The sequence below is a fragment of the Euwallacea similis genome, unplaced genomic scaffold, assembly GCF_039881205.1.
Source record: "Euwallacea similis isolate ESF13 unplaced genomic scaffold, ESF131.1 scaffold_53, whole genome shotgun sequence".
NCBI classification, from domain to species: domain Eukaryota; kingdom Metazoa; phylum Arthropoda; class Insecta; order Coleoptera; family Curculionidae; genus Euwallacea; species Euwallacea similis.
This window is the reverse complement of record NW_027098678.1, coordinates 229,801-301,889: the sequence shown is the minus strand read 5'-3', so window position 1 is coordinate 301,889 and position 72,089 is coordinate 229,801. Positions and strand designations below refer to the sequence as shown.

Sequence of the window (72,089 nt, the reverse complement as noted above, 5' to 3'; positions counted from 1 at the left end):
GCTGATGAAAAATTTAATGAACCAAAACAAATTGATGGTTTATTAGGGGTAGACATATTTTATAATCTGTTAGGTTCGGGTAAACTTAAATTAGGAAAGGGATTGCCAATGTTACAAGAAACCTCTTTAGGCTGGGTAATATCGGGCAATTTAATATGCAGAGAATCTCAAAGTCGGAAAGTAGTATGTAACCTTGCGACTAGTATTTCAAATAAAACATTAAATGACTCGTTGACGAAATTCTGGCAGATTGAAGAGTTTGAAAATGTTAAATTCCTATCTAAAGAAGAAAATTATTGTGAGGAATATTTTAGTCAAACTACAACCCGCGACATGGACAATAGTTTTGTCGTAAGGTATCCGTTCAATAATCAAACAGATTTTAGTCTCGGTAACTCCAAATCGAATGCCCTAAAGCGGTTAAAAAATGTAGAGAAAAGGTTAGAAAAGGACAAAGACCTCAAGAAGCAGTACGTAGAATTTATGACGGAATATGAGAACTTAGGCCACATGACGCTTCAAGGGCCCATTGAAAAGGACATCTCTATTCCAAACAATTCTTATTTTTTACCCCACAGTGCGGTACTAAAGAATTCTATTACCACGAAGTGTCGCGTCGTTTTTGATGCAAGCTGCAAGACAAGTTCAGGAATTTCCCTGAATGACACGCTTTTGGTAGGACCAGTAGTACAAGATGACTTGTACTCAATTTTGATACGTCTAAGACTTCGCAAAATTGTTTTGAGCGCGGACATCAAAATGATGTACCGATGTATAAAAATTCATGAGGAAGAACGGAACTTCCAAAAGATTCTATGGCGACCAAATCTTAATGATCCGATTAATGTGTATAAACTCAACACGGTAACGTATGGCACATCGAGTGCACCCTTTCAAGCCACACGTTGCTTGATAGAATTGGCCGAGCGCAACAAAGACAGGTATCCACGAACAGCAGAAATAATTAAACGCTCGTTCTACATGGATGATCTGCTGGTTAGCATTGATTCGGAAATAGAAGCATTCCAAATTTATAGGGAACTCGACGATATTTTAAGTCAAGCTAATTTTAAATTGAGAAAATGGTCGTCCAACAGTAGCATAGTTTTAAATAGTATCCTACAAGCAAACAGTAACGAAAATCACGACAATTTAATTCTACCTCATGAAGATAAGCATCTAAAAACTCTTGGAATCAGCTGGGATCCTAAACAAGATACTCTGAAATACTCAGTAAATATTAAGTACGAGCCATCCCATGTTACCAAAAGGACTATTCTTTCGAAAATTTCGCAGATCTTTGACCCGCTTGGGTTGATCGGTCCCGCATTAACTAGGGCCAAGTTAATCATTCAAGCTCTATGGAAATTACATATCGGTTGGGATCAAGTAGCCCCGAATGACGTAAGACAGATTTGGGAGGAATTCTCGAATGAACTGGAGTGTCTCAATGAATACAAGATCGATAGGCTTGTAATTCCAACAAAGACGAATCATATAAGATTGTACGGATTTTCTGATAGCTCCGAAAAGGCTTACGGAGCCTGTATTTATGTGGCCTCGGAGGATGAGTCAGGTAGTCGCGAATTACGACTGTTGACAGGAAAATCAAGGGTAGCTCCAGCTAAAAAATTGACCTTGCCTCGACTTGAGCTTCTAGCGGCCCACCTTTTAGCCAAACTAATGAATACGGTAAGACAAATTTTAGACATACAAATATCAGACGTACGATACTTCACGGATTCTAGTATTGTTTTGGCATGGTTGAAAATTGATCCTGCTCACCTTAAGACCTTTGTTGCCAATCGAGTGGCAAAAATTAATGAATTGACCAAGATAACGGAGTGGGCTCACGTGCCAAGCAAGGCCAACCCTGCAGATGTAATATCGAGAGGATTGAGCCCAAGGGAATTGCTGGGATGTGATCTTTGGTTTCACGGTCCCGAATTTTTAAAGAAAAACACATCAAGGACGGAAGCGAACTTAGATAGCCATGAGGTTCCCGTCGATGTCTTGCCCGAATTAAAAAATAATCATACCACAGTATATAAAACAACGAGTGTAAATAGCAACAACTACGGACTTAACATTTTTGATAGATTTTCTACCTTCTTCAAACTGCACAGAGTAGTAGGTTACATATGCAGACTTAAAAATCGATGCCGCAAAGTGATGAATAAGTCAACAGCCTTGACAGTTGAAGAATTAAACGAGTCACTGCTTTTATTAGTAAAATTGGTTCAACGGGATAGCTTCGAAAAGGAAATTTCCGACTTATCCAAAAGTAAAAAACTCCCAAGCGAAAGTAAAATTTTGAATCTAAACCCATTTCTCGATTCAGAAGGAATACTTCGAGTCGGGGGACGTTTAATAAATTCACAATTTAATTTTGAACAACAACACCCTATTATATTACCGTATAAACATAAATTCACTGACTTGATAATACAGAATGAGCATATGAAACATCTCCACGCGGGAGTTCAAAACTTGCTTTCGATAATTCGCCTCAGATTTTGGATAATAAACGGAAAAAATGCAGTTAAACGTAACCTTAGTAGATGTATAAGATGTTTTAGAGTAAAACCGAAACCTTCGAAATTTTTAATGGGTTCCCTTCCGACCGCAAGGGTAACGCCTTCACGACCTTTTTCAAATTGCGGAATCGATTATGCAGGGCCTATACTCATAAAGGAGGGTACGCTGCGTAGAGCCAAATCCGTAAAAACTTACATATGCATTTTTGTTTGTTTTGCCACGCGTGCAGTACATATCGAACTGGTTAAAGATCTTTCGACCGATAGCTTTTTGAATGCTTTGGAAAGGTTCTGTTCCAGACGAGGAAAACCAACAAACATACATTCAGACAATGGTTCTAACTTTGTAGGGGCCAATAATTATTTTATCGAACTCTATAACTTAATAAATAATGAATCACACATTAACGCCACAACTACATTTTTAGCCAATCATTTGATAAAGTGGCATTTCATACCCGCGCGTAGTGCCCATATGGGAGGATTGTGGGAGGCGGCGGTGAAATCGACTAAGTTTCATCTTCGCCGCGTCTTAGGTGAATCATCTCTAACATACGAAGAGATGTACACCCTATTAGTAAAAATCGAAGCTTGTCTCAACTCGCGACCACTAATGCCAATCTCAAACGACATAAACGACTATGCACCCTTAACTCCCGCGCATTTCCTTATTGGTGACTCGTTGGCAAGTTTACCACAACCCGACTACCAGAACGCCGTTATCTCTCGCTTATCTCATTACGAACGACTTCAACAACTCCAGCAGCATTTTTGGAATAGTTGGTCCAGAGACTATTTGACAAATTTGCAAACTCGATGTAAATGGAAGAACACTGTAGATAAAACCATAGATATTGGAGCATTAGTTTTACTGGTGGAACACAATACTGCCCCACTGCGCTGGATTTTAGCTCGAGTTGTCGAACTCCACGAAGGAAAGGATCATGTGATACGTGTAGTGTCAGTGCGCTTACCCAGTGGAACTATATCGCGAAGATCATTGTCGAAAATATGCCCATTGCCCATGAATAACAAATAACTCTTTGTAAATAATTTAAAAGGTAACGACCTTTTAACGGGGCCGGCATGTTAGGGCTTGTGTAGGGGACAGAATTCCCGTTAATTAATTTAATGTATTAGTTCGATAAGTTGTATTCTTCATAAGCCTAGTATTAAATGTGTGACTAGTATGTAAGAAATCCGTGTGCTACGCCTATGGACATTACTCGTTTCTCTTGCCACTTTGTCCGTATGACCAGATGTTGATTCGCATTTTGTTTGATCTTAGACTAACTGTGTAATAAAACTCCTCGCCGACCTTTTGTGCGTACTAGAATTTAGACACGTTCTCGATGCTGGTCATAAACGCCCTCCAATAAAACCCAATTATATTGTTAAAGTTAGGCAAGTCACAAGGACAAATCTAGAAGAAGCGCCGATGATGACCTCTTAGTTTCTGGTACGCCTATGTACGCTTACCATTAACTTTAGTACTTAAGATTTTGCAAGGAGAAAATTCGCTCTCTTCTTGTGCGTCTCCGTCGACCCTTAACTCCGTACTTTGCACGTTACTCGTACGCGATTACTTTACACACGGTTCCTATACACGGTTAATTACTACACTAATTAACTTGTCACGAAAAGTTGTTATTTCTTTGCTACATTACTCGAAGTTGTTAGTGAATAATAAACCTTTGTTACCGTTAGAAAAGGGTTTTGTTTTCATTTGCACGAACACGGTGTCTCTGAGACCGCGAACTCAGGGTGGTCCTTCGCAAGCATCCAGTCCATTGCTTACTAGACGTATCAAGAATTAGGCCATGTCTAATCAACATCTTGGTACCACGATCCACGAATAAACAGTTTGGTCCTTCGAGCCGGATCAACATTTTTGGTCCTACGAGCCGGATCAACATTTTTGGTCCTTCGAGCCGGATCAACAATAACTTCCCTTATTCTATCCCTCCAAACATGTTTCTCACAAGTTACCTAATACCCTTATAAATATCACTAATTTTAATATACATATTACTTATTCATTTGTTCCTTCTAAAAGCTCTAATTACTTCCCTCTGAAATACATGTACTTTCTTACTCTTATCCTTGAAACTCAGAAGAAATAATCTTTACTTTCTTATTAACTATAAATACTTAAATGACCTACTGGCAAATTCTACTTTTGTAATATACATTCCTTCCTATTTTCTTACATATGCCCAAGTTATCTTTCCATATGATAAATAATGTCCTATTCTTATGTTTAAATCCCTCCTCTTCTTTCGCACCCACCATTTACTTCTAATTCCTATCTTTTCCAATTTCTCTCAAGTTTTGCATTCTATATGCATGTTTCTGTTACATTTTTCCACCTACATCCCCTCCCTCAAAAGAAAAATTGCCTAAAAAGTCCTTTCCTATGTTCCTACCTACTTAAACTTACTATGAATACCCCTAATGTCTTAACCGAATTACTTTACCTAATATATGCATCGACAATTTCAAATACATAATTCCTGTACCTTCACACTATGCTTTCCTATCTTATATAAATATTCAAATCATCTAAAAAATACAATTTACTTTCTATCCTAAATTACTACATCTTTATCCCTAACACTTAAATAATAATCATAATGTAATTCACAATTCCTACAATATCTACTAATTTAAAAATAATATACTTTCCCTATGTTTATAATCTTCAATTTATAATACCCCCTGTTATCTTATCTTTTAAAACAATTATTTCAAATAAGCCAAATAATTTTTATAATGGTGAACATTTCACCATACATTTCCAAATATCAATCAAACACTCTATCTACTGTGCTGTTACAAATTCAAAATAAATTTACCCTTTATAATAATACCATCCTCTAATTAAATACTCTACTTGCGGGAGTCCTTGTTCGGGGGAAAAAGGAAAGGATAGAGTGTTGTCAATTCGTACTTCCAATTGTCTGTTTTCCAGTAGGTTCTTAATTGTGTATAGTAAGTATTTTGGTGTTTTAAGTTGGTGCAGTTTGTATAGGAGTCCTTTGTGCCAGACACTGTCAAATGCTTTGTTTATGTCCATAATCAAACAGGCTGATTTGTTGTTGGAGAGGTGTGTTGTTTGTATATTGTTAATTAGTACAAAGAGTGGGTGTATTGTCGAATGCTTCCGTTTAAAGCCAAATTGATAAGTCGGTATGTGTTGTCCGATCAGTTTTTGAAGTCTGTTCTTCATAATATGTTCGAATACTTTACTCAACACTGGTAGTCATGTAATTGGTCTGTAGTTTTTTGTTCGCGTATTGTCCAATTCGCTTTTTGGAATTGGAATAATAATTCCCCTTTTCCATGTCTCTGGAATTGTGTTTGTCGCAATGCAGTTGTTGAGCAAATCCAGTATGGTTTCGTGGGTCTGTGGAGTCGGGATCTTTAATACTTTAATTTTAATATTGTCTTTGCCTGGTGCTGTATTTTTCATATGTGTAAGTGCTTCGTCATATTCTACATTCGTAATTGGTTGATATGTGCATTTTGCCTCGTCAATGAAGTAACTGTCGTACCAGTCATTTACTCTCATCCAGTTGTGTATATCAAAGTTAGGGTTGTTTGAGGTTGAAAAGGCTTTCTGAAAATGTCTAGCAAATGCGTCGGTTTTATTCTGATCCGTGTGCTGTTCTGTTCCGTTTTCCTCTATTGTACCACTGTTATTAGTTTTTTTGTAATGTGATAGTTTTTTTTTGCCAGTATGTTTTCCCTTTGACCCGTTCAATTTCCTGGCAGGTCTCTAACCATTTCTCCTGTCTAAATTAATATATCAGATATTTAATATTTCGGTTAAGACTGTTGAGTTCCTTTTTTAGTTCATGGTTTTGAGTTGTTGTGTAAAGTCTATATAGTTCTCTTTTGTTTGTTGATCAGTCTTAAGATAAATTTGGGTAGGGAGTGTTGGTAGAAGGAATTTTTTGTCGTGGGGTAAATTTTTCTATTGCTAGTGAGATTTGATTTTGTACATTTCCTATTGAGGTGAGTTCTGTTTGTGATTGTATGTGTTCGTGTACGAGTTTCCGTACTTTATCTGTGTCTGTTTTGTTGAGGTCTAGTTTATGTGCTTTGTTCTTCTGGGGAATTGTTTGAGTCTGCCTAAGCTCGATGTTAAATGTTATTGCTAAGTGATCCGAACCAAGTTCGTTTGTTAATTGTACGTTGTTTATATTATTTGTAAGGTTACTTGTATGAAGAAGTACGTCTGGTGTTAAGTCTGGATTCCTCGGCATAAGGAATGTGGGGGATGTATGTTGTTTTACAAAATCCGAATTTGTTACGAATTTGTTCAAATAAGACGTTTTGTTTTAGTTGAGGTTGAAGTCTCCTATAATTATCGAATATTTGTATAGGCATGTCTTCGTTAGTATATTTTGTTCTATATGAGAGTGGAGGTGTATGTATACTAGAAAAATATGGATGAAGTTATTCAGGTAGGGAACGGTGAAGTGTAGGCAGTCATTCAGGGGATTATTAGGGGCTGGGGGGTTTGCTTTACCCAGTTTTATTTTCGGATGCATCAGGGTCAAGGCACCACCTCTGGCGTTGTTAATGGTATTGCCATGCTTACATATAGTATATTACCAGTCTCTATATGTCGGTGTCAGTCTCAGTTTGGTTTTTGTTTCTACAAACATACCGCAGTCAGTGTCATTGCGTTCTATATAATTATAAATGAGATGTTTCTTATGGTTTATTCCGTTGATGTTGGCATAGAGTATTTTCAAGTTGAATGTTCTAGATTTGTAATTGTTTGTTTGAGCTGTTCTATAGGTTCAGTTAGGGAATTTGTTTTGGGTGACTGCAAGTCAAACATTAATATATATGTCGGAGATTTATTAGTCCTTAAGTTAGAATTGTACCATTAGAACCGATAATGGATGAGGGGCAGGCTGACAAAGCCATCTTGAAGATAAAGCATTGTCAAACGAGGTCACTACTACCGACATAATTAAGTGCCCACGTATGGGATTTGTCCATGGAAAACAGGGATTAGCAGGTACTCCCCTTGGGTCTTAAGGACCACCCGATCGGGGAAAGTTAAGAAAGGAATCAAGAACAAGTAGTTAAGAGATATAAGGGCGGAAGAGCGGTCGAGTAGTAGTGAATTCGTTCGTTTGCTTTTCTACTTTTGCTTTTTCCAAAAAATAATACAACGCTAAATATGGAAAACGTTCCTAATGTTACCCCGACATACACATACATGAGCCAAAGAAAACAACCGAGGAGTCTATTTCGAAATCGTCTATGAATTTTTTATGAAGTTTTTTAAGCAATTCTTCCCTATTTGTATTGGTGGTTTTGTTGATTCGACTTTATTATTTATTTATTATGAAGTCATGAGTTGTTATAGGTGAGTGAATTCGACTTTGTGTCGTCGTTTCTTTTGACATCTCGGCTGTTTTCCTGTTGAGGCACTTAATTTTGACATTTAGAATACCCTCGATTAGAGTCATGGGTCTTTTTGGGCACTTCATGCTCCAAGCTGCATGGTCGTTGGATTTGCAGGTGGCGCATCGGATTGGGAGTGACGATGTACAGGCTGCCGTGATGTGTGATCTCTGTGACACTTGTTGCATCTCAAGGGCTGTTTGCAGTCCTCAGTCTTATGGCTGAATGTGTTGCATTTGCTACATGGAGCGGGGAGAGGAGCTGGTGGTTTGCTTTCTACAATCCTGAAGATGCGTCCCAGAAATTGTATGGCTCTGTCGTTCATCAATTGTTCGAAGGTTTTAAGGTCACCCGTTATCAACCTCATCATTGATGTTGGTGTGCCTCTTTCCCTTGACATGATTCGCTTGCAGAATCTGATCTGTAGGTTACGTTTCTTCAATTGGTTTAGGAACATCTCGTCGGATATGTCGAGGTTTACCCCTGTGGCCACCACTGAGTAAGAGAGTGTGAATTGTCTGTTGGAGTTTTTGTTCCATTGGCGTTGTGATGTGTTGGAAGTTCGATTGATTTTGAATTCCGTTATTTTGTTGTGCTGTTTTAGGACTGTCAATGTTTTTGTTGCTTTTTCTACACAGTTTGTCTTTATTAGAAAGCAAGTATCCTTTTTTATAATGATGTCTGTATTGTCTGCGTTTGTTTCCTCCCACTTGAGTGCCAGTTGGATCCTGGTAGTAGTTGGCGGTACATAAACTGTGAAAGAGTGAGTAAAAGTTGGAAACCTTTGCTGTTGTTTCATGCTTGTTGTTGATGTTGTTCTGGAATGTGTTGCTGTGGAAGTGGAAACTTGTGCTGATGCCTCAAATGCTGGCCTTTTGGTCTGTTGTGCGGGGGATGTAGGGTTAGAATTGGTAGGGTGGCATTGGGTTTCCTGCCCCTTTTCCTTGTTCTTGCTTTTTTAAACTCCTCATCCTGTAATCTGTCTGATTCGGACTCCTGGGAGCTCTCAGGGTCCATTATGTGGGTGGGATTGAACTATTCCTGTGTTAGCTCTGCTTGTTGCTTGTTAATTAGGCTGTATAGAGATAGTTTATATTCTTTATCGCGAAACTAATAAAAAATTGTTTTGTACTGATCGCACTAGCACGACTCCGCACGGTATTGGACTCACTTTTCGTCTCTTCAATTAATATTTGGGCAGGAATTTTGGGACAATTTCTAATTGGTCCATTCGTATTGCCAATGTGGTTGGATGAACTACATTATTTGGGTTTCCTTCAAAATTCACTACCCGCTTTATTAGAAGAAGTTCCTCTTGAAACCCGTGGTAATAAGTGGTTCATGCATGATGGTGCTCCTTCACATTTCAGTGTTGAAGTACGAAGATATTTAGATAATGTTTTTGCAAATCGGTGGATAGGTCGTGAAGGTCCTGTTACTTGGCCGCCTCGATCTCCAGATCTAAATCCTTTGGACTTTTACTTGTGGGGACATTTAAAAATTTTAGTATATGCCACTCCAGTAGAGAACAGAGAAGAATTATTAGAAAAAATACGTTTTTATTGTCACCAAATTAGAAATAATGTCCAGGTATAATATTATGGGGAGTGCAACAGTCTTCCACACGTGGAGCTCAAAAATGTGTGAGAGTTAATGGCAGTCATGTTGAATTATTATGAATATTCAAATTTGTTTTCCATTTTTTTATAATTTTGTTTGTAAAATTTGACTTTTGTAAAATATATCCTTTTACAAAATGCTGTCTTTCAGGAAAATAGTTCAGTTTTCGTGCATGAACCAAAAGTACCTTTTTTTTCTTCGATACGCTAGAAATCTAATAAACCACGTTACGGTTAAAAAAACCCAAGATCTTAAAAGTTTAGGGGTAAAGAAGTTGAGGGTAGCTTCCCTTCCACCCCCCTGAATATGTAGAAAGAAATGTTAGATCCTATCTTATTATCCTTGGTATGATACACATGTGACCCGAAGTTCATTAAATTTCATCAACTGGAAGAAAAGTTATTTAGAAAATACCGTTTTCGCCATAAAATTTTGAAGGGTTGTTTTTCCATAGGGATAAGTTTTTGGAAATAAACTTATAAGCGTAAGTACAATCTTTTCACGAATACTTTTCATGTCCGAGATATTGCCCACATTTTGGAAACACCTTGTATAGTGACAGCAGTTAGTTCAATATGTTGGATTAAAGCTATTTTTGTAGCTTGTGATAAATCTGATTCGAAATTAATTTTTAGAGTAATTCTAGAAATTAGTTCTCTTAGCCTATCTATAAAATCTAAAGGATTCTCATTCCTATTTCTAGTCATGAAAGCTAATTGTTGTGAGAGAACGTTTCTTGAAATTCTATCTCCGAATTTTTGACTTAAAGCGGGTTTAATTAATTCCCAAGTAGTTAAATCAGATTTACATATAAGAAAATTTCCAGCTTCTCTAATAATTTTTGCTTGTATTAAAGCAAAAATGAATTCCTTTAAACACATCAATTCAATTTACATAATACCTATGATAATATATATCAACGGATCAAATAAAATATTCAAGGTGTTCCGGAGTTCCCACAAATGGTCTTAAAGTTAAAGCAATTTCTTTAGTTTGCGGCTATTGTCGCCATATTGTATGTTTGATTACTTTTTTCGTTAAAACATTCATATAATGATAAATTTGATAAGCTATTACTTAAAAAATCTGCAACATTAGACATTAAAAGTGAATAACATCGAGGACAAAATACATATTTCAATATTACAAAAAAATGGGAAAGGAAATATCACTTACTGAATTTCCTCCAAATTGGTAGGCCGATCGCCAGTTATTGGTTGAAACCAATGGCCAGCCCCTCCTTTTTTTTTGTTTCTTCAGAAGTGCTGAAGTGGAACTTCCAAAATTGAAGATTTTCTGGTTTTTGAGGTTCCTACCGACTGTGCCAGTGATGTAATTTGACTTACGAACTTTCTTTTAGAAATGTCTTTATTCAAAATTACTTTACACGAAGGTAACTACTGAGAACTTAACTAGCGAGAAGAAGAATATTAAGTGTGTCTGATTAAAAGGCTTAAAACCATTTATACTGAAGGGAAATCATATGACTGATAACGTACCAACGTGCCAAAAGCAAAAGTCAAATAGAACTTAGAACTTTGGTCAAACCTAATTGTGATTAAATAGGTCTTGTTGCAAAGATGATGATCATATCAGGACTAATTTCTATTATATCACTTGGGTAACAGAGAAAGACGAACCAAAAGAGTTGTTAGCCTTTAAAAAGGGAAAACAACCCCGAAATAGCTCTCTTTCAACTTGATTCTTCTGCCCTGAACTCTCTCGGGGTAAAGTATCACAACATCACCCTTAGTATTAGTGATACCAAGCTGTGAGAATTAGTGCAAACCTTAACTCTGTGCAAAATAAAGTGGTTTAGTAGGAAAAGCGTTTATTTAATCTACTGGATTAGTTTCTCTGTCGGATTGAATACTGATCCTTTCTGCGTGTCCACCGGAAACTATAACGCAGTACGAACCCGTTCGTTCCAGGTGCATGCTACTCTATTGCCGACATCTCAATCAGTAAATGCACGCATACATAATCCTGACAAGTATGTCCAGCGTAAGAATGGTTGCACGTCATTGCGGTGAAAATCCGCTGCATTGCCAACTTGTAAATAATATACCTGAATATATATACAGGGTGTTAGTGAAATAACTTTCGTAAATTTAACCAGTGATTAAGAACATAATTTTGAACAAAAAAGTTCCTTACAACAGGGGTCGTAAATACAACCATTTCCCTGGAAAATCAAAAAAACATTTTCTGAAAATTGGCAACGTCGCCTAGTATTTATTTCATTTTCACACCTACCTAAGTAGCCGCATGAAGTGGGTTTGCTTTTTACACGTTTTTTTTGGGTCTGATAGATTTTACAGTACATAATTAATAAAATGTCCTAAATTCATGGAATTTAAAAATTGTATGATTCTTATTTTATTATTTTGAAAAGCCATTTACCTTGAAATTATTGTTATCATCTTTAATTAACTTAACATGACACATTACACATTTTACACCACTCACATCACATTCAAAAACACAAATTTATTATTGTTTTTGGTACATTACATGTTCTAAATGTTCACCATCTGAGTCCATGCATGCTCGCTCTACTCCGGGTCTCCTTGTTGAACTCTTGAACAAGATTTAAAATTTGTTTTTCGGCTTCAGAACCAACTTTTCTCTGTCGACCTCGTGTTCTTGATATAAAGAAACAATACTCCCTGTATCCAGAAGATTTTGGGAAACTCGCATAATGTTTGTCGAGCTGGAAGTTTTCTTTCTGGATAACGATTACCGTAGTAAATGCGCCGAACTTTTTCAGAATTTTGTAATTCCTCTACATAGATCAAAAGCATGTCATGATACTCGCGTACAGAATACATTGTCACGTAGGTACTATTAATAAGTAGGGATAAAATCACTTAAAGCTCGCCCAAATTAACTTTGCGGATAATTTGTTGCGTGTACCGACAGAAGATGCATTTAGCGAGACCGAAATCACACTAAAATATTAAAAGTATGGAAGGACATACAGTCCATGACAAATTTGAAAAATAAGGGAGGTTTTTGTCTTTTGTCTCTTCTTGATGGTCACTAATGGGTTCCACATGTCCATGGCGCCAGGCATGTTTGCCCAGGATCATATGTCACATAAAATGGGATAAAGTGCAGATGGTTACATAACTCATGTACTATTGAGGTACTAAGTCAATCTGTTTACTGCGCATTCCAATGCCTTATCACTTCACCCGCAACGTGGGTGAGCGACCCTCATAAGGGCCATAAAAAACAACCCTGACGAAAATAAACTTCTCTTCCTCGGTAACGTTCAGTGCGGCGTTGCCACTTACGTTTTTTTTTACCGCTTAAGTTATTAATTAAGTTTTCAATTGCTTTTAGCAATGTTATTGTTGAATTATTTTAAGTTTTTTTGTTACGCGTCAAACAACCAAAATGTGTCAAGTACATTTTTCCACATTTTATTCAAATTTTAAACCTTATTATAGCTTTTCGGTTACCAACTTTGACATTTTTTTTTGAAAAAACTATTAGGTTTTCGACCCCTGTTGTAAGGAACTTTTTTGTTCAAAATGATGTTCTTAATCACTGGTTAAATTTACGAAAGTTATTTCACTAACACCCTGTATATCTTACGGCATTATCAACTTTAAACTTTTAACTAGTCGAAAATATTTTGCTTAAAAGTGTTTTCAGCATATTCAGTGTATTCAGTGTAGTACTAGTAGCTTACTAGATAAAAATGTAAATTAATCATTTTTACAATATAATCATACCCAGCATTACAGGAAAGTCTTGCTAAGACTAAACATTAAAGTGTAAAAAATAATCATTCATTCTGCATCAAAAAGGTCACTTTCTTCTTCACTATCCTCTTTAACGTTGATTATTAACTAACCTGAACTAACCTCATTCAAGACATGTTCCTTTTCGTACCATTCTTGAATTACATGTTCCGTGTGTTTGATGGTATTTTGCCATATTTCAGGAGTAATTTTATTTAAAGCTTCCTTCGACATCTATAGGTTGCACAACGTTTTTGTTCTTAAAACAGTTTTGAAAATTGGTAAAAACCCAGAAATTTTTTAAAAATTCAAGAAATTTGAAATGTAAACACAGCGATAAAACTTCAAACAAACAAATCGCAAAATGATGTTTGAGTAACAGCAACGTCGGAATATTTTGCCAACATAATTTATGGTGCGAAATTTAAATTTTCATAACGACGCATGGTGTTGTTCTATATGGTCCATTAACAATGAAATTACGTCACTTGTGACGTGCAACCATTCTTAAGCTGGATACACTATATGCTATATGTCGCTTTTCTACAGATATTGAATTTCCCCGTCAATTTTAACCAAAGAAGCAAACAATTACTAATTGTAAGTATTTCAGTCTAGAACATTTTATAAAGGGCGTTTCAGGAGGAGATGTACAAACTTCGACATGTTATTTTACTTTTAATTCTAAGCAAAAAAGTTCCTATGAACATAATATTGTGGAACCTGAGTTCACATGACCATCGCGGGCGGGGCACCGGTGTCGTCCAGACCATTCCTGCCTCTGCCTACCGGCCACACTTACCTTTTCTTCAGTGATACTCGGAGGAATCATCCCCTTCGCCTCTTAACGAATCGAAGAAAGTCTTCTTGTTGCGTCTTGAATTATCGTTGGCCATTCTTTTACTGTATAACAAATTTATTTACGAAAGAAAAAATTTATTGTGTATAATCTTTGTTTGCCAAGGAGTACCACCTAAGTTTTTTCTAAAAAATCCCCTAACAGTACTTTTACAGATTCATCTAGGAAACTTTGGACTCTAACCAGATTACAAGAAAGAAAGTTCTCTCTAGGACATTCTACAACTTAAGATCAATTGTATAATGGGGGCCGTTCTTATGTTAGGTCAACTACAACTAACCTGTGTGTTTCTTTTCTGTTGCCGGATGTTGCACGAACACTTCCCGAACTTACTGTTTAAGGCGTGTCGACTACGAACTTCCGAAGAATCAATTATAAGACCAACCAGTCGGGATCAGTACTTCCTCTGGGATTTCTGTTCGACCCTCCGAGAACCACTTCACAGATTAATTTACGAGAGGCACTTTTTAACGAGTAAGAGGACACATGAATTGGTGGTTAAGAATTAAAAGCAAGGTCTTAAGACACGGGGTGCAAGATTGCAAGAGAGCGTCTATCCTATGTTGCGAGTTCTTAAATACTTAATCTACTTGAGAACGACCATAAGTGTACTTAGACTATAGGGTAGTTATTGGATAAATAACTATTGGCCGCGTTAAATCATAACGTTTGAGAGGCACGATTTGACCTTTTTGTGTTTTTTGGTAATCGTGATTGCATCTTAGTACTAATCCCGTCAGAAAAGCCACTGGGAATTCCACCACTTAGCTCATCTCTTATCCAAGGATAATGGATGGAAAAATCCTGTGTTTGGCGGAAGTGAATCTTAGACTAGTGACGCTCATAGGCGTATCACGAAGATGCTGTACCCGACAATTGCACGTTTTAATTCTAAATTATCCTATATATAACTACATTAAATTAACAGGAATTTACACTATAATCGAATTTCCCGGTTCTAACAGTCTAACTATACTGTTATTTGATAAGGAAATTCGTTATTGTTGAGGTATTTTGAGTCTCCGTAGAGAACGAGAAACATACACTTCTAGAGAGTAGTGAGAATTTTATTGAGTAGATCCTTATGGTACGAGTGAGAAGAATGAACTAACTTACAAAAACTAAAAAACCAGGCCAATGCAATTGACCTGCTAATTAAGGTTCTTAAAAATTAGACAAAACACATGTGCAAGCAACAAGAAAGAACTTTCACCAAGGACTACCCCAGTCTGACATCATAAATTACGGATCCATACCAGATGAGTTCGCATATGGCCCTTCTTAGAAAGACCCCAGAAAATCGCTAAATTCTTGCAACATGAACAAAAGGCAAGCAGAAACAAAACATTCAAAGTACAAGCAGTGTCGCATTATAATTTCAACAACTATATTATGGGAAACCCTAGGCGGTACACTGTAGCGAGTATTTTTCCTTCAACTTCTGGTAAAAGTAAAGGATTAGTTAAGACTTGTAGATTTTGTGGCAGACGTATCCACAACAATAAGTCCGGAAAGACTTCGTTTAGAAGTTAATTTTGAAAATGATTTTTTTTAAGAATGCATTTCCACAAATGGTTTTTGATATTCTTAAGAAATTTGGCCGAGGAGGACGCGTCATTAAAAGACATGTTTTGCAATGAAAGTAAATAAAATTTGTAACCAATGGCGCACGTACTACCAATTGCCAGAATCAGGCATAAAAAATGGGACGCCATTTTTTTTTTAAACACGATTTCCTTATTTTTTAAATCCTCTAAGATTTTTCAAAAATGTAGGTCTCTTAAGGATTTATAGTAAAGTGTGTCGTTTTCCAGAAATAAAGCTTTAGATATCACGTAGATAATAAATTATTATTGATTAATTGATATAAATTATATCTCGAAAACGATACACTTTACGATAAATCCTTAAGAGACCTTTGTTCCAGCAAAATGGTTGGAGATTTAAAAAATAAAGAAATTTTATTTAAAAAATAGTAGCGCCCCATCTTTTTTTTTGTCTGTTTGATTGTAGCAATTGCACACCGCTCTTTACAGATTTTATTTACTTTCATTGCGAAAAATGTCTTTTAATGTCAAGTTTTCCTCAACCAATTTTCTTTAAAATACCAACAACCGTTTTTGAAATATGTACTTAAAAAAATAATGTTCAAAATGAACTTTTATCGCCCTATATATCCTAAACAATGCCTTTTCGAACTTATGTTTATAGGAAGTTTTTTTCTTACAATTAAATGAAGAATAACATGTTGAAGTTTGTACATTTCCTCCTAAAACACCCTGTATTTAACTTTTTTGCATCTCTTTTACATTCCGAGATAACAAAAATGGTCGAACTTCTACAGGGTGTCTGTCTTATTTGTGATGATTTTGCTCGCTTTGAAAATAAATTTTTCAGATTGATTTTTATCCTTATATTTTTTATAATTTTTTATAATTTGACATATTTTCAAGCGACTGACCAGTTTTTTTCGTAATATTAAAGGGACATTTTAAAATTATAGTAATTGATACCTGCGCCGCTTAAACTAGTTTCATTTCTAACTGTTTAGTTGCAAAGTGAGGGTAACTACCTTCATCAGTTAATAAATGGAACCAAAAATATAATATTTGCTTCAGTTCTACACATACAGGGCGCAATTTTCATGCAATCAAACATCTATTTTTTACGATTTTGTGCGCAAATGTTCCTTTATCTTAATTTTTTTATTCTTGAAAGATTTTAACTTACCGTTTACTTTAGAAGATATTCCAGCATATTACTTTTGAATACATGGTACCCATTTTTCGTTTATATCTGAAACGTATCTATCATTTATTTCTGTACAAAATGTATGTTGCATTATATTGGAAAATCTAGTAGACATATGTGATGCAAAAATTTGAAGATACGTTTTCGATGTAAGAGAAAAATGGGTGTCATGTATTGAGAGGCAATAAGTTGGAATATCTTCTAAAATAAGCGGTAAATTCAAATTTTACTAGGGTATAGATAATTAAGATAGAAGAACATTTAGTTTAAAAAATTAAACACGTTCACCATTGGCGTGCTCAAAAAAGTTGGAAGGAGGGGGGGGGCGGTAATGTATCCATGACCCCCCATTTTTCCCACTCTGGTTTCAAATTTGTTTACCCAAATTATAGGAAAAGTGCGCCTTATCGAACTGTGTATCACTCCAACATTTCATTAGAATATGTCAAGAAACACTGATGTTATTACCAAAATAATTTTTTTAACAAATTCAACTATCTGTATAGTGAGAATGAAACGCCAAAGGAAAAAATCGTATACGAAAAGATTAATTATTTTCGCTCAAGGAATCTGTGGTTAGCGGATTGTCCTAAGCTGCAACATACTGTATGCCACATGTAACATGACATTTTAAGCGTTACCCAGCCCCTTTGAGTTTTCCACCCCTGGAAAAATGTGGCAATATATTTATAGACACATATTAGGAAAGAGCACGCAAAAAATTATAAGGAAGCGCAAAGTTTCATTAATATATCTCCAAACGTTTCGAAAATATGAATAAAAAAACCATCCTCCGGAACTAACTTTTCACGCACATCCTGCATATTGAAAATAACATGCCTTTCGATATATTTTTGTTAACATAAAGTAGGTAGAACATGTGGTTGAATTATGTCACTGTTCAGGGACACCTTGTATAGGATGTCCCATTAAAAAAATCGTAATTATAATTTATTGTGACAAAAACTAGAATTAAAATTCATATTTACTTTATCAATATTTTGCTCGATAAAGGAAATACAAGGAGGGGTTTACAATTGCAGAGTTTTAAAAAACACATCTTGTATCAAATTAAACCAGGATGGCGACAACTTTTTTACCACTGTCTGAGCTTGGTTTCATAAAAATCGAGTACAGGATTGTAAAAATCACATATCCTTTACAACTACAATGGCAACTGACATAAGAGGCATCCTGTACAATGTGGTAGGAATTAATCTGTTTTAACAGAGAAAATCGATTTTCCAATTATATAGAGAAAATCGGCTTAGATGTCATGGGCTCGATTTCTGAGAAATGTTTAATGGTAAAAACCGGCTGATGATATTTTCTACGTTATTGCTAACAAAGATTTAGGGCATTTTTCAATTTTCGGTCATTTCGAAAATTGCCTATAATATTTTTATTTCAAAGAATATCTCAATTCTATAAATATATTCTTAAAGCACTTTTTTAAATGCAACACAGTAGCTCACTCAGATTTTTATATAGTTTTCCATTTTATCAGAAATACAATTTTTTTTAAATAGAAATCATATTCAAGGGAAGAACCATTGTGATAAAAGAGGAATTGCAGTAGGCTACTACCCAAGCTTTTGCAATTATTAGACCAGTTGAATTAATATTTTAAATAGCTGTAACTCTGTGCGTAAAAGATGTTTACTATATATTCACCTGGGAGGTGTTCAATTTGAACATCTTCGCCAATTATTTTTTTAATTAGATTTAAAATTATTGAAAAAAAATGTTTAATGCAAAATTATTTAAAATTATCTAAAATTATTAATCTTTAACCCAGATACGCCCAGCATTTTTAAAAAATTTTTAAATGAACTGTTTGATATTATAAAGCCTATTGACATAAAATTAAGTAGAAAAAAAATGTTATTGTAGCTAATAAATAAACAATAGACATCCTTTTAAAAGGACAGTGGGCATACACACAGCAAATTAATATCAAACTAAATCACTATCTTGTTTTTAGTATTTTATTACACGAAACACTGTAAAATAGCACATATTATATTTAAAACAGTAAAACATTTACGATAGTGTGTGGTATGTTACAAAACAGCGCACATGAAGAGCTACTTTACATTTGCGGCACTTTGAAGAAACCTTCTTATGACATATTCTACATCGCGTTTGTCTGTCTTGTTCTTCAATTAGATGATCTAATCTGTCATATCTTGACTCCACATTTTCCAAGGCTGAAGGTCTATGAAACCTTTTGCACAGATTGATATCTTTTTTGTTACTTTGAATCAGAATTGTTGCAACATTTCTGCGAAAAGCCAAATGGCCTAGCTTGCCTCCTTCTTTGCGATGAAGTTGCCATGTATTTTATTCTGCAGCATCAAGAAAATAAGTTATGAGAGGAAAGTACCATTTTTACCCCTAATGTTTATTCGGTATAAACTAATATTTTGGTCACTTCGATCTACACCTCCCATATTAGTGTTATAGTTTTTTATGCTGTGTGGCTGCTTCACTGGTAATATCTTTCTTTCTTTCTGTGAATAGCGTGAAACTTGATGTAAAGGGAATACACCATAAAAGTTTGAAGCCGTGTGGACCATATTGTTATCAGACCATTTAACAACTACTATAGAGTTGTAACTAGTTGCTCTCAAATCGTAGTTTCCACAATATTTTTTTAGTTCAGCATCAGAAGCCAACTGACAATTTCCCAGTCGATTTTTCCTTATCATACCCGTGAATTTTACGCCTTTTTCTGTAAGTACACTAATTAAAGGTAATGTAGTAAAAAATTATCAAAATAAATACTGTCTGAAAGTTCACATTTCGAAAGATTAATATCAGTGTACTCTAAAACAACAGAGAGTCTCAAACCTAAGTTCTTGTAGCAATTCTTTATCTCAGATATTGCACCTTGATATAGTTCATACTACAGGATATAACCACTAGCAGAAACTCCTATCCATAGTTTATACCCGTATCTCAGTGGCTTGCCTCGTATGAATTGTTTACAACTGTGTTTACCGAAATAAGGCATAACTTCATCGACACAGTGAAACTGGTCAACAGGAGCGAAATCTAGAAACCGAATGTTCATTTTATCAAAGAAGGGCCGAACCTTGGCAAATTTGTCGTTTTTGTCTAGATTATTATCGTAACAATGTATGTTGGACAAAATATGGTATTATGACAATCTGGAGAAATTTTCTAAAACATTCTTCTTGAAATTGAAATATAGCCGCTCAACAGCAAAATTCCAATAAAAACTTTAATTTCTTCTGTGGTAACATAGGAGTGCTTGTTTTTACTAACTGCATATTTATTTGTGCAAGTAATAAACATATCGATTATTTTCTTATCCAAAAAATTTTCAAATAGCTGTATTGGAGATAAATTATTAGAAGGCAATGAGAAGTTAGGTCACTCAACATCAAGATCCACATTTTCTATATCACGTTTCTCTCACTTATATTGCCTTTTCTTTATTTCATCATAATGATTTTTTGATAAAAGTGTATAGCGGAGTTCAGATAGTGGGATTTTATCTTCATCTTCCCATTCGTCGTCTTCGTCCAAGTTCTGATATTCAAATAGTTCAGCTAGAGCTCGAAATTGCAAATCCGGTAAATTATTGACATCAACGATATATTCATCGCCTGAATCTTCATCAGTTATCACATCGCCCGAATTAGTAGGCACCATAATTGAAACATCAATTAGAGTTTCATAATTTTCTTCGTTTTCCTCTATTATCGAAAGAAGATCTGCAAACGTCGCTCCCCTAAAAATGTATTTGTATTAGCTCACTGTCCTTTTACAAAGACACCCATAATTATACCCATGTAGAACTGTAACTTCGTAAACTAGAAAATTCAATAGGACTTTATGACAATTATTCGTAAATAGTATTTCTTATAATTTAACAACATTTAGTGCAAATCTAGAGCAAAACTTCAGAATAAACTTACCCTACAATCCTGAAGTCGCAGTAAACATCCATTATCACTTTTTAAATACTAAACATTACACAAAAACCACCAAATCAATAGGGTATTTTACAGTAGAATAATAGTTTATGTTTAAAAAGAAGATAAAAGAGTGCTGCCATCTAAAGGAAACTATCTAATTTAATGCTAGAACAATGTAAATAGTGATGTGTAAAGCGTCCTTCTAGAAGAACAGTGGGCATATCTGGTTTAATTTAATCTCAACATGGTCATTTTTTAAATACATAGCCAACTATGATTTTCATTAAAAAAAAAGAAAATTATGTATTTTTTATAAAATCGACTATAGAAGAAAATCTAAGTAAGCCATTGGATTGCACTCGAAAAAATGCCTTAAAAATATGTTTACAGGATGTTGTGGATATACCTGCCAGAGAATCTATAGGTCTTAAATAATTGCAATTTTTATAAAAGCTAAAGAAAAATATTCGCTACAGGGTACCGTCTAGTGTTTTTCAGGACTTTAATGTAAATTCTTGTTAATTTAAGGTAGTTACGCATAGAATAATTTAGAATTAAAAACGTGTAATCTTCGGGTCCAGCATCCTCGTGATACGCCTATGAGCGTCACTAGTTCGAGAGTAACTTCCGCCAAGCACAGGGTTTTTTCACTCATTATCCTTGGATAATAAACGAGATAAATGGTGGAATTTCCAGCGGCTTCTCTGTAGGAACTAGTACCAGGGTGCAATCACGATTACCGAAAGACCCAAAAAAAAGGCCAAATAATGCCTCCCAAACGTTACGCTTTAACGCAGCCAATAGTTATTGGACCAATAACTACCCCATAGTTTATGTATGCCTATGGTTGTTCTCCAATTGATGGTGTATTTAAGAATTTGCAACATGAGGCAGAGCTCTCTTGCAATCTTGCACCCCCGCGTCTTAAGACCTTGCTCTTGGTTCTCAACTACCGACTCACGTGTCTTCTTATTCGTTACGTGCCTCCCGTAAATGAATCTGTGAAGTGGTTCCCGGAGGGCCGAGCGGAAATCCCGGAGGAAGTATCTGATCCCGACTTGTTGATCTCACGACGAATCCTTCGCAAGTTAACAGTCGACATGCCGTAAAACAGTGAGTTCGGGAGTGTTAGTGCTATATCTGGCAACAGAGAAGAGACACACAGGTTAGTTGTAGTTTACCTAGCATAAGAACGGCATTGTACAATTAGTCTTAGGTTGTAGAGTGGCTTAGAGAAATATTTTTCTTCCTTGTAATTCGGTTAACTTCTAAAGTTTCCTAGGTTAAGCTGTAAAAATACCGTTAAGGGATCTTTTAGAAAAACTTAGGTGGTACCCCTTGGCAAACACATATACGATAATTTTTTTCTGTCATTAATAAATTCGCATACAGTAAAGAATGGCCTAAGATAATTTAAGAAGCAGTAAATAAGCTTTCTTCGATTCTTTAAGAGGCGAAGGGAATGACTCCTCAAATACCATTGAGGAAAGGGTAAGTGTGGCCGACAAGGCAGGAGCAAGATTGGCTCGGACAACGCCGGTGCCCCGCTCGCGACGGTCTAATAACCGCAAATTCCGCAATAACAACTGCAATATTCAATGAAATAAAAAAGTTATAGGCAGTTTTCAAAATGAGTGAAAATTGAAAAACATCCTATATCCTGGTTGGCAGTGACAATATCGTCAGGTGATCTTTACCACTAAATATTTCTCAGAAATCGAACCCATGACATCTAAGTCGAATTTGTTTCATCTAATTGGGAAATAGGTTTTCTGTCTTAAAACAGACCAATTCCGACCACACTGTCCAGTGTATAAAATTGGCATTGAGTGAGCTTACAGTACATATTTTGTGGGAATAATATTATGCTCCTCCTGACAGCTACATGTTAACTATTAAAGTTTCACCTTAACTGTATGGCCTCATTCAATTATTTTCAAGTCATTTTTCAATTCATTCAAACCACTTTATTAATACAGTCGCGAGATTAATTATTCGTCCTCTTAAGCTATTTTTAAAAAATCAATCATAATAAAGACAGAAGCCGCGTCTAATGTAAAATAAATCTGTTTGCAATTAAATTATTAAGTTTTTGTCAAATTAGGAGAAAATCAAAATATTTATCAACATTTCTTGGGGCATAATAATGCTTTCGAATTTATAATACGGAGCGAAATTATTCGTCCACTTGACTCGCCCAACAAAATATTTGCTATTTCTCTATTTCTTTTTTGTAAAATTCGTCCAGATAGATTAAACAAAGTATTTGTGATATCTGAGTAGTATTCACATTCACAGATAGCGAGTTAATTTTAAAAATGGGTCGTAAATATTCTGAAATTCCTGCTCATTTAAGAGCGAATTAAATGAAGCTCTCTTTGAAATGGGTTTTAAAAAAACAGTGAAACTTTATTAAGAAATTATGATGGTTTACACTACACGACACATTAAGACGAACAGCAAGTATGAATTGATACAGCTTTGACACGATCTTAAAGTGGCGTAGAGTAATACAACTTAATACTAGTCTAAGTACTTGGCAATAACTAACGAATTAATGAATTAATAATTTTACATTGGCATGATATACTATATATTATAAAGAAAGCATAGTGAGCACCCTCGCTAGCATTAGTTATGTTTCGTGGAACCGAAACAGCTTTTTTTAAAAAAACTTCACAACACTAAAAACTTATTTTTCAATTTTATTAAAATCAACTTAAAGACTACTTGACAATTTAAGGAACGAGCTTCTAATGAACCCCGACGTACGGCTGCTTAAACTATTTATTATAAATTCTTGTCCTGATGGGTTTGCTTACAGGTCGTCGGGGCTGTATTTATACTAAGCAGCTTGACTTTACATGGGGCATTGTCCTGAATTTCTATAGGGCTTTCTTTAGGATACAAGTAGAGTTCTGGTTTTATGTGTTGGCATCCTTTCTCGTAATATGCGTAGTGTAATTGACTAATTAATAAAAACTTATTTTGCGGTACAACAACCTTAAACAGACCTTTTATGTAAATTGGAAATGCATACAAATGAAAATATTTAAAATCCTGGTTGTTAACTATGGGAATATGTAAAATATATATAATTTTGTTATTCAAAATGAAACATCCTAAATCGATTATTTTTTCAAATAAAGGAATATTTTCAAAAGTTACAGCAAGTGGTAATTGATTTGATCCTAACTGACTTTGCAGGTTTATTAATTCTGTATAAAGATCTTTTGGTTTTATTACACTAGGGCGTATCGTTTTGAGCTTAGCGAATATTAGCGAGTTTTCTATATCCTGCAATATTGAAGCGATTACTTCATACATGTTTATTATTTCACCAATTAATTCTTTCAAAAATACACAATTTCTAACATCTATAACGTCTTTTACATATGGTAAAATCTTCTTTATCTTATCTTCAATTAATTTATCATTTTGAAATAATTGTTTCAATGTCTGATTAAATGTTTCTATTTTGGTGATGGATAATGACCTTTGGTTTAAAATTCCTGTTTGTAATTTTCTTTGGTTTTCTTCCAGAGGACTGATAAGTTGATCATATCTATCCCCATCGGATGCATCAAGATTTCCCGTAATCACGTTAAAGACAGAACCTATACCATTTATTATTCCTCTTTTTAATCTCGGGGAATGAGGTACAATTCTTTCAAGCCTTATAACTTAAATACTTCTTAAGTGTTTAAAACATAAAAATTGGGTCAAATTTTGATAAAATTCAAATGATTTAAAAAACCTTAAGTTTTAGGTATAATAAACCTTATTAAAATAGACACTTATTTTGATCGGAGAATCCAAAAATGCAATAATATACAGAGGGTTTCATTTAAAAAACACAACTTTGATACTTTTAGGGCTTTTGGGACACCCTGTATAATATGAAAATAATTTTTTAAAATAGCCATAATAGATCCCCGTATAGCCCAAAAGTGAAACCTTTTGAAAGCCTCGTATTTTAGCCATAATATTCCGCGCCGTATAGCGTGAATAACCCTGTATGTATGTCGAATAGGAGTCGTAATCGCGTTCAGAATCCATGTTGAGGAAGTTAAATGCAGTTAAATGATGACGTAGAATCTATTACACTCTTAACACTAATTACTCTACAGCTGGGGGCTATTCTCCAGAGCCTGTTTAAGATTTCGATAATGAATGACATATTTTTCTCCATGATTCAAATAACAGATTCACTTTTTATGCTTAGAATTAGGTAGACAAATATTTTCAGTTAAAAAGGGTAACTCATTTCGTGTTTCACGGAAACTTTTAGGATATTTGATATCTACTTCAAAAACGTAACCATATTCACCATCATCTTCTAATAATTCAATTTAAAGAGAATCTAGTTCTTCATTAGTTCAGGACGGTTCCAGGTCGGTCAAGGAGGAATCTATACCCGAGGTTTTAGTGGGTAAGGTACTCCTGCTTGCTAGAGGCTGTAGCCTCTGTTGGTTCGAGGTGAATCCCACACAACTTCAGCCGCTGGAAGACCAGATTGGCACAAAATTTCTGTAGTAATTCATAACTTTCCCAAGCGTTTCCAAGTCGTATAAGTAATCTAGGAATAGTATCATTAGGCCCTAGCTGAAGTTCCTAGCCACTACAGCCTTATGTAATCTACGACATTAGCAAGTTTTAGTTGAAACAAGCGAAAAATGTCAAAACAAATTAATGTTTAAATTTCTGAGTTCAAAACCGAGTCTAAATTTATTCAAAAAGTTGACTGCTAGAAAGGCCTCTTCATAACACTGTTTTTTTAAATATTTTGCTTTGTTACTATACAAACTTATGTAGATAACGATTTTAAAAGAAAAATGATAGATTTTTTTGACTGGGTAAAACACCTTGTCTGTAAAATTGATGTAAAAAACTATTTGTATCTGTTAATGAATTAGGATTACCAGGGGTACAAATACGAAATGCGGATTTTTTGTTCGAAAAAGACATATTAAATTTGGAAGAACGATAAAAGGTACATTAGTTAAAGTACGCTCTGTCGCTAGTGTTACATTTTTCCCATCTGTCGGGCAATTTGTGAATACCACGCCAGTAAAAAAGCTTCCTTTTTACCATGAACCATTCATCTAGCCATTTTTTCACATCGTCGTACGAACCAAAGCGTTGTTCCGCAAGTACGTGACCCATAGATGCAAACAAGTGATAATCGGAAGGAGCCAAATCTGGAGAGTAAGCCGCATGGGCTAAAACCTCCCAGTTGAGTGCTTTCAGCGTGTCGCGAATCGGTTTTGCCCTATGTGAAGGAGCATTGTCTTGAAGAAAAATAATTTTATGTTGCCTTTTGTGATATTCTGGTGGTTTTGGAGCAGCGAACGGTTCAAATCGAGCAATTGTTGTTGATAGCGTTTGGTATTAACCGTTTCACCAGTTTTTAATATCTCATAATATCCTCTCCTACCACACAAAGCATCGTTTTCCAGCTAAAGCGATTTGGTCTTGCGGTTAATGTGGACGGTGTACGTAGATCTACCCATGACTTCTTGTGCTTGGGATTTTCAAAGTAAATTTCACACAATTTTCACATAAATTTTACACACATTCAAAACACTTTTCGTCACCAGTGACGATACGATGCAAAAACGACTTCTTTTGTATCTTTCGAGGAAAATTTCACATGTGTTTTTGCGCCTCTCCATTTGCTTCTCGGTCAACTCACTTACCGAACTTCTGAATCTTTCCCATCTCTCGTAGATGAATGGGAACAACTTGTTCACTAACGCGTAATTGCTCTGCAAGTTGTTTTTGTGTTTGTGCATCGTCTTCGTCCAACACTGCCTGCAATTCTGCATCTTTGTACTTTTTTGGCGGTTTTCCGCGTTCCTGGTCTGCAACATAAAAATCGCCACTTCTGAAACGCCGAAACCATCGTTCACACGTATCTTGCGATGGAGCATGTTCCCCATAAGCTCCTCGAAGTACTCGGTATGCTTCAGCAGCAGTTTTCTTCAAATGAAAACAAAAAATTAATGCTGTCCGTGAATCCTCTTTATTTGGCACAAAGTTTGACATACTGAACGCAGTACAACACTACTATGCAAATACTTTTTCAATTTATCATATAGGGGTGGTTGCCACTTGTTGATGGCTAAAAAAGAAAATAATGAAAAAACAATCTTTATTCTATTTGTTGTACTGATACGCTATCGATTTTTCAAATCCGCATTTCATACTTGTATACCTGGTATATGCAATTTTGCCCTGTTTTTAATTTTGAATATTTATGCTTCAAACACAGACTCAACAAACAGATTAACAACAATTGATTTTAGTTCATGTTTTTATTTAGGTACAAAAAGTTAATTATGATAATGTTGACCTTCCGGAATCGGCCGGACTATTGGAATTATTGCTACAAAGTGAACAAAACATAAATACCATATACTTACACACATATATATGTATTTTCTCATTTAAACTGCAAAAATGTTTCCAATACTACCACAAAGTTCCGTTTTTCTACTAGATTTGCAAATTGTAATGTTACGGTCTCCTGTCCATCGTACGTCGTTATATCGGTGTCCTTTAGAAAAAAAAATCCTTTCCCATTTTCGTCTGTGAAAGTCATACAGGTACCCTGATATACTGTTACGTCTGCCAGTTCAACAGCCCTACTTCTTCTTTACTAACTTAGTCTTCTGTCGTTCACGTTGGAAGTGACGAAAATCCATTATCAGCTTTTTCATATCCATTTTATTTAAAATATAAACTACTGTTACACGAAACGCGGCCGTAAGTATAATTCGGGATGTTAATGAGAAAAATGAGACAAAGGTTGGTCCTTTGAACGTTCTTTTAATGTCCCAGTTCGGAAATCGAATACCTTTTTCTCCCCCGATGCAACTTGTCGTAGCCACCCTGAGAGCATCTGTTTTTCTTCAAACGGGTTGTTAAGCCACATTTCATCGTTCTTCTCACGCCCGCAGAATTTACCCTATTTTCTTACATTTAACTTAAGATGATCTAATAAACAGACCCTCTGCCCTTTTAAGATGATACTGATTGATGAGTTTAACGATAATACACTATAACTACTCAGTACTTTCTATTTCCAATTTATTTACATTCTAACATGGTATTAATTACAAGCTTAAAGAGTAAAACTCTACTACTACTTGGTATTTTCTATTCCTAATTTATTTGCAATATAATATTCGGCCATCCTAACCTGCTGCGCGTCCTCGCGAAGTCCCTGTTGTTGGGATGTTACTTTGGTCTAATGCTAAAACATAGAAATGTTCTGTAGAGGTTCATATGTATATACAAATGTCCATGCTAGAAGATTTTTTATACAGGGTGGCGCATTTCACCTCCCGTCTTCTATAGTTCGGTTATCATTGAAAGTAGGATTTTGATATTTTGTATACTTTACCTGTGTTTTAGGACGTACTCCGGGAAAATATTTCTAAATATACGGGATGTCTCAAAAAAGTGTGACGATACCGAATTTTTTTTAAATAGAACACCCTATATTTCTTTTTGTCATATACCTTCTTATCTTTATTGAACGTTCCCAGAAATGTTCTAGGTGCGTTATACGTATTGAATGCTACGTATCATTCTTGGATTAGGCAACATCATTTTATTGTAGTTCCATTCAGTTTTCTTTGTCTTTCTCATGAATGCAATTAATCTATGTAAACTCAACCTTTAGCCCAATAACAAAGTAATTAGGCTGAGGCCTACTGTAACAAGGTTGAAATAGAAAATGTTGATAGTGGTCAATATATCGATACAAAACCACCGTCTTAATTGATAAGATAGATATAAATATGGGCTTAAGCGAGTCTACTGACACTTCCCGTCCAGAATTCGAACCAATAGTAGTACCGAATGCGGATAGTTGGCCAGGATTGAATTGTCTCAATCCTAACGAATCTACATCGTGGTGTCGACCACGTATAAAATACCGGATAGTGTCACAATATTTTCACATTTCAATAATTTCTATGATTGTCTACATATTCCTAAAATTTTGTTGAAATTGGTTAAATAATACCGGCGAAAAAAATAAAACCTAAAAAAAATTGCATTTGCATCTCTAGTTTAGAATAATGTTATGTACCCCGATGCAGGGAGATAGGTTTGGTCAACAAAAACGCGTGGGTTCTACTAGTCACTACTATAATCAACTATTCTGGTCGAGATTCTATTCGGAAGGGACTGTTTTTACCGTAAAGCTATATTTATGTATATCTAATCAAATAGAAGGGTGATTACAAAACTAATTACTATGCAATGTCCATTGGAAAAACCCCGGACCTTGACTTAATTACTTTATCTGTGGGGCCAAGGTTAAGTTAGTATTATTGGTTGGGCCAAAGGCCGAGTTAGTACAGAACAAATACAATTCTTCATGAGAAATACAAATAAGCTCGAATGTCAGTTAATTTATCCTAATTCATAAGATAGGTACATTACAATAATATTAAAAAATAGAGATAATGTCTATTTAAAGAAACTACTCAAGATGCTTATTAAGCATGGTTTAATAGTTTTATTAAAAAAGTTTCGATGATCGATATTGTACAAGTTCTCCGAAATTTAGCGTCAAATTTTTTAAACTTTAAAGTGTTTTATTTTTCTTATTTTAAATTGGGACCCCCGCATATTTTAATCTAGTTCGATGCAGAATTCAAAAACAAACCTTTTTCGAATTACATGTCTATCGCAATTCCTAACATGTCGAAAGTTGTTCGCCGAAAACCATTCCAATAGTAATTAAACTGAATAAAAAACTAAGGTGGCTATAGTAAACGAATTATTTACAGAACTTATTTTGTAATTACAATTATCTTACAGCTATTACAAATCTAATGTACTCGTATAGTTCAAAATGTCTTCCGTTTTCTTGAAGATACAAATTAAGACGACTATGGAAGGTCTTGTAACCTTCCGCAATACATAAAAAAGTCGAAGGTGGCTTTGAACAAATATCTTTTCTTTTTTTGTTTTTATCACATTGTCAAACATAATTGAAAATATAATAATAATTTGAAATTTGTTCAAAGCCCTGTATAAAACAGACTTAGACTAAATTTTTAAAAATCCTATTTAAGAGTTAATATTAATAAAAGCAAAATCATGCTTTTTTCGAAGAAATTATTATATTTTAACCTAAGGCTGTGTTCCATTCCTTGCATAATATCTAAAGAATATTTAAAACACCAGTTTCAATTCATGTTCTTGGATCATCATCTCAACTACAATCAGAATTTATGCAACCTCTATTCGTTACATTGTTTCTCATGAATTTGTATTTGTTTATTAGTAGTGGGAACTTATGAGTTAATATACAATGTTGCCGAATATTTGCTTATACTAAAAATCACTTCAAAGTTATCAAGAAAAATACTTGGAGGCAATCTGTGTAAACGTTTGTAAACATAAAACTGCTTGGATTGCATAGCTTTATGTACTTTCTTCATAAATCACGTTTTTCTTATTAGATATAAGGCAAAAATAATGTATTCGGAGTTTTATGATATACATAAGAAATTTTGCTAATGTTATGCTTAATTCCCATTAGCTTTTCTTACTTAGGAATATGATTTCCTGCCCATTTAAACAGGTAGCACGAGTTCAAGTTGACACATAGTGGTCGTGCCAGTAAAAGAAAGACCTGATAATGCCTCCGACAAAGCTCAACGAAGTGGGCAGAGTAAGTCTGGCCGAGGTCTCCACTTCAATGCATAGATTAGTATGTATTTTGCTGTCTTCGCCGCGATAGAAATGTTTTTAGATATTAGAGCAAAACAGCAATATAAGTAAGTGAAAGAAAAACGATTAATCCGTCACTAGAACTTATAGTAGGAAAAATTCTGAAACTGTGCGAAATTTGTCAAACCACTGAACTGACTCCGCCCACTTCAACCGCTACTCTCCGCCCATTTCGTTGGTCTTTGTCAGAGGCATATTAAACTTTATACAGTCCTCCCACTTGCAAAATCCCTGTATTTCCATTTGAACTGGTGATTCTTGTGTAATTATATTATAATAACTTTTATACTTTTGATTCATGTAAATTTGCGTTATATGACCTGACTTTTTTACTGTTATTTATTAGATTTTTTATTGATATATATATAATGTTAACTAAATATTTAATAATTAATTATAACTGTTTATCAGCATAATTTATTACTTGTTAGGCTAAAGATTTTGTGAATATGTTGTGTGATATTATTGGTTTACCAAAAAATACAGTTTTTTATTCAATTATATGGATCCTTGGAAGGTCAAAATTGGTTTATTTAAGTCCCCATATTTTCCTCCGTGTGTGCAAAAGATTCCGATCTGAAGAAAAAAGTAAAACCAAAAACTATTTCGTCAGACTGTTAAAGCTTTCACGTCGAGTCAAACTATAGTTGTAAATATTTTTCGGACATATAAGCAGCAGTTCAATGGAATCACTGTCCAACGTTACAGCTGTGATGGACATTATCAAAGGCGACAAGGTACCGGACGAAGTGACCTTTCACGTTTCTTGCTTGGCTGCATGTTAAAGTTCTATGGTTACCGCTTCAATCAATGTCGAAAATTACGGAAGATAACTTCGGCAGTTACTTCAGCGCCTTTGATAATGCAGATGGTACTGCAGTTGTGGACTTCGCGTCAGGAAGCAATTTCATTAGACCGCTGCCTCTATCTATCTGGATCTATTCTATTTAAAGCAGCTCAATAATTCATAATGTAAGTTTATTGAATCAAAGTTTTGAAATGTTCTTATTGCAATGCTTCAACGTTTCCTTCAGCACGTTTAAAGTGAAGGAAACGTTTTTAGCCATGGCGTTGTACCCCATTACACCAATTCTCCAAACTTTCCCTGTGGTTGGGCCTAAACCACCATTGATTTCCAAATGGTAACTGAAAAAAATCCCTACATTCTAAATATACGTGTTAACGATGAATTCTCAGTTCTCGCTTTTCCATAGCGAAGCCAACCACATTTGGGGGAACTTTGATTGTCGTTACTGAAGACAGTCTTTGACAAAAAACTCCAACCCTATTTTTGCCAGAAAAAAAGGATAATGATGAACACAGTGATAATTATTTTATTAAAAAACGTATTACTATTACAAAAAAAGATTGTTCCCGTTATGTTGTGCTTATTCGGATGATTGCTGGAGCCGGACTGGCTTGTGATGCCGTTTTGCTTAATAATCATTTCACCGAAAAATAATCAAACAACAACCGCTTTAGATCTGCCGAAATAAATAACCGAACTGAGTAGTTTTAACGCAGTAATCAAAAACTTATTTTAAGTATAATAACTTCAAATCTAATTGTCATTAGAGTTGTTTTATTCAACACCTATCTCTGCCACACCGTTATGGAGTTGTTAGGCACATTGCTCACGTCTTTTGATTACATTTTTTAATCCTTCTTCAATTCTGATTACAAACCTTCCCGTAAGCCATAGAGAAAATTCGTACAAGTCGTATGATGGTAGCTGAGAGAAAATTTTAATGAATTCAAAACTAACAGAAATGGGCGATTGAATGGGATGTTTTTTGATATGTACTCACATCCTGGGTAACTCTTTTTCGAAACATTTCCATTGTTGCTCTAGGAACTTTATATCCCAGAAATATACTGGAACCTTCGATTTTCGTTCGAATATAGTTTTCCTAACGACGAAAAAAATGTTAATGTACAGGGTGATTCGTAACGCAACCGACACAGAACAGGTGCGTGTAGAGGACCTCAAAACATGTCGATTTTTTATATGAAGTTTTTTTCTGAGGTCTGCGGTTGCTGAGATATCGGCTTCAGAAGATGAATAAAAAAATTTGAAAAAATTCGGGATCTCAGGAAAGGCTTAACCTAGGATAACTATATTTAGGAAATATTTTTGTTTTATTGGCGTCTTTATTTGTTAAAAATTTGAAGTGGCTGAAAGCTCAATAAGGGGTGGTTTAGGGGTTGGTCACCCTTAAAATTATATGAATCTTTTTAACCCTAACCAAATTAACAACTAAGGTTTATCAATATGATAGTAAATTTAATTTCATATCTTTTTGGACTCTTGCACATTTTTCGAGAAGTCATTCGTTATTGAGAAAAAAAATGTATTGTGATTTGGTGTCAAAACTAATCAAATCGAGCAGAAGGGTGCATCTGTGTGTAAAAGAAAATGGTAGCCATTTTGAACAATATCTTTAGTGTTTATTTTATTTTAGTAATAATTTATTTCAAATATCGTTAAATTTTGAATAAATTTTATTTAATATTTATTAATAATGAGACCACGTATTAGTTATCGTTTGTAAAATCTTTCTAAATAAGAATATTGACGAACTATGATTAAGTACATAGTTTACTATTATAAAAGTACTGTTTTTGTTCGATTTGATTAGTTTTGACACCAAATCACAAAACATTTTTTTTCTCAATAACGAATGACTTCTCGAAAAATGTGCAAGAGTACAAAAAGATATGAAATTAAATTTACTATCATATTGATAAACCTTAGTTGTTAATTTGGTTAGGGTTAAAAAGATTCATATAATTTTAAGGGTGACCAACCCCTAAACCACCCCTTATTGAGCTTTCAGCCACTTCAAATTTTTAACAAATAAAGACGTCAATAAAACAAAAATATTTCCTAAATATGGTTATTCTAGGTTAAGCCTTTCCTGAGATCCTGAATTTTTTCAAATTTTTTTATTCATCTTCTGAAGCCGATATCTCAGCAACCGTAGACCTCAGAAAAAAACTTCATATAAAAAATCGACATGTTTTGAGGTCCTCTACACGCACCTGTTCTGTGTCGGTTGCGTCGCGAATCACCCTGTATTTTTGGGACCTGTAAATTTCATAAGAGAAACAACTTACAAGGATTTTATAGCGTCGGTGCTAAAGCAGTTAATATTTCTGCTCTTTTCTTTTTTGTATTAAAATAATCAATTGCGTATTTATCTAGAGTACTAAGTCCTCTTGTATCGGAAACATTTTTTTTTATCCGGTTGCTGGTAAGTTTGATGGGAAGAAGTGGACTCGCTGCATTTACTGGACTTCTCATATCACTTAGTTAATCGGTAGTATCTCTTATAGAGGGAGCTGCAACGAGTGTATCAGGTGGAAATGACTATTGACTTTCTCCCAGAATATCAAACTTTGTCGGGATGTCTGTATCCGTGGGGCTACTATTTGGTAATCAGCTTCATGAGTTTCGGTTTCATTGGAAATTTGCGATTTATCCAGATCATTTAGATCTTAGTCAGATGGTTGAAAATGTTGAAATTCCAGATTTATCTCCTGAGAGTAGTTTTTTCTGAATGCATTGAGAAATTTCAAGTATTGTGCCAAGTAATACAGTTTTTTTGATCCGGCACTAGATCCACTTTTATCTTAACCACTAAGGCTACGAACGTATGACGAACGTATTCCTTTCCATTTGTCCTTGCAAAAATCACCTATAAATATCGAAAGCAATTTTCAAAAGAACTGATGTCACAATAGTTTTATGAATCAATAGCTATTATTTCTTTTGCCATAGGTTTTTGGCCACTCGTTCATCATTTTGATTCAGGTCGTACGTTTTTATGAGGGGTGAAATAATAATAGGCCAAATTATTGACGAAGGCTGTTACATTATAAGGCAAGTCTTCCACTGACTGGTTGAAAAGTTCTGAAAAGTGAATTGGTGCAATAGATGGTAAATACATCCGCATTAAGAAAACTACAAAATCCGGATCTGATCCTGGATACTTCAACTATAAAGAATATTTTTCGATAAATCTTATGGCATGTGCAGATTCAGATGATTTGTTCGCAAGTATTGATGTTGGAAATTATAGTAGAAACAATGATTCCGTCGTATTCAGACATGCAGGCCTTGGACAATTACTATTGACCAATGTTTCTTCGTGATTCGTGGTACCAAGATGTTGATTAGACGTGGCCTAATTCTTGATACGTTTAGTTAGCAATGGACTGAATGCTTGCGAAGGACCACCCTGAGTTCGCAGTCTCAGAGACACCGTGTTCGTGCAAATGAAGAAAACAAAAAGCCTTTTTAACGGTAACTAAGGTTTATTGTTCACCAACAATTTCGAGTAATTTAGCAAAGGAGTAACAACTTTTCGTGACAAGTAAACTAGTATACTAATTAATCGTGTATAGGAACCGTGAGTAAAGTAATCGCGTACGAGTAATGTGCAAAGTACGGAGTTAAGAGTCGACGAAGACGCACAAGAAGAGGCGGATTTTTCTTCTTGCAAAATCTTAAATACTAAAGTTAATGGTAAGCGTACATAGGCGTACCAGAAACCAGGAGGTCATCATCGGCACTTCTTCCTTGTAACCTGCCTAACTTTAACAATATAATTGGGTTTTATTTGAGGGCGGTTAAGACAAGAATCGAGAACGTGTCTAAATTTTAGTACGCACAAAAGGTCGGCGAGAAGTTTTGTTACATAATTAGTCTAAGTTCAAACGAAATGCGTACCAACATCTGGTCATACGGGCAAAGTGGCAAGAAAAACGAGTAATGTTCATAGGCGTAGCACACGGGTTCCTTACAACTAGTCCCAGATTTAATACTAAACTTATGAAGAATACAACTTATCGAACTATTAGATTAAATCAATTATCGGATATTCTATCCTCTACACAAGCCCTAACACATACGCAACAACAATATTTTCATATTCAACATTAGTAAACGACATTGCTTGGAATTTGAGTGAAAAAAATATGTTGCAAAATAAAAATTATAATTTATTTTGACAAAAGTCATAAAAGCGCAATTCATACAATCCAAATCATGACGTCAGCAAAGCAACTAAATCTACTTTAAAAAATCCACGTTTTCTATATTGTTTTTCCATAAAACAGTTTATTGTAAAAATATTGTATCTCAAATTATAAAGGACTAAATAAAGAAGTTTTTTCGCTAGTTTACTTTGCAGTTATGGGGGAAAAGTTTTCCTAAATTTGCAATCAAAGTCGAAAGTCGTTTAGCACTATTAGCGGTTTTAAAAGTTTGAACTGCTGTAGAATTTTTATTTCTATAAGTATTTTCAAAACTGTTGGTGCTAATTTTGCGTTAGGGTCTTGACAAACGAATACAAATAATTTTATTTCAAAGATTGGGAGAAAACTATCAAAAAATCTACGTTTGTACGGCTATGCCTGGTCTCACCAAAATATCACTGAATTGTGAATAACTCGAAAAATACAAATTTTCGGATAATGAATTATTAATCAAAAAAGTTACAAATAGACTCTATTATCACCCCTTAAAATTAAGTCCCACATCAACCAAACATCCTGTATTATATTCACTCATTCAGAGGTAGAAGTGTGTTCTCACATTATTTAGAAGTGTAATTTACCAACATGCTAAGCCCAAGTACATAATCGGTTTTTAGCCTTAGAGGGGGCATGGCCCCATTTCTGTATCTATTATTCTCGAAAACATATGACTCCATGTGACAAAACTTGGGCATCTCTCCTTGTAAGAACTCTCTATTTACCACCTTGTGAGAAAGTGTGGCTCAAATTGGTAGGACTGTAACATGCCTATGGGAAATTAATTTCGCCGGTCAATCAAATGTGGCCCTTTAAAGAGATGGTCAATGAAGTAACCAATAATAGCCTCTAGTTGTAGTACCCCCATGGATGTTATCCCTCAGTTTATGTATTTAAAATCTTCAGAATATTCTTGAATTCTCTTAGTCAAATTGTCGGATTGACGAGAGCTCTTCATTTGTTTAAGTCCGTTTGAGGGCAGTGAATATTTAACAGTGAAACAAATTATTTCGTAAGTCGTTCCACAGTTTAAGGTTCTATGGAAATAGTTGCTTGAATCAAGAAAAACGTTCTTCCAATAAAAGTTGTAAATTGCGGACAATTTGGTGAAGGAAAATTATTCACTATAGGATCTCGTCACGTTACTGATGGCGATTGTTGAAAAAAAAAATTAATTTATTAGATTACCTATATTATTCAGGCCTCCAAGTTGTTAAGTCTTTTAAACATCTAGAGAAAATATTAAAATTAATGGCGATTTTATATTTAACATAAGTATACATACAACAGTGACTCCCTAAAATATTCAGACACTTACCATCTTCTTTTGTGCATAGTAATAATGAAAATAAACAATTAGGAAACAGGACTTTGGTATAGGTTTGGTATTAGTTTTTGCTCACTAACGATGTAAAAATATATTTAATATTAACTAATAATATCAAAAAAAGTAAAAAGAAGAACACATTAGGCTCTTCTAGACAATGCCCAAGATCATTTTTGAACGTGGTCGAAGATTGACATCTCAACTCGAACCTTTTCGAAAATGTTATGTTCCAAAAACGCTCCCTTACGAAAATACAGGGTTGCGAAGTTTTAGAAAAAAAATGGAAATTAATGAATATTTCGAAAACCGCTTGAGATATTTCAATCAAATTTGGTAAGTAAAGACAGTTTATAAAGAGGCATTAATTGCAATAAAAATATGTGTTTTTTTCCGAAACTTTACAAGCTTGTATTCTCGTAACGGAGCATTTTTGGAACATAGTTTATATAACAAATTATCATTATTTTTTGTCAGATAGAATCCTACCTCAAAATATCCGCACATCGTTAAGGAACACCCCGTATACGAGCAGTAAAAGCATAAGACCCACTGTGCGCTTCTCTGTTTTAAGGTAAAATGGAAGCAGAGTAGAATATTGCATTTGTTTCGAAGATGTTTTTCAGGAATTAGTATCGATTTTTTAACAGGAATTTCTTTTGGAAATAGGAAAGATATTTATGTACTTAGTATAAATAAGTTATATGATTTAATGAAATAAAGGAAGTATCCTTACAATGGAAGAGTGTAACTTCTCATTAGTCTATGTGCCAAAAAAACTTTAACAGAAAAATTAGGTTCAATTGCTGGATGTCAAAAACGATAGATTTTAATGCAAAAAATGAACAAAATTAATAAAATTGGCATTTAGACTAACTAGAAGTTACACTCTTCAATTGTACAGATGTTTTCGTTATTTCATTAAATCATATAACATATTTATACTAAGTAAATACATTTTCTATTTCAAAAAGAAATTCCTGTTAAAAATTCAATATTAATTCACAAAAAACATCTTCAAAATAAACGCAATCTTCTCTCTACTTCAATTATTAATTTTCTGTTGCGTCACGTGGCACCATCTGTAAACTAGGGTTATATTTTCTCGGAAGTGTTTACAAGTTTCTATTTAGCCATTGTAGATTTCTTTCTTGTATAGATTACAGATTTCTTCTTTTTAAAGACTCCAGATTTCTTTCTCAAACAGGTTTACCGATTTCTCCTAAGTTTTTGTAGATTTCTTTCTTGTGTACTTGTGGCGCCATTTTGCAGAAACGGGCTTGCTGTGCATTACGACAATAGTGACATACATCAAGATTTTTTAATTTATTTGTTTTTATTGTTTGGGTATAAAAGTTAAAATTTTAAGTGTTATATAAAAAAATATTGTGTCTTTAAAAAATCGAAAAGTAAGAAGGAAGGGATGTCAGACCACTGATAGAAGATCTAGGGACTAGGAGGTATGATAGAAAAAGAAACCGGTTGCCAAAAATTTTCCCAATAATTTTCCACATCCAATACTCATTCTAATACAGATAGAGGATACAAATAATTTGTAACAAATGTCTGTTTCTTCTAATGCAAAGAAAACTTATCTTTTGTATCTTTGATCGCAAAGCACAGTTTTTATAAACTACTATATCAAATCAGTTGTCGAAGCTCAATTAACTCAAGACCAGCAATTTGAACTTGTGGGGTTTGAGTTTCAACATTGATCGGTGAGATCTCACAATCCTTGTGTATTATCAAAGATAGCGAATATTCTCGGTGGAGAGATAGGTAGTATAGTTGCCCATCTTTTTAAGATGAGAACCACAGCAGAACGAAGGAAAGTCGTAGTTTCAAGGTGGAAAGAAGGGAAAAGGATTTTATCACATATCTTATTGGAAAGTCCAGGTTGCCCATCGATGAAAGGACTCCTCAGGGTTATACAGAAGGGTATGTAATTTTTTTTATTATTTGGTAGGAAATAGTTTGTACCATGCTAGATTCCAAGTCAAGGGATCATTCACTTATGGATTATGGATAACTGGTGCATTTGAGAAAAATATATGAAGGGGAAAGAATAATTTATTTAAAATTAATGGAATTGCCATTACAAAATGGTTCACGTTAGGAGAAACAATTGCCCTAGCATACAGAAAATAAACATTTAACATTTAATACGTCGTGTTTGGTTACCTACGGAACTTTTATTAGAAGTTTATTTGATAAATGGGCTTCTTAGGTAATAGTGTAGTGCAGGGTTGAAGTCTGTCCGATAAGTGGTTGTAAGTTCTGAAACACCCCGTATTATAATAACTTCTATTATTGTGGCAATAACACTTATGAAAGGGAATTAAGGTTTTATAATACGAATTATTAAACATTCTAAATTTGTTCCTGTAATTTCCAATTTGCAAGGTACCAAATATTTGTAACGAAGGGCTGGTAAATGTAATCTCGAAGGAACTTAAATGGATAATTTAATAATTATACCTACAGTCGTTTCGAAGTTTACCTTTGAAGAGCCATTCCACAAATATGGAAAAGTTGCTGGAATGAGTAAAGTTTCTAAGAACTTCCAATAAAAGTTGTAAATTCTGCACAATTTGGCGAAGGAAAATTATTCACCATAGGGTGGGGAAACGTTTACATATTTAAGTGCATTGTAGTGTGTCGGTGTGAAATAATTACACGAAGGAAAATTACAACACTTTTATTATTTCTCTAAAATATAAAACCCCGGAATTTATGGGGGATAGAGTTTGTTCATCGTTTCATGAGAGAGGAAGACATCGTAATCATTATTGGAAGGGTGGTTGCTTAGTGGAATCCTTCGAAGAGTCTTCCACTACCTAACTTAAGAGGAAAAGACCATGTGCCAATATAGGTCAACACGAGCCTGTCCAATTGCAATATATGGGCTGTTCGAAACAAAAGGCACTTAGAACAAAACAGATCTCTGACGGTTGACCCATTTGAAACACATAATTTTGGACAGTTCAAAGCCAACCAGACATTTTAACTCATGTTGAAATATAGTCATTAGATTCCTACGAAATGGTACAGGATGATTTATGAGTGCAAGTCCATAAGTATGTGTAGCCTATGGTATTTTACATTAACTGAGCTCATTGTTTTTTTAAACCTGATTGAGGTGTATTATTTAACAGTGAAATAAATTACTTCGTAAGTTGTTTCTGAGTTTGCAGTTCCAAGATCCATTACAATATGTTATAATAAAAATTATTTCGCACATCTAAATTTTCTAGGCGGGTCATTCAAAAAGAGAAGAGATACATTTTTAGAATATAAAAACCGATAGATACAAAATCATTTTTAGGTGTAAAATCTATGAATTCCATAATTATTGAAGCTTATTGGTTTGACTGATATGCAACCAATATTACACCCAATGTTTTTTGCAGATCAGCAATTCAGTCACCGACGATACTTTTGCGATAATGGTAAATCATTTAATTCTTCATGAATTGTAATTACATACAAATAATTTTATGTATTTTCAGGAAGGTGGTTCAGAAAGTATAAATATGGATCCAATACTAGTTGACGACTTTCGCTTAACCCTTGCAAATTTAAAATATCCAAATCAACTGCTAAAAAAGACTGGAAGATCTTTAAATTCAAACACGCGTCACAACTCATCAGCCTTAAAAAAGAATTAGAACTCCAAAAAAAGACTCAGAATTGACTCAGAAAACACTTAGAAAATCAACTCAACATCCTTCAAAAAGACTATCAGCTGTTGAAAGAGCAATATGAGGCCATGTTGGATTTCTAATACAAGTGTTCACGTCCAAAATTCAATAGTCTTTATGTTCTCAAATTTATTGTCTGTAAGAGTCAAGTTTGTTCAATTTATGACTCCTTTTCTTAAAACAGAAGAAAGAAGAAAGTATGGGTTTTTGGGTCTTTTGTTTCTTGAAGTTAGTATTTTCACCCATGTAAAGACCAGATGACCAGGACAATAAATCAAGAGAATGGTTGCAGTGTTTGACCCTTTTAATACTGATGGGTGGTAAAAGTGTGAGCTTTTAGTAGTTAGTTCGTTACAGATCTTTTGACCGTTAACACGTGCCTTCTGACTGTAATAAAGAAATTAGAGTTCTAACAGAAACGATCTGTCTTAGATTCTTTTATTTCTATACCCCATAATCTCACAGGTTATGGGCCCAGTTTAATATCAAGCGATATTAACCTCAAGTGCGTGAACCATTTTTTTGAAAAAAAAAACAACTTAAAAATGGATTCGAATAGAATGAATCGGAACATCAAACCATTCAACGGAGAACGGTATAGTGTGTGGAAAATTCGGATTCGTGCTTTATTGTGTGAATTAGACGTTTTGCACGTGATAGAGGGTGTGAAGCCTACAAGGGATGTGGACAGAGTTTGGGAGAAAGCTGAAAAAGTGGCGAAAAGTGCAATTCTCGCGAATTTGGCAGACTCTTTTATAAACTCGACGATAGAGAGAAAAAGTCCTAAGGAAATTTTTGAGGAATTCGATAAAGTATATGAGAGAAAAAGTCTCGCATCACAATTGTCGATTCGAAAAAGACTTTTCGCATTGAAATTACAGGGAGATGTTCCCCTTATGAAACATTTTTCTGTATTTGACGAATTAATCGAAGAATTATTGGCAGCTGGGGGAAAAGTGGAAGAAACTGACAAAGTTTCACATCTATTGTTAACACTCCCAAATTTCTACGACAATATTATTACTGCTATCGAAACATTGTCAAATGATGATCTTACTCTCGCGTTTGTGAAAACAAAATTGCTTGACTTTGAAGTAAAACGGAAAGAAGAAAACAAGGACACAAGTGCTAAAGTCCTGAATGTAGAAGTAAGAAACGAAAATCAAAGGACTTTTAGACCAAGCAATGTTTCGAGCAAATTTAATGGAAAGTTCAAGAAACAGAGCAGAATAATATGTTATCACTGTGTTAAACAAGGCCATATAAAAGCCAAATGTTATCACTTTAAGAAAAGTGGAAAGCCAAAATTTTATGAGAAGAAAAAGCATGCACAAGTGGCACAGGCGACCAAGGTGCTATCAGAAGGAAATCAATCAAGCTTTGCATTTATGATGCAAGAGTGTGCTTATGAACCAAGAATTAAAGGACACGTGGATTTTATTCTGGACTCTGGAGCATCGGATCACATCATAAATAGAAAAGACCTTGCCGAAAATTTCGTGGAACTAAGTGTACCCATAAAAATTGCAGTAGCAAAGCACGGCGAGTACATCATCGCAACAAGGAGAGGCAGCCTGAATGTAACCAGTGACCAGGGCATCAATGGAGTTCTGGAAGACGTCCTGTATTGCCCAGAAGTACCACAAAACCTGCTCTCAGTCTCTAAGATGCAGGCCGCAGGTTTGACAATTGTTTTCGACGCAAATGGTGGTAAAATCATAAAAGGTGGTAAGACCGTCATGTATGGTAAGTCGTCGAATAACTTAATTATGGTTGGCTTCACAATAAACTCAAAGGTAATTAATGTAGCGAACACTAAGTTGAGTTATGAGATTTGGCATCAAAGGCTAGGGCACATAGGAAAACGAAAGTTTTTGGAATTGAGAAATAAGGGAATGTTTGAAGATACAAAAGATTTAGAATACGTAGTGGTAAATGATAAATTATGTGAGGCATGTATAAAAGGCAAGCAATCGCGTTTGCCATTTAACAAAGAAAAGAACAAAGATCATATTAGAAGACCGTTACTTGTAGTTCACTCGGATGTCGCGGGTCCTGTCACTCCTCCTACGGTGAATAATAAGAATTATTTTGTTTTATTTATTGATCAATACACACATTACTGTGTCTCATATTTAATAGAATACAAATCAGAAGTTTTCAATGTATTTAAAGATTTTGTGGCAAAAGGTGAAGCCAGATTTAATTCAAAATTAGTAAATCTATATTGTGATAATGGAAGGGAATATTTATCAAATGAAATGAAGGACTACTGTATGGAAAGAGGTATTAGTTACCACTTGACAGTCCCTAGGACCCCACAGTTAAATGGTGTGGCTGAACGTATGGTGAGAACCATAACGGAAAAAGCGAGAACTATGGTTGTTGGGGCAGGACTTGAAAAAGAGTTCTGGGGAGAAGCAGTCTTGACTGCTACTTACTTAGTAAATATTACACCAACCAAAGTTCTGAGTAATGATAAGACACCATTTAAAATGTGGCATGAAAAAAGGCCACAATTAAAATATTTAAAGGTATTCGGTTCAACTGTATATGTTCATGAAAAGACCAGTAGAGGTAAATTCGATGAAAAATCGTGGAAAGGAATACTGGTTGGTTATGAACCGAATGGCTATAAAGTGTGGGATAGTGAAAAAGCAAGTTTCGCTATTGTGAGGGATGTCATTGTGGATGAAACTGATTTCATAAAGTCCAGACCCTCTCTTGGGGTAGGTGAGCTAGAAAATAGCTGTGATAATAAAGTTATGAAATCAGTGGAACCTCTGGTATCAAATAATGGTGAAATGCCATGGGAAATGCACAGGTCTGACAACCTAGAGCATGGTGATAGGCCAGAGGAATGTACAGAGTGTCCTCTATCAGATGATAAAGAAAATAGTTTTCCTCAAAATGAACCGAGGAGAAGTATCAGACTTAAGGGCCTACCGCCTATTTCATATGATGAAGGTGACATATCCGAGAACTACATATTATCGGTCCAATCAATTTTATATAGTATCCCAAAGACTTATCGGGAAATTAGATTTAGGGAAGATAGGGCTCAATGGGAAAAGACTATGAAAAGCGAGATAGATTCTTTGCTGGTTAATGAAACGTGGACATTGGTATCAAGACCACAAGGAAAAAATATAGTTGATTGCAAATGGGTGTTTTCTTTAAAGTTCGATGAGCAAGGAATCCCAATAAAACCAAAGGCTAGGTTAGTTGCAAGAGGTTTTTCACAAGAATATCTTACAGACTATAATGAGACATTTGCTCCTGTAGCCAGAATTGCAAGTTTTAGGTTCATGTTAGCATTTGCAAATCAATTTAATTTGTTGTTACATCATATGGATGTAAAAACCGCCTTTTTGAACGGAAAATTAAAGGAGGAAATTTATATGAGGGTACCAGACGGAATAGAATGTAATGAAGATCAAGTTTGTAGATTGAATAAAGCTCTTTATGGTCTGAAACAAGCAGCGAGATGTTGGTTTGAAGTTTTTGAGCAAGCTCTCAAGGTGAAGGGATTTATAAATTCACCAGTTGATCCATGTATATATGTTTTGGATCATGGAGACATAGATAAGAATATCTATGTAGTTTTGCATGTCAATGATCTTGTAATAGCAACCGCAAACATCAAGACCATGGATAATTTTAAATTATATCTGATGCACAGATTCTCGATGGTAGACCTAAAGGAAATAAAATTGTTTCTAGGGATTAGAATTCATAGGGAAGATGGTAAAATTTCGTTAGATCAGGGCCCGTATATAAAAACTATTTTGGAAAAATTTAAAATGGCAGACTGTAATGCTGTGAGCACTCCTCTTGAAAGCAAGTTAGATTATTTAGCCTTAAATTCGGATAAAGAGACAAATGCACCGTGTAGAAATTTGATAGGGTGTTTAATGTATTTGATGGTATGTACAAGACCTGATCTGAGCGCATCAATCAGTATTTTGAGCAGGTACACAAGTAAGAATAATGACGAGTTATGGAAATGTCTTAAACGAGTATTGAGGTATTTGAAAGGCACAATGGACATTAAGCTAACGTATAAAAGGAACGATTTTGAACATATGTTGGTTGGGTATGCTGATTCAGACTGGGGCAGTGATGAAAATAATAGAAAAAGTACCACAGGGTACCTATTTCAGTTGTTTGGGAACTGTGTAATTTGCTGGAATACAAAGAGACAATTGTCGGTGGCAGCTTCCTCTACAGAAGCTGAATATATGGCTCTCTTTGAGGCAGTGAGAGAGGCCTTATGGCTAAAATCACTGGCAGAGAGTATCAAATTAAAGATAGAAGTCCCTATAATTATCTATGAAGACAACAACAGCTGTATCAGCATAGCCAACAATCCGACCAATCACAAGAAAACAAAGCATATCGATATTAAGTATCATTTTTCCAGAGAACAGGTTGAAAGAGGTCTAATCAAACTGGAATATGTCGGAACAGGTCAACAGCTAGCCGATGCGTTCACGAAACCACTACCAGCACCAAAGTTTATGGAAATCAGAAGGAAAATGAATATGGATTAATGAGAATTTTTTATCATACATTTTGTATATAATGTAAATTTAATGGTCTGATTAGATTTTCCTGGGTTTCCCTAATCCAAGCAGCAAATGTTGGACCATTTGTATTTCGTTCCCAGAGGGCAGTCAGAAGGTACATTGAGAAAATTAGAATATTGATATTGTATGTAATCGGTAGTTTTGGACATTGCTTTTATAACTATGCTAGTAAGAGAAAGCCAATTAAATTTTGAGGGGGTGTGTTGGATTTCTAATACAAGTGTTCACGTCCAAAATTCAATAGTCTTTATGTTCTCAAATTTATTGTCTGTAAGAGTCAAGTTTGTTCAATTTATGACTCCTTTTCTTAAAACAGAAAAAAGAAGAAAGTATGGGTTTTTGGGTCTTTTGTTTCTTGAAGTTAGTATTTTCACCCATGTAAAGACCAGATGACCAGGACAATAAATCAAGAGAATGGTTGCAGTGTTTGACCCTTTTAATACTGATGGGTGGTAAAAGTGTGAGCTTTTAGTAGTTAGTTCGTTACAGATCTTTTGACCGTTAACACGTGCCTTCTGACTGTAATAAAGAAATTAGAGTTCTAACAGAAACGATCTGTCTTAGATTCTTTTATTTCTATACCCCATAATCTCACAGGCCAAAATGCAAAGTTTGGAAACCGACCCTGTAAGTTAATGCGATTTTGATTGTTTTGAATTAATTTAATTATCATTGTTATTTTTTAGAAAGCCACAAATTGGAAAATATTTTAAAGGACTAAGCACGTAAAACTAAAAAGTTTTCTTGTCGCAAGTAAAGTTAAACATTTTGACTCTAGAATCCGCCGAAGAGAAAAATGATACAGGCATTTTGCGGAGCAATACCAGAACAAACTTCAAGTATGAGGCTTTAGTATCAAAAGTTTTTAAGAAGAGGCCCCAAGACTGTACACTAGGGTGTGCCAGTCTGCACATCCCAGTTTTCCCATTGGGGAAATTACTTCTATCCCGGACTACTTCTACAGCCGGAAAATGGCGGGTATTGGGCTTTCTTTGGGAAAGTTATCCGTTGCCAATAGATAGTTTAAAAATTGAAAAACATAAAAGTGAATTAATTAGTGCCTCCGAACTAAAGGTTGCCCCCATTTCCGATTAAGGTGTTGCACGCACATTGAAAAATCAATGTTTTATTTTGGGGTTATTCGCCAAAGATCGCTTTTCAAATTTATGGCTTATTTGCTTTGAATCTCATTCTTTAATCCATTTGGGACCAATTTTTTTTTCTACAACTTTTGAACATTTTTAGATTGTTTGTGGTGTTATTATTTAAGATAAAATATTATTTTTGTTAAAAAAAACTCTAAACATCTAATTACAATAATTGTTTAATGGAGGGTTTATACTATGCATTTAATAGTGGAGCCAGTATTATTTTTCGTGCCAGCAAATTTAGATTGCGTAACTGTTGCGCAAGTTAAAACTTTGCATGCATGGACCGAAAAAGTCTGCAGACTTCTGAAATTCGCTTGCGCCAGTGACGACTCACACCGATACGAAAATATTCCATATTTTGCACGTGTAAACAATCACTTGCTGGCGAGTTCGCTAGTTAAGCCGCGTTTACATTATGCAAGTTTCTGTTTGCGCAAGTTCTTGATTGCAAGTCCTTGTAATTTGTCAACAAAATTGTTACTGTTTACACTACACAACCATTTGTGCAAGATTTTTATTAGAAATGTGGCAGTTGTATGATGTAGTGTTCATTATAGAAACATCTGAAATTATTAATTTTGATGTGAATATTTTATGTCACGGGTTAAATGAAGAATTACGCGCGTTGTTACAAAAAAAAGCCGAAAAAGGAGGGTTTGGGTAAAACCGTGGATAAATCGAATGCAAAATTTAGGAGCATGAAATATTTTGCTTAAGGGATTATCATGCGAAGGCCCTTCAGCTTACAGAAATCACCTGACAATGTCAAAAGATATGTTTGAAAGTCTGTTTGAATTGGTGACACCACAAATTTGACAAAATGCTTTGCCAAATTTGCAAGCTTTGCCTGTTACAGGAAAACTAGAAATTACTGTAAGATACCTTGCTACAGGAGATAATTTTTCTTCGCTTATGTATTAATATAGAATTCCTAAAAGCACCATAAACCAGTTTATCTCATCTGTGTGTACAGCTATCTATCAAGCACTGAAACCGTTTATTATGGTAAGGGGTCTGGTACATTTATTCGGCTCACAGGTTTTTAATTTTACAATGTTTTAATGCATTCTATTTCAAAGTAGACCTTCTATGGAATATATTAAAATGAGGATGAATTGAAATTTGTTAAAAAAATTTCCTAGATAAATTACTTCCCAAATAGCATTTCTACACTAATCTCAATAATTTTATTCAATACTAAAGTGATTAAAAAAAACGTGATTTACTCGTATTCGCTTCGGCGGTACATATTTATATAAAATTGGAACAATACAGAAAAAGATTAACACGACCCCTGCGCAAGGATGAAACGTTTTGTTTATCTAACCTTGTTGAAAATCTGACTCAAACAGAAATTAAACTTCCATATGCCAGTAAGAATTTAATTTAAAATTCTTTAGTAAGTATTCACTTATGTTACGTGTTGTCGGAAAAATGAATCGAGTCCTATAGAACAACATACGCCAAAAGCTTTTGACCTGCTAGAAGGTTCTTAAGGTGAATGCTATAAATATCGATTACAGTATAGATGAAGGGTCTTTTCTAAATGGTACGCCAGTTCATGTAATACATCTAGTTTTTTTCTAGTGTACCACCCAATTTTAAAATAATTGAAACCCCTCAGAATGTAATTTATTTTCTCGTAATTGTTAATATTGTAAATAAAATAACGGTGAAACTAGTTGATCAAGAGGATGATTAGTTTAAATTTCGAGAAGAATCCGTCACGTTAAGACTTCATCTTAAACGCTTGGATTCACGATGGTAATTCTATATAATAGAATACCAAACCAAGATTTTGTCAGAAGGTTTAATACCTCGCAGCAAAACCCTGATAGTACGAAAAGATATATAAGAGGGTTAACATCTTTGAATAAACAGTTTCTTGTTTCCCTAGGATTTACATTAAAAAGTGGAACATATAAACGTCCAAGAAAATGTTCTTATTGATGACTCAATTTTGAGCTGGGAAGTGCTCTCTTTTGATCCATTCAATCCTACTAAATTGGGACCGAACGATGAAATTAGAATATCCTTGCAGCAAACCGGAAAATATCCCTTGCCCTGCAAAAGTTAACTTTGCCTTAAACTAAACGTTACGAAAGAGGAAGGTACGCCAATTGCAAACATATTCTTGATAAATAATGCCGCTACGTTTTTATTCAAAGAGTTGAAATATGTTCTAAATGGAGTGACTATTGACTCAGTGCGAGATATTGGCATAACATCAACCCTTAAGAGTTATTTATCATATAATTTAAATGAAAGCGCTAAGCTTCAAAATGCGTGTTGGTATCTAGTGGAAAAAGAAGGAAAAAGCATTATGATGGACTTGAACGGAAATGTTTCTTTATGTATTCCTCTCAAGGTGTACTTTGATTTCTTTGATTTTCTATCTCATAAGTTTGAAGTCGTAGCCTGACCGGATTCTGGGAATCGTCCGAATTGGCAAAAATTGATTCAGTTACAGTTTTTTGTTCAAAATTTCTTTCATCTGGAGGATTGGGCGCTATGTAAAAGTGAAATTACTGATTTAGACAAAAAAAAAATGCGTTTTTCTAAGAAATTTGAAGTCGTAGAGTGACCGGATTGTGGGAATCGTCCGAATTAGCAAAAACTGATTCAGTTACAGTTTTTTGTTCAAATTTTTCTTCATCTGGAGGATTGGGAGTACTTACCAAGCGAGTTAACAGATGTAGACAAAAAAATGCGTTTTTCTAAGAAGTTTGAAGTCGTAGAGTGACCGGATTGTGGGAATCGTTCGAATTGGCAAAAATTGATTCAGTTATAATTTCTTGTTCAAAATTTCCTTCATCTGGAGTATCGGGAGTACTTACCAAGCGAGTTAACAGATGTAGACAAAAAAAATGCGTTTTTCTAAGAAGTTTGAATTCGTAACCTGTCCGGATTGTGGGAATCGTCCGAATTGGCAAAAATTGATTCAATTAGAGTTTCTTTTTCAAAATTTCCTTCGTCTGGAGCATTGGGTGTACTTATGAAGCGAGTTAACAGATGTAGTCAAAAAAAGTGCGTTTTTCTAAGAAGTTTGAAATCGTAGCCTGTCCGGGAATTAATATAGTTTAGATTGGGCATTTCTATTTCCTTATAAGATACTTGATATTTATAATTAGGGGTAACATTCTGTAAGGGTACATCTTGGAAATCAGTTTTCGTGTTTCCGTAATCTCTTAAAATGATATCTCTTAACATAAAATTACATTTGGGTTCTAATTCTATTAAGTAAGTTTCGTTTAATCAGACATTACCTTGTGATTCCTTACAAATCTTTACTCCTATGATTTCTTGAGTTGTTATTACAATCCATTTACTTTCGTCTACATTTTGGATTTGTAAATTTTTTATATCTAAATACACTGGGTTACAATTCGTAATATTATTTTCATATCTTAGCAATTCAACTTTGCATGGTACATAATCATTAAAGTTTTCGGGGCGTACATGAGAACATAAATATTCATTGAAAGATACGTATTGGCAAGGCTGATTGACGTATCCAAATGTTTTGTCTTTTATTATGAGATACTCAAAACTTGGTACAATTATTTTATAGAAATTGTTATATTTGACAGGTAACGAAAATAATCGATATAAATTATAAGCTTGGGTTTCCACTAAAGGGATTTCGATTATGAAGATTATTACATTATTTTTTACGTAACTCTTTATTTTTAGAGTGTTTTCGATATTCAATAAATTGTCGGTGTCTGGTTCGAATGGTAATTTTCCTTGTTGCACCTGATTTTGAATGAGTTTTAATTTGTTTAAAAGCATGCCTGAATTAATTATCTTGTTATGAAAAGTATTTAATTTGGCGAACGTGATTGCCTCTTCTATGTCTGAAAGTATATCGTAGATGTTCTGATAAAATGTTGTAATCTGTGTGATGATCTTATGAATCCTAAAGAACTCAAAAAGGTTTGCTTGTTTAATATTGACTTCATTTACGACTTCTATGATTTCTTTAATTTTTGAATACAAAACAATTTGATCGTGTGATACATTTTTTATCGTTTCTTGAAAATTATTTATTGCGTTAGTTAAGAGCGTTGTTTGTTTATCGAGGACTAATTTTAAGTTGTTCTGGTTTTCTTTGAGTATGTTAATGTTTTGGTTAATGCGTTTTGCGTCTTCTTGGTCCAAGTTTCCTGTCACGGTTTTGATTATAGTGCCCAATGCGTTTAGTAAGGCTCGCTTAGTACGCAGTTTTGTTGGGAAAATTTGGTTTATCTGTTCATTAATTTTTTGTTTCAAGTTATTTGTTATCACAAAAGAGTTATAAAATTCGGATTTGTAGTCTGTAAAATTATTTATGGTCTCATGAAGTAAATCATATTTAATGTTAATATCCGAAAATTCCTGCAACAATTTAGTCATATCATACGTTTGAATAAAATTCCAGTGGTTGATTGTTTTCTGGGCATTGCCTAATTTGTAAGGTAGTATGCCAGGTTGTCATTTAAGTCATGGTATCGGGATTTTTCGTGTATGAAGGGTCATCTGTAATAAGGGGTTTCTTCAATTCTTTAACATGAGCAATTTCGATTTTGAATGGACTTTTGACACTTTTGATTTTTACTTTGTTATGATGCAATTTCTCGATAATTTCATATGAACCGCTAAATCTAGGGTGGTTTTTATTTCTGAGATTTAAGTTTTTGTAAACTTTTTGGTTTAATTTAAAGTCGAATGCTTCGTTGCCTTTAACATTTCTTTTTGCTAAGATTTTTTCTTTGTTTTCATCGGTTTTTTCTCCAATCGTTTCGTACATGGCGTCGACTTTATTCTTATGCGACGAAACGTAATCAGAATGAAACGTTGTTGTGATTAAATCAAGAGGATCTCGGGAATTAGTATGACCTAAGACAATTTCGTGGGGTGTAAATTTCGTAACGCTATGAACCGTGCTATTATACGCGATTATGGCGTATGAGATTAACTCATTAATTGGCTTTACGTTATCTTTTTGTTTCAAAATCCTAAGGTGTTCGATCAAAGTGGAATGGAAACGTTCAACAGGCGAATTTGATTCGTAATGTTTAGGGGTACTGAAATGTATGTTTATCTTTTGGGCCTTTAATAATTCCTTTAATAGTTCATTATTGAATTCTTTGCCATTGTTGCACGTGATTTCCTCGGAACATCCAAAAAATGAGAAAAAATTTATGAGTTTATCGCAAACTGATTTTGCATTTCTGTCATAAGGGTATGCTTGACCGAATTTAGAGAATTTATCAAATATCGTCAGGAAATTTTGGGCTTCGAATATGAAAGTGTCCATGTGTATCATTTGAAATGGTTTGCTGGGTGTTTCTGTTTTAGCGAGTGGAATATATGATTTAAGTCGGCTGTATTTGGCAGTTTGGCAAATAACACAATCGTTAATGTATCGTGTTACGTCCCCTTTTATATTGGGCCAATAGTAAAGTCTCTTAAGTCGCTCGCGAGTTTCTTCTATTCCTCGGTGATTTTGTTTGCTCTCATGTTGGTGCTTAATGAGCATAGTTTTTTCTTCAATTTCGGAAATATTGTTAAGTAATTTGGTACATATTCTAATTTTTAAGTTTTGTAAATTTTTCAAACATACCTCTGTGAATGAAGGTATTAAATCTTTGTCGATAAAATAGACATAACAAGGTTTCTCGTTAGTTATGTATTCTTGGATAAACTGCTTTATAATTTCCAAGTTATTGGGTAGCTCTACGTGACTTATCTTGGTTTTATCGAAACGTTCTTTGTTACATTTAATCTGCAGGTGTAGAGATTTCTTTATCAGGAATTGTAGTATTTTTTTGTTTATCATTTCGTCACGAATGCTTAGTCCAGGGTTCTCACGATCGGCTTGTTGACTATGTGCGGTTTCATCAGAATTGCACGTGTTGGGAAGATTTACAGGATGAAGTCGGATATCAGATATAACGTTTATTTTTCGTTGACTAGGGTCCGGTTCATTCATATCGTCGTCGTTACCTTGAACCGAAATTTCTGTTTGGTTTTCTAAGTATTCCTTGATATTCGCATCGGTATCGCCGGGATTATTGACCACTGATTCGTTGTCGTATACGTTTAATTTTATTCTAGATCATGCATCTGCGTTCGTATTCTGGCGTCCCTTTTTGTAAATTATTTGGTAATCAAATTCTTCTAATCGTAACCGCCATCTTATTAATTTGGAGTTTGGTTCTTTTAGATTAAAGAGCCATACAAGGGGTCTATGATCAGTGTATATGTGAGCTTTCATAAAGAAAGCCATATGGGGTTACATATCAACTTATTTAATGTAAATGCAAAAAACATGTCCCATAATATTGTAACTTATCATTGGACATGTGCGGAATGTCACAGGCACCTACTGGTGCCCCATTGTAAATTAGAAATGGACTAAACTTGTACTAGTCAAAATAGATCATTCGTGGTAAAGATAAAGGTCTGTTTATCATCTCGTCTAAAAACATATGGAGGTGCGAATAAGATGATTAAGGGATGTAAGCGTGGGAAGAATGTGAAAGTATGGTGACAGGCTTTTGGAAGAAGAGCAGATGCACCCGGGGTGACTCTCACGCATCAAAAAGGGATTCATTCGATTCCCGATTCTAGAGAAATAAAGAAGTACCGCATAAACTTGTGTTTTTGTTTCTCTACGAGTTAGGGGATTTCTGACATATATGTAAAATTTGCGTCCGAATAAATAAGGTCTTAAATATATGCATGCCCAAACCATCGCTAACAGTTCTTTTTCTATTGTTGAATATTTAGTTTCCGTGTCGTTTAGGGTTCTCGAGGCGTAGGCTATAGGTTTATCGTTAGGTATGGGTTCTTGCGACAACACTGCGCCGATTGCAAAATTACTCGCGCCTGTTGTTAATAGGAATGGTTTAGTGAAGTCTGAGTATTGCAGAATGGAGAAGTTTATCAGTAATTGCTTACAATGGTCAAAAGCATTTATGAATTCGGGTGTGTGTATAATTTTTGCATCCCTTTTTAAGCACTTGGTCATCGGTTTCGTTATCTTCGCAAAATCTTTAATGAATCGTCTATAGTAACCAACTAAACCCAGAAAAGATTTTATTTCTTTTGTTGTCCGGGGAATAGGGAAATTCTTAACTGCATTAATTTTGTCGGGGTTAGGTTTTATTATTTCTTCACTTACGATGTGTCCTAAGTATTGGACTTCTTTCCTTAGGAACTCTGATTTGTTTAGTTGTATTTTTAATTTAGAATCCCGTAATCGAGTAAAAACTTGCTTTAATTTTTCTATATGTTCTTGTAAGCTAGTGCTGAAGATAATGATATCATCAAGATACACAAAGCATGTTTCGTTTTGTAAGCCACGTAATATTAGGTCGTGTAGTATGAAATGAGTAAAATTGAATTGAAACTTTAGTCATTTTTTTTTCATATGAAATGTTTTTATTGTCAATCGAAATATGCACCACCATTATCAATACACTTCTGCCATTTAACGGGAAGTTCATTGATTCCCCTGCTGTAAAAGCCTGCAGGCCGGGAGTCGATAAACTCTTGGAAGGCAGCTTTGACAGCCTCGTCGGAGTTTAATGTTTTCCCTACCAAGAAGTTATCCAAATTTTGAAAGAAGTGGTAATCAGTGGGTGCTAAGTCGGGTGAATACGGTGGATGACGAAGAGTTTCCAATTCCAACTCCTGTAGCTTGGCCAAGGTGACTTGTGCGGTGTGTGGCCGAGCGTTGTCGTGCAACAATAGCGGTGCGCTTCGATTGACTAATCTTGGCTGCTTAACCGTCAGTTGCCTCATCATTTCGGTCAGTTGTCGGCAGTAGACATCAGCCGTAATCGATTCACCAGGTTTCATGAAGCTGTGATGGATGACACCTGCGTTGGACCACCAAACGGACACCATAAGCTTGTTTTGATGAAGATTTTTTTTCGCACAATGTTTTGGTGGTTCATCTTGATCCAACCACTGCGATGAACGTCTGGTATTGTCATATAGGATCCATTTCTCATCACAAGTAACAATCCGATTCAAAAATGGATCGTTATTATACCGGCACAACAAAGAACAACAAAGAACAAGCTTCGAGACGTCGTTCTTTCTGTATGTCGCTCAACTCATGCGGTACCCACTTGTCCAGCTTTTTCACCTTACCAATTTCAGCCAAATGAGTCAATATTGTTTTTTTGGTTACACTGAATATTAACGATAATTCGCTTGCACTTTGACGTGGATTCGCTTCCACCACGGCTTTCAGATAATCGTTATCCACTTGAGTTTCAGGTCGTCCACGTGGTTCATTTGTTAGGTCAAAATTGCCAGAACGAAATTTCATGAACCAACGAGATACTGTTTGCTGTGAAGTGACTTCAGTACCAAACACATCATTAATATTGCGAGCCGTCTGAGCTGTTGTGGTTCCACGGTGGAACTCATATTTCATTAACACACGAATTTCACTATTTTGCATGGCTGCACAAAAATTTTTATAAAAATAAAAGTTTTCAATAATTTTTAACACTTTAAACTCTGATCGAAAGAGGAAGAATGTGCCTTTTCCACATAAAAAAGTCAAGTCCAAATATAGATTTAGAGTGAAGTTATTTGCAGTTGAATGTGGCATTTCGAGAATCTACTCATTTCATACTACACGACCTAATATATTGTTCATTACACATTGAAATATAGCCGGGGCGTTTTTTAGTCCAAACGGCATTCTCAAAAATTCGTAGTGACCTGTATCTGTACTGAAAGCTGTCTTAGCAATATAATTCTCATTCATTTGACTTTGGTGAAACCCATTAGCGAGGTCAAGGGTTGTAAAATAGTGTGCTTTACCCAATTTATCTAAAATTTCATTAATGTTTGGCAAGGGAAATTTATCGTCCATTGTTTGTTCGTTTAGCTTCCTATAATCGATGACCATACGCTATTTTTGTTTATTTGATTTATCTAATTTCTTTGGAACTATCCAGATGGGAGAAGACCAGGGGGAATTTGAATCTCTTATAATGTTTTGTTGTAATAATTTTGATATCTGATTTTTAACTTCTAAACGGTGAACTTCGAGATATCGATATGTTTTCGTGAAAATGGGGGTCTCATCTTTTAATTTAATCTGGTGCTTTATTGCATTTGTAAATGACAAGGGTATACTTTCACAATGGAAAATATCTCTGAATTCATAACACAATTTTCGAATTTGGCTTTTCTCTTCAGGATTGTAATGATCGAGCTTAATGTTTTCAAGATTACATTTTAGTAAATTATCAAAGTTACTATCCATTGCTACATGCGGTGCGGAATGATCTAGGAAATTTAGTTCATTCAAGTTTACGGGTTTAATCTCTAAGGCTTCTAAAATTTGGAGTTTTATCGGGTTTTTTCTTGGGTTTAAAATAGAGTTGTGGCTGTATTATCTTGAATTTTAACGAGGCATTCTGGTATTTCGAGATGTCCTAATCTTTGATAAGGGACAATTCTATATCCTTCGGTAAAGTTAACGGGAATTTGTATCTTTTGTATACTTCTCGGGGAGATGATATGGTTCATACTCGAACAATGGGGTCTTTGAAGTTGAGGGTTTTTTGTATCACGGCAAATGGGTATTTCGACATTGGGTAATTTCAGTGTATTAGCTTTAAAGTCTAAATTAGCGTTTAGTTGTTTGATAAGGTCTAGTCCTATGAGTCCGTCAAATTTATCGGAGAAGTTGAACAGGAAAAATTTGTGTGAGCCAGGAGTTTGAAATGTGGGAAAGACAGGTTATGATGCGACTTCATTATGAAATGATGTGGCATGGGCTGTTTGAACTTGGAAAGGTTCGTCTGAGATAGAATGAGGGAAATATTCGTAGGCAATTTCGGGTTTAATGAAACTTCTAGTACCAGTGTCTAATAGAAATTTGGCTTGGAGTTCAGGGATAAAAATGTAAGGGAGTTGAATGTCATTTCAAGTTAAGTAGTATTATGTTGTGTCCGTATTTCGGCTGGTTGATGGAAAATTTGAATTTCTTTCTTCACTTTTATAATATTTGTGATAATTGAGGTCGAGACATGAGTTACTATCTACGTGGGTGTTTCTATAAACGTCGTAAAAGGGATAATCGTTATTGGAAGTAAGTTCCTCGGGTGATTGGGGGAGAATTTCCTGATTGTATGGTTCTTGGCTAATGAAATTTCTTTTCGGATTGTGAATGACGGTATTCTCAGAACTAGTGTCCATAGATTCTACGGGGTTTTGATTAGTATTGGATCTGTGAGATCTTTGACCAAACGGTGGTCTAGGTGTGAAAGGTGTTCTTCGAGAGTTACCGAATTGGTTATTGAAAGGGAAATTTGGTTTTGATTGATAAGTATGATTCTTGAAGTTATTGAAAGGGGGTCTGGAAAAATTTGTATGGTTGAAATTAGAATATGATGTCCTTGAAGAGTTTTGTTGAGTGAAGTTGGGGAATATTGGTCTCGAGAAATTATTATGTTGTGTGAAGTTCGAAAAAAGTTTAGGGGGTAATCATTCTGAGGCCGTTGAGTATTGAATGAATTGATAGGGGTTTGGTTAAAATTATGGGAAAAGTTAGATCTATCTGTAGATCTGATGTTGGGTTTAAATTGTCTGTTGAAATTTCCTGTGTTTTGCCCGAAATTCTGTACACTTTTAAATTGTATGAAATTCTCTTCTTCCCTAACAAATGACATAGCCTGTTCTATATTATTAGAGGATTTTAGTTTAACTACCAATTGTAGATTATATGATAACTTATTAATAAATGTTTTTAAAGCGAACTCGTCGTAATGTTTTATTTTAATAAGCTTAGTCTCACTACTTTCAGAGATTGCATTTGACATTGAAAAAAGTAAACTGCGAGAATTCTGTATTTTCATACCAAATTGCAAAGGGCTTTCATTTTTAACGGCTTTAAATTGATTAAATCTTGGATAAGGCAATCTATTGATCGCTGATCCGAAAAACTATTTATCAAAACTTCTTTGATGAGAATCCAAGAGTTTAGATCGATAAGTGAAGATATTAAATCTGCAGCTCTACCTGTGAGCTTGCTAAGTATGGTATAAAATAAACAGACATTAATGGTATTATTGGGGTCTGTTCGATTGTAAAATGCCTTTAATAAATTTTCTATAGCAGTTATAAATCTGTTTAGTAGTCTTGGATTTCCATCAAAAAGAGAAATATTATCTGATTGATATCTTAAAAGTTGATAATTAATTACAGAAGGCATGTTATCGTTAATAGACTTAATCGATATGTTATTGAATGATTCGATTAAATCGGCTTCGTTAATCGGTTCAATTGTGAAGTTGTGTTTTGTTAGGTTTGGGGAGCTAGTTTATTTAATACCCAAGATATTATACAGATAACGACTAACAGCTAAAGAACACTTCACTGCATGGTAACGTTCTAGCTTGAAGCACGTTGTCCCCCCACGTGTTACTCCCTAGCGTCCGTCGCCGTGTTTTCTACAAGGGCCTGACCCGTCTAGAATTTTCCGGACAATGCGGGAAGATTCACGTACCGTCTAGGTGGTGGTGGCGAGAGAGAGAGAGTCAGAGCCGCGCGAGACTCCCACCCAGTAACGGTCCCAACATGTTTTAAGACAATTAATAAACACTAATCTAATATTCTAAATGTAGCTTAAATCTAAAGTATATTATTCAATAAAAACCAGCAAAAATAACGGAGAAAGAAAAAAAAATGAAACTTACAGTACTATAAGAAGCAGTATTCTCATGATCATTATTCTAAAGAAAGGAATAATTTCCGCTTCGAGAATGTCCGCAGGGCAGGCAATTCTTGTCCTTTCTCGTTGGTGTCTAATGTAAGGCCCGGATCTGTCGATATACCTTCGGCACTATGTCCAGGGGCTTGTGAAGTTGCGCTGCTCCCGTCTAGTAGATCAATATGGTGCGCCACCAGTAGGTACCTTCGATCACTGGTTGGCGGCTTCCTTGGATTTAGATTCTTTTGCGTAAATTCTTGATAGAAACCGACTCAAAATATGCACATTTGAGCGTCTCAAAAATCCGAACGAATGCGCCAGTTAAATATCAACTTAGATGCAGTCAATAAAAAAAACAAAAATTTATTTTAATATTATTAATTTTATTAGAACAGGATTTAACAAGTTAACGTACAGCACGAATAAACAACCTATATAAGTGCCGCGTCTTACAACAATCGCTTATTTATACTAGTTTGGTGTGACGTCACAATATTTATATATATGTTGCAATGCATGGAGTATAACAGATTGTAATAAGCAATCGAAAAATTCTGGCCCGACTCGGCCGTTTGACCACGCAAAATGTTCCTCTCGACAAGCTCTATCCAACGGTGGTATCAATCGTGGTACTATTTTGATGAATTCCAGAGAAAACAATCCACATACGTCAAATAAACCGGGTAATTATTAAAAGCTTGCACGCTCCGCGCTCGGAAATTTCTGGCCCGACTCGGCCGAGTGACCACTCAAAATGTTCCTCTAGACAAGCTCTATCCAACGGTGGGATCAGTCGTGGGACTATTTTGATGAATTCCTGAGAAAATAATTCACACACGTCAAATAAACCGGTTAATTATTAAAAGTTTGCACGCTCCGCGCTCGGAAATTTCTGGCCCGACTCGGCCGAGTGACCACTCAAAATGTTCCTCTAGACAAGCTCTATCCAACGGTGGGATCAGTCGTGGGACTATTTTGATGAATTCCTGAGAGAAAAATCCACATACCTCAAATAAACAGGGTAATTATTAAAAGTTTGCACGCTCCGCGCTAGGAAATTTCTGGTCCGAATCGGCCATGTGACCACTCAAAATGTTCCTCTAGACAAGCTCTATCTAAAGGTGGGATCAGTCTTGGGACTATTTTGATGAATTCCGGAGATAGAAATACACATACGTCAAATAAACCGGGTAATTATTAAAAGTTTGCACGCTCCGCGCTCGGAAATTTCTGGTCCGAATCGGCCGTGTGATCACTCAAAATGTTCCTCTAGACAAGCTCTATCCAACGGTGGGATCAGTCGTGGGACTATTTTGATGAATTCCTGAGAAAAAAATCCACATACCTCAAATAAACCGGTTAATTATTAAAAGTTTGCACGCTCCGCGCTAGGAAATTTCTGGTCCGAATCGGCCGTGTGACCACTCAAAATGTTCCTCTAGACAAGCTCTATCTAACGGTGGGATCAGTCGTGGGACTATTTTGATGAATTCCGGAGATAGAAATACACATACGTCAAATAAATGGTGTAAATATTAAAAGTTTGCACGCTCCGCGCTCGGAAATTTTTGGTCCGATTCGGCCGTGTGACCACTCAAAATGTTCCTCTAGACAAGCTCTATACAACGGTGCGATCAGTCGTGGGACTATTTTGATGAATTCCTGAGATAGAAATACACATACGTCAAATATACCGAGTAAATATTAAAAGTTTGCACGCTCCGCGCTCGGAAATTTCTGGTCCGATTCGGCCGTGTGACCACTCAAAATGTTCCTCTAGACAAGCTCTATCTAACGGTGGGATCAGTCGTGGGACTATTTTGATGAATTCCGGAGATAGAAATACACATACGTCAAATAAACCGTGTAAATATTAAAAGTTTGCACGCTCCGCGCTCGGAAATTTCTGGTCCGATTCGGCCGTGTGACCACTCAAAATGTTCCTCTAGACAAGCTCTATCCAACGGTGTGATCAGTCGTGGGACTATTTTGATGAATTCCTGAGAGAAAAATCCACATACCTCAAATAAACCGGTTAATTATTAAAAGTTTGCACGCTCTGCGCTCGGAAATTTCTGGTCCGATTCGGCCGTGTGATCACTCAAAATGTTCCTCTAGACAAGCTCTATCCAACGGTGGGATCAGTCGTGGGACTATTTTGATGAATTCCAGAGATAGAAATACACATACGTCAAATAACCCGGTTAATTATTAAAAGTTTGCACGCTCCGCGCTCGGAAATTTCTGGTCCGATTCGGCCGTGTGACCACTCAAAATTTTCCTCTAGACAAGCTCTATCCAACGGTGTGATCAGTCGTGGGACTATTTTGATGAATTCCTGAGAGAAAAATCCACATACCTCAAATAAACCGGGTAATTATTAAAAGTTTGCACGCTCCGCGCTCGGAAATTTCTGGTCCGATTCGGTCGAGTGACCACTCAAAATGTTCCTCTAGACAAGCTCTATACCACGGTGCGATCAGTCGGGGGACTATTTTGATGAATTCCTGAGAGAAAAATCCACATACCTCAAATAAACCGGTTAATTATTAAAAGTTTGCACGCTACGCGCTCGGAAAATCCTGGTCCGATTCGGCCGAGTGACCACTCAAAATGTTCCTCTAGACAAGCTCTATACAACGGTGCGATCAGTCGGGGGACTATTTTGATGAATTCCTGAGAGAAAAATCCACATACCTCAAATAAACAGGGTAATTATTAAAAGTTTGCACGCTCCGCGCTCGGAAATTTCTGGTCCGATTCGGCCGAGTGACCACTCAAAATGTTCCTCTAGACAAGCTCTATCCAACGGTGGTATCAGTCGTGGGACTATTTTGATGAATTCCTGAGATAGAAATCCACATACCTCAAATAAACCGGGTAATTATTAAAAGTTTGCACGCTCCGCGCTCGGAAATTTCTGGTCCGATTCGGCCGAGTGACCACTCAAAATGTTCCTCTAGACAAGCTCTATCCAACGGTGGTATCAGTCGTGGGACTATTTTGATGAATTCCTGAGATAGAAATCCACATACCTCAAATAAACCGGGTAATTATTAAAAGTTTGCACGCTCCGCGCTCGGAAATTTCTGGTCCGATTCGGTCGAGTGACCACTCAAAATGTTCCTCTAGACAAGCTCTATACAACGGTGCGATCAGTCGGGGGACTATTTTGATGAATTCCTGAGAGAAAAATCCACATACCTCAATTAAACCGGTTAATTATTAAAAGTTTGCACGCTACGCGCTCGGAAAATCCTGGTCCGATTCGGCCGAGTGACCACTCAAAATGTTCCTCTAGACAAGCTCTATACAACGGTGCGATCAGTCGTGGGACTATTTTGATGAATTCCGGAGATAGAAATACACATACGTCAAATAAACCGGTTAATTATTAAAAGTTTGCACGCTCTGCGCTCGGAAATTTCTGGTCCGATTCGGCCGTGTGATCACTCAAAATGTTCCTCTAGACAAGCTCTATCTAACGGTGGGATCAGTCGTGGGACTATTTTGATGAATTCCGGAGATAGAAATACACATACGTCAAATATACCGGGTAATTATTAAAGTTTGCACGCTCCGCGCTCGGAAATTCCAGGTCCGATTCGGCCGTGTGATCACTCAAAATGTTCCTCTAGACAAGCTCTATCCAACGGTGGGATCAGTCGTGGGACTATTTTGATGAATTCCTGAGAAAAAAATCCACATACCTCAAATAAACCGGTTAATTATTAAAAGTTTGCACGCTCCGCTCTCGGAAATTCCAGGTCCGATTCGACCGTGTGATCACTCAAAATGTTCCTCTAGACAAGCTCTATCGAAGGGTGGGATCAGTCGTGGGACTATTTTGATGAATTCCTGAGAGAAAACTTCACATACCTCAAAAAATCCGGTTAATTATTAAAAGTTTGCACGCTCCGCGCTCGGAAATTTCTGGTCCGATTCGGCCGAGTGACCACTGAAAATGTTCCTCTAGACAAGCTCTATCGAAGGGTGGGATCAGTCGTGGGACTATTTTGATGAATTCCTGAGAGAAAACTTCACATACCTCAAAAAATCCGGTTAATTATTAAAAGTTTGCACGCTCCGCGCTCGGAAATTTCTGGTCCGATTCGGCCGTGTGACCACTCAAAATGTTCCTCTAGACAAGCTCTATCCAACGGTGTGATCAGTCGTGGGACTATTTTGATGAATTCCTGAGAGAAAAATCCACATACCTCAAATAAACCGGTTAATTATTAAAAGTTTGCACGCTCTGCGCTCGGAAATTTCTGGTCCGATTCGGCCGTGTGATCACTCAAAATGTTCCTCTAGACAAGCTCTATCCAACGGTGGGATCAGTCGTGGGACTATTTTGATGAATTCCAGAGATAGAAATACACATACGTCAAATAACCCGGTTAATTATTAAAAGTTTGCACGCTCCGCGCTCGGAAATTTCTGGTCCGATTCGGCCGTGTGACCACTCAAAATTTTCCTCTAGACAAGCTCTATCCAACGGTGTGATCAGTCGTGGGACTATTTTGATGAATTCCTGAGAGAAAAATCCACATACCTCAAATAAACAGGGTAATTATTAAAAGTTTGCACGCTCCGCGCTCGGAAATTTCTGGTCCGATTCGGCCGAGTGACCACTCAAAATGTTCCTCTAGACAAGCTCTATCCAACGGTGGTATCAGTCGTGGGACTATTTTGATGAATTCCTGAGATAGAAATCCACATACCTCAAATAAACCGGGTAATTATTAAAAGTTTGCACGCTCCGCGCTCGGAAATTTCTGGTCCGATTCGGTCGAGTGACCACTCAAAATGTTCCTCTAGACAAGCTCTATACAACGGTGCGATCAGTCGGGGGACTATTTTGATGAATTCCTGAGAGAAAAATCCACATACCTCAAATAAACCGGTTAATTATTAAAAGTTTGCACGCTACGCGCTCGGAAAATCCTGGTCCGATTCGGCCGAGTGACCACTCAAAATGTTCCTCTAGACAAGCTCTATACAACGGTGCGATCAGTCGGGGGACTATTTTGATGAATTCCTGAGAGAAAAATCCACATACCTCAAATAAACAGGGTAATTATTAAAAGTTTGCACGCTCCGCGCTCGGAAATTTCTGGTCCGATTCGGCCGAGTGACCACTCAAAATGTTCCTCTAGACAAGCTCTATCCAACGGTGGTATCAGTCGTGGGACTATTTTGATGAATTCCTGAGATAGAAATCCACATACCTCAAATAAACCGGGTAATTATTAAAAGTTTGCACGCTCCGCGCTCGGAAATTTCTGGTCCGATTCGGCCGAGTGACCACTCAAAATGTTCCTCTAGACAAGCTCTATCCAACGGTGGTATCAGTCGTGGGACTATTTTGATGAATTCCTGAGATAGAAATCCACATACCTCAAATAAACCGGGTAATTATTAAAAGTTTGCACGCTCCGCGCTCGGAAATTTCTGGCCCGACTCGGCCGAGTGACCACTCAAAATGTTCCTCTAGACAAGCTCTATCCAACGGTGGGATCAGTCGTGGGACTATTTTGATGAATTCCTGAGAGAAAAATCCACATACCTCAAATAAACAGGGTAATTATTAAAAGTTTGCACGCTCCGCGCTAGGAAATTTCTGGTCCGAATCGGCCATGTGACCACTCAAAATGTTCCTCTAGACAAGCTCTATCTAAAGGTGGGATCAGTCTTGGGACTATTTTGATGAATTCCGGAGATAGAAATACACATACGTCAAATAAACCGGGTAATTATTAAAAGTTTGCACGCTCCGCGCTCGGAAATTTCTGGTCCGAATCGGCCGTGTGATCACTCAAAATGTTCCTCTAGACAAGCTCTATCCAACGGTGGGATCAGTCGTGGGACTATTTTGATGAATTCCTGAGAAAAAAATCCACATACCTCAAATAAACCGGTTAATTATTAAAAGTTTGCACGCTCCGCGCTAGGAAATTTCTGGTCCGAATCGGCCGTGTGACCACTCAAAATGTTCCTCTAGACAAGCTCTATCTAACGGTGGGATCAGTCGTGGGACTATTTTGATGAATTCCGGAGATAGAAATACACATACGTCAAATAAATGGTGTAAATATTAAAAGTTTGCACGCTCCGCGCTCGGAAATTTTTGGTCCGATTCGGCCGTGTGACCACTCAAAATGTTCCTCTAGACAAGCTCTATACAACGGTGCGATCAGTCGTGGGACTATTTTGATGAATTCCGGAGATAGAAATACACATACGTCAAATAAACCGTGTAAATATTAAAAGTTTGCACGCTCCGCGCTCGGAAATTTCTGGTCCGATTCGGCCGTGTGACCACTCAAAATGTTCCTCTAGACAAGCTCTATCCAACGGTGTGATCAGTCGTGGGACTATTTTGATGAATTCCTGAGAGAAAAATCCACATACCTCAAATAAACCGGTTAATTATTAAAAGTTTGCACGCTCTGCGCTCGGAAATTTCTGGTCCGATTCGGCCGTGTGATCACTCAAAATGTTCCTCTAGACAAGCTCTATCCAACGGTGGGATCAGTCGTGGGACTATTTTGATGAATTCCAGAGATAGAAATACACATACGTCAAATAACCCGGTTAATTATTAAAAGTTTGCACGCTCCGCGCTCGGAAATTTCTGGTCCGATTCGGCCGTGTGACCACTCAAAATTTTCCTCTAGACAAGCTCTATCCAACGGTGTGATCAGTCGTGGGACTATTTTGATGAATTCCTGAGAGAAAAATCCACATACCTCAAATAAACCGGGTAATTATTAAAAGTTTGCACGCTCCGCGCTCGGAAATTTCTGGTCCGATTCGGTCGAGTGACCACTCAAAATGTTCCTCTAGACAAGCTCTATACCACGGTGCGATCAGTCGGGGGACTATTTTGATGAATTCCTGAGAGAAAAATCCACATACCTCAAATAAACCGGTTAATTATTAAAAGTTTGCACGCTACGCGCTCGGAAAATCCTGGTCCGATTCGGCCGAGTGACCACTCAAAATGTTCCTCTAGACAAGCTCTATACAACGGTGCGATCAGTCGGGGGACTATTTTGATGAATTCCTGAGAGAAAAATCCACATACCTCAAATAAACAGGGTAATTATTAAAAGTTTGCACGCTCCGCGCTCGGAAATTTCTGGTCCGATTCGGCCGAGTGACCACTCAAAATGTTCCTCTAGACAAGCTCTATCCAACGGTGGTATCAGTCGTGGGACTATTTTGATGAATTCCTGAGATAGAAATCCACATACCTCAAATAAACCGGGTAATTATTAAAAGTTTGCACGCTCCGCGCTCGGAAATTTCTGGTCCGATTCGGCCGAGTGACCACTCAAAATGTTCCTCTAGACAAGCTCTATCCAACGGTGGTATCAGTCGTGGGACTATTTTGATGAATTCCTGAGATAGAAATCCACATACCTCAAATAAACCGGGTAATTATTAAAAGTTTGCACGCTCCGCGCTCGGAAATTTCTGGTCCGATTCGGTCGAGTGACCACTCAAAATGTTCCTCTAGACAAGCTCTATACAACGGTGCGATCAGTCGGGGGACTATTTTGATGAATTCCTGAGAGAAAAATCCACATACCTCAATTAAACCGGTTAATTATTAAAAGTTTGCACGCTACGCGCTCGGAAAATCCTGGTCCGATTCGGCCGAGTGACCACTCAAAATGTTCCTCTAGACAAGCTCTATCCAACGGTGTGATCAGTCGTGGGACTATTTTGATGAATTCCTGAGAGAAAAATCCACATACCTCAAATAAACCGGTTAATTATTAAAAGTTTGCACGCTCTGCGCTCGGAAATTTCTGGTCCGATTCGGCCGTGTGATCACTCAAAATGTTCCTCTAGACAAGCTCTATCCAACGGTGGGATCAGTCGTGGGACTATTTTGATGAATTCCAGAGATAGAAATACACATACGTCAAATAACCCGGTTAATTATTAAAAGTTTGCACGCTCCGCGCTCGGAAATTTCTGGTCCGATTCGGCCGTGTGACCACTCAAAATTTTCCTCTAGACAAGCTCTATCCAACGGTGTGATCAGTCGTGGGACTATTTTGATGAATTCCTGAGAGAAAAATCCACATACCTCAAATAAACCGGGTAATTATTAAAAGTTTGCACGCTCCGCGCTCGGAAATTTCTGGTCCGATTCGGTCGAGTGACCACTCAAAATGTTCCTCTAGACAAGCTCTATACAACGGTGCGATCAGTCGGGGGACTATTTTGATGAATTCCTGAGAGAAAAATCCACATACCTCAAATAAACCGGTTAATTATTAAAAGTTTGCACGCTACGCGCTCGGAAAATCCTGGTCCGATTCGGCCGAGTGACCACTCAAAATGTTCCTCTAGACAAGCTCTATACAACGGTGCGATCAGTCGGGGGACTATTTTGATGAATTCCTGAGAGAAAAATCCACATACCTCAAATAAACAGGGTAATTATTAAAAGTTTGCACGCTCCGCGCTCGGAAATTTCTGGTCCGATTCGGCCGAGTGACCACTCAAAATGTTCCTCTAGACAAGCTCTATCCAACGGTGGTATCAGTCGTGGGACTATTTTGATGAATTCCTGAGATAGAAATCCACATACCTCAAATAAACCGGGTAATTATTAAAAGTTTGCACGCTCCGCGCTCGGAAATTTCTGGTCCGATTCGGCCGAGTGACCACTCAAAATGTTCCTCTAGACAAGCTCTATCCAACGGTGGTATCAGTCGTGGGACTATTTTGATGAATTCCTGAGATAGAAATCCACATACCTCAAATAAACCGGGTAATTATTAAAAGTTTGCACGCTCCGCGCTCGGAAATTTCTGGTCCGATTCGGTCGAGTGACCACTCAAAATGTTCCTCTAGACAAGCTCTATACAACGGTGCGATCAGTCGGGGGACTATTTTGATGAATTCCTGAGAGAAAAATCCACATACCTCAATTAAACCGGTTAATTATTAAAAGTTTGCACGCTACGCGCTCGGAAAATCCTGGTCCGATTCGGCCGAGTGACCACTCAAAATGTTCCTCTAGACAAGCTCTATACAACGGTGCGATCAGTCGTGGGACTATTTTGATGAATTCCGGAGATAGAAATACACAGACGTCAAATATACCGGGTAATTATTAAAGTTTGCACGCTCCGCGCTCGGAAATTCCAGGTCCGATTCGGCCGTGTGATCACTCAAAATGTTCCTCTAGACAAGCTCTATCTAACGGTGGGATCAGTCGTGGGACTATTTTGATGAATTCCGGAGATAGAAATACACATACGTCAAATATACCGGGTAATTATTAAAGTTTGCACGCTCCGCGCTCGGAAATTCCAGGTCCGATTCGGCCGTGTGATCACTCAAAATGTTCCTCTAGACAAGCTCTATCCAACGGTGGGATCAGTCGTGGGACTATTTTGATGAATTCCTGAGAAAAAAATCCACATACCTCAAATAAACCGGTTAATTATTAAAAGTTTGCACGCTCCGCTCTCGGAAATTCCAGGTCCGATTCGACCGTGTGATCACTCAAAATGTTCCTCTAGACAAGCTCTATCGAAGGGTGGGATCAGTCGTGGGACTATTTTGATGAATTCCTGAGAGAAAACTTCACATACCTCAAAAAATCCGGTTAATTATTAAAAGTTTGCACGCTCCGCGCTCGGAAATTTCTGGTCCGATTCGGCCGTGTGACCACTCAAAATGTTCCTCTAGACAAGCTCTATCCAACGGTGTGATCAGTCGTGGGACTATTTTGATGAATTCCTGAGAGAAAAATCCACATACCTCAAATAAACAGGGTAATTATTAAAAGTTTGCACGCTCCGCGCTCGGAAATTTCTGGTCCGATTCGGCCGAGTGACCACTGAAAATGTTCCTCTAGACAAGCTCTATCGAAGGGTGGGATCAGTCGTGGGACTATTTTGATGAATTCCTGAGAGAAAACTTCACATACCTCAAATAAACCGGTTAATTATTAAAAGTTTGCACGCTCTGCGCTCGGAAATTTCTGGTCCGATTCGGCCGTGTGATCACTCAAAATGTTCCTCTAGACAAGCTCTATCCAACGGTGGGATCAGTCGTGGGACTATTTTGATGAATTCCAGAGATAGAAATACACATACGTCAAATAACCCGGTTAATTATTAAAAGTTTGCACGCTCCGCGCTCGGAAATTTCTGGTCCGATTCGGCCGTGTGACCACTCAAAATTTTCCTCTAGACAAGCTCTATCCAACGGTGTGATCAGTCGTGGGACTATTTTGATGAATTCCTGAGAGAAAAATCCACATACCTCAAATAAACAGGGTAATTATTAAAAGTTTGCACGCTCCGCGCTCGGAAATTTCTGGTCCGATTCGGCCGAGTGACCACTCAAAATGTTCCTCTAGACAAGCTCTATCCAACGGTGGTATCAGTCGTGGGACTATTTTGATGAATTCCTGAGATAGAAATCCACATACCTCAAATAAACCGGGTAATTATTAAAAGTTTGCACGCTCCGCGCTCGGAAATTTCTGGTCCGATTCGGTCGAGTGACCACTCAAAATGTTCCTCTAGACAAGCTCTATACAACGGTGCGATCAGTCGGGGGACTATTTTGATGAATTCCTGAGAGAAAAATCCACATACCTCAAATAAACCGGTTAATTATTAAAAGTTTGCACGCTACGCGCTCGGAAAATCCTGGTCCGATTCGGCCGAGTGACCACTCAAAATGTTCCTCTAGACAAGCTCTATACAACGGTGCGATCAGTCGGGGGACTATTTTGATGAATTCCTGAGAGAAAAATCCACATACCTCAAATAAACAGGGTAATTATTAAAAGTTTGCACGCTCCGCGCTCGGAAATTTCTGGTCCGATTCGGCCGAGTGACCACTCAAAATGTTCCTCTAGACAAGCTCTATCCAACGGTGGTATCAGTCGTGGGACTATTTTGATGAATTCCTGAGATAGAAATCCACATACCTCAAATAAACCGGGTAATTATTAAAAGTTTGCACGCTCCGCGCTCGGAAATTTCTGGTCCGATTCGGCCGAGTGACCACTCAAAATGTTCCTCTAGACAAGCTCTATCCAACGGTGGTATCAGTCGTGGGACTATTTTGATGAATTCCTGAGATAGAAATCCACATACCTCAAATAAACCGGGTAATTATTAAAAGTTTGCACGCTCCGCGCTCGGAAATTTCTGGTCCGATTCGGTCGAGTGACCACTCAAAATGTTCCTCTAGACAAGCTCTATACAACGGTGCGATCAGTCGGGGGACTATTTTGATGAATTCCTGAGAGAAAAATCCACATACCTCAATTAAACCGGTTAATTATTAAAAGTTTGCACGCTACGCGCTCGGAAAATCCTGGTCCGATTCGGCCGAGTGACCACTCAAAATGTTCCTCTAGACAAGCTCTATACAACGGTGCGATCAGTCGTGGGACTATTTTGATGAATTCCGGAGATAGAAATACACAGACGTCAAATATACCGGGTAATTATTAAAGTTTGCACGCTCCGCGCTCGGAAATTCCAGGTCCGATTCGGCCGTGTGATCACTCAAAATGTTCCTCTAGACAAGCTCTATCTAACGGTGGGATCAGTCGTGGGACTATTTTGATGAATTCCGGAGATAGAAATACACATACGTCAAATATACCGGGTAATTATTAAAGTTTGCACGCTCCGCGCTCGGAAATTCCAGGTCCGATTCGGCCGTGTGATCACTCAAAATGTTCCTCTAGACAAGCTCTATCCAACGGTGGGATCAGTCGTGGGACTATTTTGATGAATTCCTGAGAAAAAAATCCACATACCTCAAATAAACCGGTTAATTATTAAAAGTTTGCACGCTCTGCTCTCGGAAATTCCAGGTCCGATTCGACCGTGTGATCACTCAAAATGTTCCTCTAGACAAGCTCTATCGAAGGGTGGGATCAGTCGTGGGACTATTTTGATGAATTCCTGAGAGAAAACTTCACATACCTCAAAAAATCCGGTTAATTATTAAAAGTTTGCACGCTCCGCGCTCGGAAATTTCTGGTCCGATTCGGCCGTGTGACCACTCAAAATGTTCCTCTAGACAAGCTCTATCCAACGGTGTGATCAGTCGTGGGACTATTTTGATGAATTCCTGAGAGAAAAATCCACATACCTCAAATAAACAGGGTAATTATTAAAAGTTTGCACGCTCCGCGCTCGGAAATTTCTGGTCCGATTCGGCCGAGTGACCACTGAAAATGTTCCTCTAGACAAGCTCTATCCAACGGTGGTATCAGTCGTGGGACTATTTTGATGAATTCCTGAGATAGAAATCCACATACCTCGAATAAACCGGGTAATTATTAAAAGTTTGCACGCTCCGCGTCGGAAATTTCTGGTCCGATTCGGTCGAGTGACCACTCAAAATGTTCCTCTAGACAAGCTCTATCCAACGGTGGTATCAGTCGTGGGACTATTTTGATGAATTCCGGAGATAGAAATACACATACGTCAAATAAACCGTGTAAATATTAAAAGTTTGCACGCTCCGCTCTCGGAAATTCCAGGTCCGATTCGACCGTGTGATCACTCAAAATGTTCCTCTAGACAAGCTCTATCGAAGGGTGGGATCAGTCGTGGGACTATTTTGATGAATTCCTGAGAGAAAACTTCACATACCTCAAAAAATCCGGTTAATTATTAAAAGTTTGCACGCTCCGCGCTCGGAAATTTCTGGTCCGATTCGGCCGTGTGACCACTCAAAATGTTCCTCTAGACAAGCTCTATCCAACGGTGTGATCAGTCGTGGGACTATTTTGATGAATTCCTGAGAGAAAAATCCACATACCTCAAATAAACAGGGTAATTATTAAAAGTTTGCGCGCTCCGCGCTCGGAAATTTCTGGTCCGATTCGGCCGAGTGACCACTGAAAATGTTCCTCTAGACAAGCTCTATCCAACGGTGGTATCAGTCGTGGGACTATTTTGATGAATTCCTGAGATAGAAATCCACATACCTCGAATAAACCGGGTAATTATTAAAAGTTTGCACGCTCCGCGCTCGGAAATTTCTGGTCCGATTCGGCCGAGTGACCACTGAAAATGTTCCTCTAGACAAGCTCTATCCAACGGTGGTATCAGTCGTGGGACTATTTTGATGAATTCCTGAGATAGAAATCCACATACCTCGAATAAACCGGGTAATTATTAAAAGTTTGCACGCTCCGCGCTCGGAAATTTCTGGTCCGATTCGGCCGAGTGACCACTCAAAATGTTCCTCTAGACAAGCTCTATCCAACGGTGGTATCAGTCGTGGGACTATTTTGATGAATTCCTGAGATAGAAATCTACATACCTCAAATAAACCGGGTAATTATTAAAAGTTTGCACGCTCCGCGCTCGGAAATTTCTGGTCCGATTCGGCCGAGTGACCACTCAAAATGTTCCTCTAGACAAGCTCTATCCAACGGTGCGATCAGTCGGGGGACTATTTTGATGAATTCCTGAGATAGAAATCCACATACCTCAAATAAACCGGGTAATTATTAAAAGTTTGCACGCTCCGCGCTCGGAAATTTCTGGTCCGATTCGGTCGAGTGACCACTCAAAATGTTCCTCTAGACAAGCTCTATACAACGGTGCGATCAGTCGGGGGACTATTTTGATGAATTCCTGAGAGAAAAATCCACATACCTCAAATAAACCGGTTAATTATTAAAAGTTTGCACGCTACGTGCTCGGAAATTCCAGGTCCGATTCGGCCGTGTGATCACTCAAAATGTTCCTCTAGACAAGCTCTATCCAACGGTGGGATCAGTCGTGGGACGATTTTGATGAATTCCGGAGATAGAAATACACATACGTCAAATATACCGGGTAATTATTAAAGTTTGCACGCTCCGCGCTCGGAAATTCCAGGTCCGATTC

At 36.5% G+C, this 72,089-nt stretch overlaps 2 protein-coding genes, 1 long non-coding RNA gene and 1 other non-coding gene across 4 annotated transcripts in view; 3 read left to right on the top strand and 1 right to left on the bottom strand.

Moving 5' to 3' along the window:
* LOC136418978 (uncharacterized) overlaps positions 1-3,576 on the top strand; it is a 5,382-nt gene extending 1,806 nt beyond the window's left edge. The window contains exons 3-4 of the mRNA XM_066405181.1: positions 1-2,305; positions 2,966-3,576. The exon at positions 1-2,305 is cut by the window's left edge and continues 656 nt beyond it. Of these exons, the coding sequence (XP_066261278.1) occupies positions 1-2,305; positions 2,966-3,576 (2,916 nt within the window). The remainder of the gene's footprint in view (positions 2,306-2,965) is intronic.
* Positions 3,577-38,333: 34,757 nt separating this feature from the next.
* Positions 38,334-41,119, top strand: LOC136418979 (uncharacterized). Its single transcript, XR_010753026.1, has 4 exons — positions 38,334-38,470; positions 38,816-38,948; positions 40,421-40,459; positions 40,520-41,119. It is a non-coding gene; the product is annotated as an uncharacterized lncRNA (long non-coding RNA).
* A 6,560-nt stretch (positions 41,120-47,679) lies between these two features.
* Positions 47,680-47,784, top strand: LOC136418980 (U6 spliceosomal RNA). Its single transcript, XR_010753027.1, has one exon. It is a non-coding gene; the product is annotated as a U6 spliceosomal RNA (small nuclear RNA).
* A 1,922-nt stretch (positions 47,785-49,706) lies between these two features.
* LOC136418977 (uncharacterized) lies at positions 49,707-50,846 on the bottom strand. The gene has a single exon (XM_066405179.1). It carries the CDS (start codon positions 50,844-50,846, stop codon positions 49,707-49,709), a length of 1,140 nt encoding a protein of 379 aa, XP_066261276.1.
* Positions 50,847-72,089: the final 21,243 nt, after the last annotated feature.

What these genes read in the sequence shown, in the direction of transcription:
- LOC136418977 (XM_066405179.1), bottom strand. Translation starts at nt 50,846, where the DNA reads ATGACTAAATTGTTGCAGGAATTTTCGGATATTAACATTAAATATGAT.